This window comes from Papaver somniferum, chromosome 3 (genome assembly GCF_003573695.1).
Source record: "Papaver somniferum cultivar HN1 chromosome 3, ASM357369v1, whole genome shotgun sequence".
NCBI lineage: Eukaryota > Viridiplantae > Streptophyta > Magnoliopsida > Ranunculales > Papaveraceae > Papaver > Papaver somniferum.
Genome location: NC_039360.1, coordinates 49780509 through 49852597, shown reverse-complemented (window position 1 = coordinate 49852597; position 72089 = coordinate 49780509). Strand labels below are relative to the sequence as shown.

The 72089-nt window shown below is 36.6% G+C and overlaps 2 long non-coding RNA genes and 1 pseudogene across 5 annotated transcripts; 2 read left to right on the top strand and 1 right to left on the bottom strand.

Annotated features, from left to right (window-relative positions):
* LOC113361244 overlaps positions 1 to 5404 on the bottom strand; it is an 8778-nt pseudogene extending 3374 nt beyond the window's left edge.
* A 34059-nt stretch (positions 5405 to 39463) lies between these two features.
* LOC113356109 lies at positions 39464 to 41880 on the top strand. Of its 4 annotated transcripts, none has more exons than XR_003362850.1 (5): positions 39464 to 39612; positions 39918 to 40016; positions 40136 to 40334; positions 41191 to 41268; positions 41387 to 41880. It is a non-coding gene; the product is annotated as an uncharacterized LOC113356109 (long non-coding RNA). The 4 variants fall into 4 exon arrangements; XR_003362849.1 differs by having other exon boundaries at positions 41383 to 41880; XR_003362848.1 differs by lacking the exon at positions 41387 to 41880 and having other exon boundaries at positions 41191 to 41357.
* A 9556-nt stretch (positions 41881 to 51436) lies between these two features.
* Positions 51437 to 53071, top strand: LOC113361243. The gene is made up of 4 exons (XR_003365027.1): positions 51437 to 51833; positions 51911 to 52033; positions 52590 to 52658; positions 52925 to 53071. It is a non-coding gene; the product is annotated as an uncharacterized LOC113361243 (long non-coding RNA).
* Positions 53072 to 72089: the final 19018 nt, after the last annotated feature.

Genomic DNA, 72089 nt, shown 5'->3' with positions numbered 1-72089 from the left:
ATATACCATTATCTAGACGATTGTTTAAGGCCATAAATGGAACGTTTGAGACGACAAACTTTGTGCTCTTGTCCTTTGACCTCAAAACCCGTTGGTTGAGACATGTAAATCTCTTCGTCTAGTTCCCCATTAAGGAATGCAGTTTTAACATCCATCTGGAACAATTCTAAATCAAAATATGCAACAATAGCAAGGACGAGGCAAATTGAGGCAAACCTTACCACATGAAAGAAGGTTTCCTCATAGTCAATACCCTCTTGTTGAGTATATCCTTTTGCCACTAGACGAGCTTTGTATTTTTCGATTGAACCATCCGCCTTGCGTTTAATTTTAAAGACCCATTTGTTTCCAATGGCCTTTCGCCCAGGTAGAAGATCAACCAACTCCAAAACGTCATTCTTATCCATTGATTTAATTTCCTCTTGCTTTGCAGAAATCCATTTATTGCAATCAACTGAAGAGATGGATTCTCTAAAAGAAGTAGGCTCATCTTCAATACTTGCAGCATATATTAATATTCCCCCTTCAATCTCAAAGTGACGACGGGGTACTTTTCCATGCTCACTTCTGCGTGGTTCAAAAACTCGTGTCTCTAGCGATTCACTCCCACTAGGATGTAGACCACTCCCACTATCTTCAGCGATTATAGGTTGAGAAACTAATTCTTTACCTTCGCTCGAAGATGGTAAGATACCTTCACTCTCTTCTATTTCAAAGAGTTCCAAGTTTTTGTTAATGTCACTGATTCGAGGAAAATCATTTTCAATGAAAACAATATCTCTGGACTCTATCTCAGTCATCCCTCCACTTGGATGTTCACCATGCATCACATATCCTTTTGAGAAATCAGAATATCTTATAAAGACAATCTTTCTTGCTCTAGGACCTAGCTTTCCATACACATGAGAAGCGTTGTGAACATAACCAGCTGAACCCCATGGGCGCAAATTACCTAAATTAGGTTTTTCGCCTTTCCAAAGTTCATATGGCGTAGAAGAAACCGATTGAGTTGGGACACGGTTCAAAATGTAGGGCAGTCATAATAGCATCCCCCCAGAAAGATATTGGGAGGTTGGCTTGCGCCATCATTGATCTAACCATATCTAATAATGTCATATTCCTTCTCTCTGCAACACCATTTTGTTGCGGAGTATTTGGAATAGTAAGATGTCTAGTTATTCGCTTAGTCTCACAAAATTCCCTGAACATATCGGATAAATATTCGCGTCCACGGTCAGTACGGAGAGTCTTCAAACTCTTCCCAGTTTGATTCTCAACTTCTGCAACAAATCGCTTGAAACAATCCAAGGCTTCGTAGCGGTGAGCAATCAAATATACATAACCAAATCGCGTATAATCATCAATAAATGTGAGAAAATAATAATAACCATGTCTATCTTTAATATTCATAGGTCCACAAATATCAGAATATACTAGCTCAAGAGGTTGAGCAGCACGTTTGGCCTTACCAAAAGGTTTTCTACAAGCTTTTCCTTCTAGACAAGGTTCACACACGGGTAAGGAAACTTTAGCGAGTGAGCCTAGATGGCCTTCTCGAGCTAACCGATTCATCCTATCTTGACCGATATGTCCTAATCTAGCATGCCAAGTCACACAGTCAATAACACTACTACTACTAGCATCAGACACTAAAGTCTCAAAAGAAATAGAATTAAACAAGTCTAATTTAAAGAAATTATTACATAAATAACCATGTCCAAACAAAGTACCATAAAAGAAGATGTCCAACCTACCGTCTTCTATTTTAAAAGAGTACCCTAAACTAAGAAGAGAAATAACTGAAAGTATATTATGATGGATTCCTGGTACGTATAACACATCGTGAAGTGTTAAAATGCGTCCAGAGCGCATAGATAGCTGATATGTGCCAATTCCCATAGCATCCTCACATGTGCCATTGCCCATATAAACGTGAAATACGTTGATAATCTACGAACACCGCTCGATATCGAGCTACATGTTTTGTTGCTCCCGTATCTACAATCCATTCAGGGAGAGAGTGAGCAACCATTACATGTGAACACACAGATGCGTAAACAGAGTTAAATGAACAAAATACCTTTTTTGGGTCAGTGCACTCACGTCCAAAGTGTCCTTTGTTTCCACAGTTATAGCATTTCATCTTAGATTTGTCTCTTTTTCCAGCACGCTTTCCACGACGGCGCTTAGCTGGTTTTTCTGCCTTTTCAGCATCCCTTTGGCTATTTTTCTTGCGCTTCCCTTGTGGTTTGCGCGCACCTTGAGCATACAAGGTAGCCACACTTGTCGCTTCTTGGCGCTCAGCTTCAAGCTCAACGTGTCGAGAGATGTCAGAGAAATTCTTGATGCTTTCATTATGAGTCAGAATTTGCTTCATATGCACCCAAGAATCAGGCAATGACCTTATCACAACTAAAACTTGTTGTTCATCACTTAGAACATTCCCAGCAGATTTCAACTCACGAATCATTGACGACATCCTTCTTAGATGTTCTGTCATTGAATGCTTGGGATCCTTTCGGTAGACCTCAAATTTCAGCACTAAGCTGCGAAGTCTAGTGGTGGACGTACCACCAAAGTCAAATTTTATCTGGTCCTACATTTTCTTGGCAGTAGGAAAATCCTCATATTATCCAATAAGATCATTGGGCATTCTACTCAACATAGTGTGGTGTGCACTATGATCTTTCTTAACCCAAGTTTCGTAGGCTTCAAGATCACGACGGTGTTGGGCAGTATGACCCTCTGCGGGTCGGACCATTTCATTTGTTAGGAGTTACATTTTGCCTCCTTCATCCAACAAGTATTGGATTTTTCTATGCCACACATCATAGTTCTTCCCATCAAGTTTGTCACCCTTATTGAGATCAGCAATCACATTGTTGCTAGACATTTCTACACGTTTGGTGCACAAAGTTGGACATTATTATTATGTGTACACTCACTATATTGTCTCAAAATCTTATTGATAAAATCATATCTATACACAAATTCGAGATCGAAAATTTCGCTAGGCTCATAATCATCACCCAAATATGCATTTTAATATAACCTCTATCAATTAATTTGGACTAATAAATATTGGTAAAGCACATAACTTAAGCGAATAAAACCACTTAAAATCAACCAACATATGATGATTAGTTATCTATAAACATAGATAAATAAGCTACATATAAACAAAGTACATCATGTGGAAAACGGACACGAAATCAGGAGTTTCTTGCTACTAATTTTCAAAATATCTCACTCACGAATTATTTTCAACTAACGAAAATAAAGCAAAAATATGCTTTTGGAAACATATATTATTGAAATTACTTTCAACTAATGAAAATAAAGCAAGTAAATTATTTTTCAACTAATGAAAAATAAAATAAAAATATGCCTCGTTTCAGAAGAAAAAAAAAATCCACTTTTAGATTTTTCTAAAATTCTGAAAATACACAGAGTAATATATATTTTCGCAAACACATACACTAAGTATTTTTGTTGAGCAAGACACTAACAACATGATTAAACAAATTAATCATATTTAAAAAAAATTAATATCATGCATGTTGTATTTATATGAAATTAATTAAATCAACCACAAAGGTGATGATTCCACATAATTAATTTAAGGTCGTAGTCCTTTCGGGCAGAGGCCGTTTAGTCCATGATCCATTGGATGGTCGGTGTAAGGCCAGAAATTGGAACACATTGAATCACAAAGGTGATGACTCCATATAATTAATTTTAGGTCATAGTCCTTTCAGGGAATGGTCGTTTAGTCCATGGTTCAAAAATAACGAAAACGCATAAAAGGCTTTGATGCCAATGTTAGTCATATATAACGAATATATATGTAAATTGAACAAATCAAATGTGGAAGCGGGTTATTAGTTCGTACCTTGCAATCGTTCCAAATGAGGATGATGTCGAACCAACGGATCACTTGCGTCGTTCTTGAACCTCCAAACTCGGCGGTGAGTAGGTGCCACAAAAATGAGCACAAACTATATTTCCACAAACTAAATACCGTATAGAACTTCTACCTCTTCTCCATAGGACACAAAGGAATTTTAGTGATTCTACAACTAATGTTTGAATACTAGAAGACTTTGCTAGCTAACTTGAATGCTCACTTCAAACTATCTAGATAAATCTTCATACTTGGTTTATCTCTTGCTAAACTCACTACTACTTCTAATTGTTGTTTCAACAAATGAAACTAGAAGCCTATTTATACTCAAACTTCAAGCATCCTCTCTTGGCAAGTGTCAAGGAAGAACCAAACACTTGGAGCAAGTACTAACACTTGTTAGCATGGAGATAAACACATGGAGTAAGTGATTAAACACTTGTTATCATCATGCAAACACATGGTGGCAAGAAACAAAACACATGTTTCACCATGGCTTAGTTAGTTGGAGAAGAATTTTTTTCCTTTTGGCAAAGTCAAGCACATGACTTTATATAACCACCCAAGGTGGACTTTGGGCATGCACAACACATGGGTGCCCATATTTCCAACAAAAACGATCAAGAGTAAGAAAAATGATGTGATTGTATCTTGAAGATCATACAAGAATTGAAGTGATGGAACAAACCGTTAATTGGCGGGAATAGTCTTGAAGAAGAGATGCAGCATAAGCTGCCGGAATATATTGACGGCTGGTTGCATAGAAACTAGTCATGAAATAATTGTTAAGGTAATCATTACTTCCCAGTCCACAATAGAAAATACATTTGCTCAGTTAAGCACTCATGGCATTATCATCTCTTCTGAACGCCCTTCTCATCTGTTGTACAACTCTCGCAAAGTTTGCTACTTGTTGATTCATTGACACATGAGCTCCCTGCAAATTCATCAAAAATTAGAATGGAAATCACTTAACCAAATAGTTAGATTAAACACAAATGTCACCTAGCTAGAATTATAAAGTAAATACCAGATTATTGCCGGTTTCATCTCTAATACCGGAAGCACCTGATGCAAAATTCGCTCCTCTTAAAAGCGCAGGACCTCTTGTCCTCGCATATGGAGGAATTAGATTCGGGAGCCCAAGGAGTTGAGCTGCAAAAGAAATAATTAATTCATATAATTTCTCACCACATTAATACTAAAAACATGGGAAACCATGAATCCTGACACACACCTAAGACATCAACCATTGTCAGGCCGTTGTTAAACCTTCCGGAAGCACCTTCAGGGAAGTCAATACCGTAAGGTGCATAGTTAGCTCTAGCAAGACTAAGTATACCATTGTTATTTCCATTGTCAACTAAAGAGTCTCCAAATATGAAAAACCCAGGAACTTGTGGATCCTGCTGATCGACTTGTGAAAGACATGATTCCATACTAATTAGCCATAAGAAACCTAATATCGCGAACTTTAAACTATGGATAACATGACTACCCATTTTGTTTGTGTAGATTTACTATATCGGAATGATAACGATCATAGGTATTTATAAACTTGAATTTGGAAAGAGATGAAGAGATTCATGAGTGCTTCAATGGAGTTAATGAGTTTGGTTGTCTAGTATTAGCTGGCCTGGCCCGTATCTGAAAGACATAAAAAATAAAGGAAGAAACTAAAGCAGCGGTGATGAAGGTTGATCTCGTGAGCTGTGTAAAACTGACACAGGGTACTACAGTACTGCTACTAAATGCGAACCGCGTAATGTCAGATTCTACTTGCATATATATAATGGCCCAAAGTCAAAGTATTTCTTATGACCAAACCCCAACCCACCACCCATGATGAAGATATTCATTGCACACAACCACCAGTTACGCTGCAATGATTTATGGTCCTTCCGCAACATTCTGGCAGGCTCCGGACAAGCTACTTGTGACTTGTCCAATCCATGCATAAGCGTACTGCGTACATGCCATATGGGTTGCCTCAAATGGTCACACCCACACGCCTTCACTTCGTTTTAGCTGCATCCACAGTTAAACTTTACCATTGGGTTTCTAATTTTCTAATGTACATGATCCCACAAATAAATTTCCCAAGGGAGGCTTGACAATTATTTTAGTGGGAATATCTTGTCTGACAAATTTAGGAAGTAGTTTTTGGTTGTTGTGTTATTATGGGGTGAAGTCAACGAGGTGTAGTTGCTCCACCACCACCAATTAATATAGCACACCAATGGCAAGTAATAAGGACTTGGTGAAGATCGGTCAAACAACTTTAATCGGCAACCATATACCATCGTTGTTGATACGAAACCAAAGTCCACCCTATAGGTAATAATGCTAGCACCCATCAATATAACCTTCTTTGTTTTTAATTTTTTTTTTCCTTCAAAGATTAAAGAATGAAAGAATACAAAACTATGAGCCACAAAGAAACAAGTTGAAATCCGAGCAAAAAACGGAAGAAAGAATCAAAACAAAAAACTCAAATAAAAAAAAAAATCGTAAACAAAAGTGAAATAAGTGGGGTTTACAACTAAATGTTTTCATCCCACTATCACATTAAACGTTCCAAGTCAAGACTTTTAGACAGTTGAAAACATCAATTTATATATTTCGAATAACTTCATGCAGTTTGTAGATCTTTCCAGAAAAGTGATGCAGATCGGAAGCGTTTTACTTTCATAAAATTACAGCGGAACAGACATATTGTTATATTTTTCCTTTCATAAAATTGCAGCGGAACAGAAATATCGTTATATTTTTCATGCAGTTATTCAGTGGGTTTTCATGTACCCAGAATGAAATTATAGTTAATCATCTGCATTACACAGATGACACTATATTTTTCTTAAATAACAACAAGGTGGAGGTTCATAATTTGTCTTAGTCTCTACACTGTTTTCAGTTTATCGCAGGTCTAAAAATAAACACCACGAAGACAGGATTAATTCCAATTGGCTGTACCCCAGAACTGGATAATTGGGCTATGGAATTGGGTTGCTCTACTGATACGATTCCTTTTATCAATCTTGGTGATTGGGTGCTAAATCTAACTCTAAACCTATATGGGATCCGGTTTTGAACAAATTTGACTCGAGGTTATCGTTTTTGAACCAAATCTCTCTTTCTAAAGGTGATACTGTTACACTTCTAAAGCACATTCTCTCTGCACTGCCTCTTTATTATTTTCACTTTTTAAAGCTCAGATTTCAATCATAAAGCAACTAGAAAGGAAAATAAGAAAGTTTCTTTGGAAAAGGAAGAATGGTGTCAAGAGTTCGAATCTGGTTAGTTATTCTCTTGTCTGTTTATCAAAAGAAAGAAGGGGTTTGGGTGTGTTGAACCTCAGTTTAATGGATATAGCCTTACTGTCCAAGTGGTGTTGGAGATATGGTATTGAAAGAAACTCATCTATGGTTTAAAATCATCTCTGAAAAACACGGGAATTCCTTCTCTAATTGGATACCAGGTAAAGTTACTTCTCCTTATGGTATTTCATGTTGGAAGGCCATTGCAAACACTAAAAATATCATTAACAACAACTGCAATATCTCGGTTCATTCTGGCACTTTAACTTCTTTCTGGCATGATAAGTGGATATGTACTGCAGTTCTTTATATCTCTTTCCCTGACATTTATAAGCTGGACAAAGGTAAATATACAACTCTGGATGAGCATATTACTGAAGATGGAAACTGGTGTTTTAATTTCACAAGAAGATTGTTAGATTTAAAAGAAAACATGTTTGCTTATATGCTGCAACTTTTAGGAGCAAACCCACCTCAACTAGATGGATTGACAGACACAAGACGCTGGTCACTAACTTCAGATGGTGTTTTTAATGTCAAGTCTTTTCATGGTACTCTAAACTTAACTGCTGGGATCGATAATTTCCCACAATTTTTTTATCTGGAAGAAAAACATACCTTCAAAGGTTAATTTCCTAATATGGCGTGCCGTTCATGGAAGATGGAACACTATCGATGCACTGGAAACAAAAGGTATCATTCTAGATGATGGGTGTATCATGTGTGGAGATATTGTCGCGTCTGTAGATCATATTTTTTTTACATTGCAGAGTGGATACAAAATTTTGGTCGCAGCTTTCACCAACTAAATGGGCCTGGTCATTTCCAAAAACACTTTATGAACTTGTTCACTGCTGGGAATGTAATTGTTTTTCTCCCTCTGATAACCATTATTGGTCTCTAATTCCAGCAGTGGTGATATGGACTCTTTGGAAAGAAAGGAATGCTCTCACCTTTGAAGAGAAACATACATTCAAAACTGATACAGACTTAGGAACTGAAGCAAAGTCTGTAGTGATTGCTTGGTCTACTTTTTTTGGTTTAAATGCTCATCTCAACTTTTATTTTACTGTCCAACATTGGGACAATCTCTTTCAATATTGTTTTTGTAATTTTGTTTTGTCTTTGCTACCTCTAGTAACATCCATTGTACATTCTTTTTCTCAATAATATCTCTCTTTCTATCAAAAATAAAATAAAATAATAATAAATAACCGATAAATTTGATAGAATTGATACGATAAATTGTCCAGACATCAAATTATAAGAATAACGAGTATGAACGGTTGATCCGGAACTCGCAACTCCAAAAAATTACGACTATGGATATGATGATTATTTAGGCCTCATGATGAACCCGACTATAATTTTCTTAATCAAAAGAGTCCCCCCATTTTCGTTTTTGGAGATCCTTATGTAGATAACTCCCCCTAAAAAAACTCTAAACTTCACAAAAATATAAAAAACTTTTTTTCTAAGGTATGTACTACCATTAGAGCATCTCTAACAGTAGGTCAAAAAATTCCTACGTGGATGTCATTGTTAGACCCCCATTTATTTTGATTTTATCCCTGGATTTTAATAAGATCATTTATACTAAAACTCATCTCCGGTGATTAAGGTTATACAATGTATTTTAGATTTAGATAAACATTAAAAAAATAATGTTTAACTTGATTCTATATTAAAAATTATTTTTTTAAAATAAATTTGATGACATGGAATTAGTTAAGGGTCATCCCGAAGGTGTAGTGAAGACTTTCTTTAACAGCTTCGTATTTAGTATTACATCCCTCCTAGTTTGTAGGACATAACCATTGGAGATGCTTTTATATTAAATGGGGGTCTAAAATCCTATGTGTCATTCGAAAAAAAATATTTTCACCCTCTCTTGGAGATGCTCTTAGGCAACTTCCTAACTTATTAAAACTCTTAAAACAAACTTCTAGGCTATCTTAAAATTACTCTATATATTAAATCTGAAAAATCATTATTTTTTTACTAAAAAAATACCATTAGTAAGATACAAATAAAATTAATGTATTTAGTTTCCATAAATCTCCTTCCATCAAAAAAGATATAGCATTATGAGTTTTCCATAAACCCATCGAATGTAAGCCGTGAAACGTTTCCAAAGCTAAATACCTTGAGAAAAGAGTGGAAAACATTTCCATCCCACAACAATGTCCCTAACTGAATTTAGAATAACATTAGGGTTTTCCACAACATTAATGAATTAATTTCATACAGAAGAAGAGGAAGAGGAAGAAGAAGAAGAAGAAGAAGAACATTGATGCACAAGATGATCTTCAGTTTCTTCACTATTTCCACAGAGGTAACATAAATTAGGGCGGTCTAGGGAATAATGCCTCTTGTGCAGATTATTCAAGGTTGGTAATCTATTTAATCACGCTTGCCATAGAAAAACTAATTCTATGAGGCCAAGCTCTCGACCAGACTTTAGAACTCGGGAAAAAAGTGACAGGAACAGTACCTTGAACTTTTCTTAAAAAGATTGTCTATATAGGAAGAAAGAGCCCCATAACAAATAATATAAAGATAGGGAGATAGATGTCTCAATCCTCTCTCGGGTTTAAAGAATCCAGTAGGGCTACCATTGAGGAGGACAGAGTAGGACACATAAGAGACACACTGATTTATTAGTTTAATCTAGTGGTTAGAAAGCCCCATTTTAGTTAAAACATTTTCAAGAAAAGACCATTCCAGCTTATCATAAGCTTTAGACATATCAAGTTTAATGGCAGCAATGCCTTCTATTTTGTAATTGACATCAAATATAGCTCATTAGCTACACGAATATTGTCAGAAATACTCCTCTTTGGAACAAAGGCACTTTGATTTTGGGAAATTATATTATTCATGAAAGGCTTCAATCTATTAGCTAGAGTTTTTGAAAGAATTTTATAGATAAAATTGCAGATCCCTATGGGTCTATATTGGGAAACCATCTCAGTAAGAGGAACCTTAGGGATGAGAGCAATATTAGTATGGTTAAAAACTTTGGCTATATGCCCAGTTCTAAAATAAGCTGAGTCATGTCAATAATAGCCTTTCCAACAATGTTCCAATGTTTTTGATTGAACATACCAGTAAAACCATCAGGTCTTCCCCCCTCCATCACCACCACTCCCACCCCCACACCTAATTGAAATAAAACATTCTTGATCTCCTTAGGGAATAGAGGAGAATTCAGGTGGGAGTTATCCGCAGCTGTAAATTTAACAGGGAGATCTTGAAGGATTTCATCCTCGAATTATTGAGGGTGGGAGGAGTAAATATTTTCGAAGTAATTTTGTAAAGGAGGTTCCAATATTATTTCTATCAGTTAGAATAGTATTTGGGTAATCCTTAATCCAACTAATGACATTTCTCTTCCTCCTAAAAAGAGTGACTCTATGAAATAAGGGGAGTTTCTATCACCTTCCATGAGCCAGACCTCTCTAGATTTTTCCTTCCAGTATAGTTCCTCTAAATTATATAGATATTCCAATCTGTCTCTAAGTCTAGCAATGGAGCTAGATTCAGTTGAATTAGAGATCTGGACTTTAGCTAAATCCTTCATAATGATAGATATGTTGGTTTGAATATTACCAAAGAAAGATTTATTCCAATCACGGAGGCCTTTCTTAGTACTTAAAAGTTTAGCTTTAAGTTTATAAGCAGGAGAACCCTCAACATTAACAGACCAAGAGTTGGCTATAATATCTCTACAAGTTGGATCATCAATCCACATAGCCATAAAATGAAAAGGTCTAGGCATACAAATATCCTCAAAGTTGAAACCTATATGCGTGGGGAAGTGGTCAGAGGAGTCTCTAGGAAAATTATTGACACAAAGTTTAGAAAATAAAACTTCAGCAGATTGATTAATAATACATCTATCTAATATTTCAAGGATAAGATCAAGACCATATTGCATATTAGACCAGGTAAATCTAGGGCCAGAAAAACAGGATCATGTAATTAGTTAAACAAAGAACAAAAATTCCTAAGGTTTAGAAAGTCTGAATCATCAACTTCAAGCCCACCATTCTAATCCTCCGTACCTAAGAGAGCATTAAAGTCTCCTACAAAGAAAACTGGTTCATCTAGGGGTGTATGAGGCAGTTGACATTGTTGTTCCCAGAAAGCTTGTCTTAGAGTACTATTAGGTTCTCCATATATAAAGTAAATGTGACAAAGTTTGGAGTGGATAATATCAGTAGATGTGACATAGATGCCCCTCAAGCTTGAGGATAAAATGTTAAGTTGAATCTCCCTTTTCCATGCCAGAACTAGACCACCACTTCTTCCAATACTTGGGACATTAAAAGTGCACGGAAAGCCCATATTCTTTAATCTTCTAGCAGCCAAATCTTTATTCATTTTAGTTTCCTACAGGAAAATGATATCAGGATTAATGTTTCTACATAACAAACTGAGTTCTTTATTAGCCTATTTTTACCCAATCCTCTAACATTCCAGCAAAGTATGTTGACATTATTAACAAGAAAATGGTTGACATGAGTAGCAACATTAATAGGGTCAATTAAGGGGGGGGGGGGGAGGTACCTGAGTGGTGGAAGCAGAACCACGGCCAAGTTGAAAGTTTCTAGAAACACCCATTTGAGAAGCACCTTGGGTAGAATTGAGAATAAGAGTAGCAGTATTGTGAGGAGAATTATTGCGGACACCATTGTTGCTTGTGGAATCATCAACAAGTACATTATAGCTTCCATAAGAATCAACCAGGGGATGGGTGTTGAGAGAACAATTAGGTAGATTGATGGTAGGTAAATCTCCCAATTTAGTGATAGGAGGGCAAAGTTGGGCATAACCATGTTCAGTAACATCATGTTCTTCAGGAATTACTACTATGCTAGATAGAGTGGAAAAACTATCTCTTGTGCGTTACCGCAAATCAGCTCTAAGGTTAATTTTACGTTTGATATTTGATAGAACATCATGCTCAGCAGCAGAGGAAATGATTGTTCCTATAGTGATAACAGGAGTCTGACTCGGAACAACAACTGTTTTGAATCTTCTCGAAGAGTTCGAAGTTCGGATTAGACCATATTAGAAGACTCGGGAATAAGGATAGAATCCTCAACAATAACATTCTGAGTTGTAACTTGTTTGAAAATAGCTGGTAACCTATTATTCAAAACATCAAAGATTTTTTTAACAGTGGATATGTGAACAAAAGGACCCATTTGGAGATTACTTGTCAATCCCTTCTGAACTGTTTTCTCAGAATTCTGAATACTCTCCTTAGCTTTTCCTTTATCGCATAGGGGAACAATGGTGGACTCATCTTGAGTATATATCACAATATTACTTTGATGCATAATAGTGTCATTAGCCACATTAGTAGAAGTAGAAACAGGTTGCTAGCTTACTATCTTTAGCGGCATCATAAAATTTGACCTATGAAAGAGAGTATTTAGTACTTGAAGAAGCAACTTCCTTTATTGATTTTTGCTTCAATTTCCAAGTAGGACAGTTAACATCTTTGTGATCTAAAACACGATATGAAGAACAAAAGTATCGCGGAACCTTAATGTATCTGCATTCAATGAGGAAAGGTTGAGTTCTTCCGCTAGCAAATAGGGGAATGCCAGAAGGTAGAGCCTTTTGAACTGGAATTCTAACATAGAATTTAACACTCTTCTTTAAAGGGTGGTTTCCATAAGGATCTTGAGCTTTAATCAGTTCTCACATCTTAAAGGTGATTTTTTAAAGATCTTCAAACTCAGTACATTCTTTTGGGATATTACGTGGAATGAACCACGTGATTTCTTCAGTGAGAAAGTTGATGATCTGTTGGCCAACCGGTTGGAGGAATAACTCTCAGAACTATTAAATACCCACAAACAAACCAAGGTCATTGAGATTTAACTCTGTTGAAATCTTCTTCTGCTAAAACCCTTATGAGAACTTTATTTCGTAATCCACTAAAATTTGTAACAGCGGGGGATAGATCAAGAGTCCATTGGTTACAGGTATAATAATGAACGGAAGAAGTATGGATAAGGGTTTCGCAGCATAAGTATCTAACCATACACCATTCCCAATTGTTATCAAATTCAGCTAAGATAACCGTTTTATCAATAAACACTGGTTCATAGAGGGTAAAGGGTAGGGTTAATTTCTCACCTATTTGAGCAGTAATATTTTGGATATCTAAGTTTGGAGTATGGGTATTGTCTGGTAAACTGGGGGACTCCATGTAATTTATAAACTTTATATGTATGAAAAGATATAACTGAAGAGGAGAAGCAAGAGTATAAAATATAATATGTAGGTGGATAGAAAGGAATCTTGCATTGGTACTCTATTGATGATATTTGCAGACTATGATGATGTGGAGATGAGAACAAGTACTGTCTTTTGGAGGGTTTTGAACCTTAAAAAGGGAAGTATAAGACTGTTGAATAAGGTTTGAAGAATGATCATGTGGGAAATGATGTAAGGTCGTTGTTGTTATTCTGCCTTTTCTTTTTTGAGATGTGGGTGTTTATAATTCGAGCTGTCCCCTTCAGCAATACCTTTTTGAGTTAAAGAAATATATTGAATCTTTAAACTCATGTGGGATTGGAGACAACAGTCCAAAGCAACAACATGTCCAATGATTTAGGATAAAACTTTCCTAGATACGTATATATGATACGTAAGCATGATGAGGTGCAAAGTTGGTAAACCATAAGTGGGTTTTTCTTTTATTTGGTAGATACGTGAATGATGGCATAAACGGCCAAGAGTAATTAAAACATTGGTTTGGCTACTTTAATGTAGAGGAAATGAACAAAATTGAAAGAATAAGAAAAAACATGTATAGTAATGTTCATTGATCACCTCTAACTTTTAGTGTTCATCAACAAAATGGTATTGTCTACAAAATCAATACTAACAACATTCAGCTAACAACCAATATCGATAATGATGACTGGTGTCTAAAAGAGTATTAACGGAGCATAAACTACCTCAACACCCAGGTACAAACAAGAAATGACCGTCTAACTTCGTAAAATTATATTTTTTTTTAAAACCTTTACATAACAAGAAATGATTGTATACCTCAAAATCCAGGAATAACCTACCTCATAATGCCCCCAACATACTACAAAACATATGACCACTATAATTTCTGTACCCATTTCAGCAATTAACCAAATGGAATTCACCTACTGGGAAGCCTTTGAAATGACGCTCTTTTGTGACTCATCCTCACTCGACAAATGCTTTCTGATGTTTTCAGTCACTGTAAGGGCAATTCCTATGAAAATCAACAAACCTATTATTTTGTTGAGCCACGTGGATGAAAAAATTGCATTTTCCACTATGGGAAACCAATCCAAAATGAAAAAATCGAATATTTTAAGGTCCCACTAGTAATTTTATTAATATAAACTAATAAGAGTTGGGTCCCACTAGTGCTTTTATTGATATAAAGTAATAAGAGTTGGGTCCCATTGATTATTTAACTAATAAAATAAATAATAAAAAATAAAACCTAAATATTATAACCAAATTTTGGAGAGAGAAAACCAAGGGGCGTTGTTCCTTTCAACTCCAGCATTGTTCCTTTCAACTCCAGCGTATTTCCTTTCAACTCCCGATTTTCCTTTTAACGCCAACGGTTGTGCCACGATTGCCCGGCCTTCGTTCGAGCGTGCGCATGTTCTTCCAACTCACTCAACAAACCAACAAATTTGCTGGTTTGTCCATTCATTTTTCATGTTTGTTGAGTCCATAGTGCGACTAAAATGAACAAATCTTTGATTTGTTGAGTCCATAGGAACTGCTCTAAGAAAACATAAAGTTAAACGCAGTGGCGGAGCCGTGGGGAAAACGAAATATTGTATCACAACACCTAGTATCATTTGACAACAACTGAATATACAACACAAAAGACATCCTAGCTAGTTGATTCATGGTTTCTTCCAATTCTATCGCATTATCCTTCCATATTTCTTACATTTATTATGACAAGAAAAATCTCAATGTTATACAGCTAATTGATATACACATTTTTGTGTTTAATTTGATCTCAATACTATATATTGTTGGCACTCGAGTTTGTACTAATTTTGGTGTTTTATGTGTTTGTAGGCACCTTTGGAAAATAAACATTTTTTGGAAAATTCGGCTCGGAAAGTTGGTAAAAGCCCCGGAGGACACGTGTTATTCGGACTCTCCCCGTTGGATAAGGGGCACCTCAATTACTAAGGGGCACCCCAGGTCACTCCAAAAGACATCTGCTATTCGAACTCCAACAACGGATAAGGGGTGACCACTGGATAAGGGATGTCCTTCTTCTAAAATTCAAATTTCATTTTTGGCGGGAAAATTTCCTTCTTCACTGGCAGATTTTTGATCGAAGTTTTGAATGTGTTCTAAAGAGATTCAATGGCTGATTTTTGGTAGGAAGTTGTGATATGGCCTGGCAAACACGTTGTGGGCTTTTGGTTCGATCAGAATTAGCTAGATGTGGCTAGGCAATCCACGAGTTGCAAACAGGGAAAACACGTACAGGGAGAAGATATCCACGGGTTCTGGAAGAATTTGTATGTGTTCTGATGATGTGTAATGACTTGAACGACTTGTTGGAGCGTGACAAAGATAAACAGGGATAGTTTTCACGTAATTGACAGCTGCAGATACGTGATCGAGATAAAAAAAGGAAAGAAAAATATATCGTTTACTGCCGAGTAATGGGAGAATATTTGGAGTGATTGAGCAAGATTTTATGAGGCTGTTGGGTATAAAAAGGATTCTCGAGAGTCATAGAAGGGGATGGAGAGTTAGGGGTGAGAACAGAGTATAGAAATTAGAGTTGCAGAGAGTTGTTGCTGCTGCCATTAGAGAAGAACACGAAGAACAATAGACTGCAAGTAGCAGTCGTTTTCTAGTGTCTTAAAACCGTTTCGTTTTCTTCCAGAAAAAGACTGTTGCTTCTGCGACTGTTTTGTGCTATAATTTTGTAACAGCTTCTTTGCAACATTTGTAACACCCGTAGACCATTGCAAATCTCTGTTTTATCTTATTTCTCCAATAAAAACACCATTTGAGCTATGAGTTATCTTTTTGAGTGTGTTTTCACCATGTGGAGCTAGAAACCTTCACTGGGACGATGGAGGAAGTTGTATTTCATCCTTGGGGTAATTTAATAAATTCCTTATTTACTTTTTGCATAAATTTTAAATGATTTATGATTTCTATTCATCATTTGTTATCTTGTTAGATAATGTATGCTTAGTCTTAGATGCTTTAGATACACTATGCTTGTAATTTACAATTGATGTTTTACGAAATCTCTTTGGCAAAGAATAGAGTTATTGTTTCTTTTGCTTTGAGCTATAAATGTCTAGGATTAATTTATGAACCCCATGAACATGAAAACCAGTGGAATCCCGAGTCCCGGTCTCTCTTCATCCTGTGACAAATTTGGTATATATATTTTTCCTTATTTTCTTTATTAAATATTAAAACAAATTCTCAACAAATCTGAGTGAACGAATCATCTTACTACAACATCATAAAAAAACCACATCACTAATAAGGTTTAAATTTAGAAGAAAATAATAGCAAATGCTAACTTTTTCCTCTGTTGCATTCGTGGACATAGTCATCTAAGATTTCATGAGAGAGAGATTGTGGATGAATGGCAAGAATTTTATCTTGTTTAGCCTACTAATTTGCAGTATTGAATGGTAAGACAAATTGCAAACATCTAGGGACAAAATTTGATACCCATTCTGCATCCATCCCCAAGGAAAATTTTAAAGCAAATCATATTATCTTATGACAATTTATGTAAATATCTAACATATGTAAGTGTAACTGATAACCGTAAGGAGTGAGGAAACTTGAAATGAAAAGATAACTTAAATCCAACATTTCTCGCTGACTTCTCTTTTGTACTTGTCACACATATGGTGTAGAAAGGAAATATGGGATTTTCATGGGGTGCAAACTCGTTTCTTTTTCTTAATTTGGGCTTGGTAAACAGAAGCCTAGTGGGGTTTTTGGCAGGCAATGGTAAGCAATTTCCTACCCTTGCAAGCCAATCATCAATAATAAGTCTTGTGTCTAATTTGGATTTTATTCTTCGTGTACCATGTTTTTTTATTAGACCACGAAAATTTGAAGCCAATATAACTAGGGTCCATAAGACCTGCATCATAAATAGCTTGAATAACAGCAGGGGAGAAAGAACTTAAAACGGTGTTCACGTAATTAATCTCTAATAGAGTTCCATTGAGTCTTTTTCTCAATGGGTTTACAGGAACCATGAACACATGAGAGTATCCATTATGGCCTAGCAAGAATGATTTTTAACTAAGAAATGTGTTAGAGCATAGCTCGGTTGAACCCACCAAGCATTGGTATGTCAAGTTTAGTTTTCATATTTTAGTGAGCCAAAACTCATTTAAGAGTCACTTGATTATGTACTAGAGTCAACTTCGTATAGGTTAAATTGAAAGTACTAGGATATGAGATATTACAAGTATTGCGAAGACTTGAAGAAGTGAAGAATTAAGGAGCTACAACGAAAACATCATCCTTCCACTTGAGGTTAGTGATATTTGACTTGAACTATTTCATTCCCTAAACGTATCTTTCAAGTCGTGCATATTGAAAACAAAACTGCGAAGCATGAATGATTATACTCTAGTTAGACATAGTATTAAGGAGTACAATACGACGTTTATTGCTTAACCATTAAACTCTGTAGATAAGACATCGACATAATCGTTTGAATGCTATTGTGATTATGTATGGGTATAAGATGAAGATTTCATCCTAGGAAACAAACAACGTTTTACATTTGCTTTAAGGAAGTAAATTCATGAACTTGTTTTGTGAATCGAAAGAGAAATCTCCAGGCATTATTTGTATTGTTATTCATTGCATATGTTTTGAACTACCAATATGTGTGATTAGTAGAACCGCTCATGAATTGTTTATGTTCTTGGTAAAACTATTCACAAAGGCCTGACTTTTGTATTGGTATGACTGTTGTTAGTGAAACCGATCTTAAGTAATCACCTGAGATGGTATGATCGATTCTGTGTTATTGGTATGACCGACTCTAGGTAAAGGGGAACCGAAGAGGTGCAACCTATCACAAAGGGGAATCTATCCTTGTATGAGGTGCTGCAAGTTTTTAGCAGAAAGGGTAACCGATCCTATGGACATGTGCAACACGTTTTTAGGCAAAGGGTAACCGATCCTATGGACATGTGCATCAAGTTAGATACCATATATATGTGGGGAACCGATCCTACTACCTAGTCAACCTAATTTTGGAAAGCTAGTGTGACTATGCACAGTACTCACATGGAGGTAGAACCGAAACTTGTTTTGGTAGAACCGTTAAACCCATGTTTTGTGATTGAGTGTTTTTGGTCAATCACGTAGTTCTTGATAGTCAGATGAACCAATTCTAAACTTGTTTGGAAGTGTGGCAAATCGGTTTCAAGATTGTAAGTATGAAAGAGTACTTACAAAGTAAGGATGTCGACATACTTTGAACATGTGCAGTAACGCTTATCTTTAATTGTTGAAAGTTATTCCTTAATACATAAAGGAAGAAAATCCCAGATCGAATAAAATAAATTGAGAATCTTTTATTTAAGGTTTTTAATTTTATTTTAGGAAAATGAAAATTAGTAATGTGCATTTACTAGTTGGAGATTTTCCAAGAGACTTTTTTTCATTATTTGGACAAAGCATTTCCATGAATTATGGAAACTGAATCTGGAATATATTGCATATCTTGAGAATATTTTTGGTTTTGGAAATTCTTTGGTGTCCAAACTTCCTTGGTCTATAAATATGAAAGTTTGCATTTCGAGCAAACTAATCCTCGTACAGCAAGAACTATCTCAGTTGTGCTGCTACTGGTGAAGCCGCCTATTCGGAGAGGAGAGTAACCTAATTAGGTGAAATCTCTTACAGCCGCTCAATCATCTTCTTTGGGATTGAGAAGCTCTATTAGTACTATTGGTGGGAAACTAGATAATTGTGGTTTATCTTTTTTTTCGATTGATTTTATCGACTAACGGTAGTTGAACTTTGATTGCACCTAGTTTGTTTATGCTTGAGAATCTTCTCTTCTGATATAAGATTCACTCAAACTATATAAAAGTTTTGACGAGGATCTTTAGACTGTTTGTATATCTAAAGACGTCTTGTGATAATCCATTGTTAACAGACTTCATTTTATGCGTGATTGATGACAAGAGATTCAAGTTGATTGTGTGCATGTGTTTATTGAAGATCTAAGAAGATTTGAAGACAAAGAAGACTTTGAAGATTTCTGATTTGGAATTCATAATCTTTGGTGTGCACAATACTTGTTTTGGTAAAAGAGGAGCCAACTATAATCGGTTTATCCTTGTGGTAGATTAGATTGATTAGTTGTGTAGATCGACATCAATACAGTTCTTTGTGATTAAAAGTATTGATTGCAAAATCTTAACAATTACTTCGGTAGTTGATAATAAGATAGATCTAAGAACCTGACGAAGGAGTTTATTGAGATAAACAGGAGAGCCTTTGTCGAACTCACATCACTTGGTTGAAGAGAGTGATCTAAGAACCAGACAGATTTGTTGTTCCTTTACTATTTGGAATACGAACCAAAGGAATTGTTCTAAGTACGTGACTTATTATAGGTCGGAGGAGTGGGAATACATACGGAACTAGGTGAACTATAGGCTTACTTGCTTGGTCTCAACTATATGAAGTTGGTTTGATTTTGTATAGCGGCTTAATCCTGAGAGGATTCAATTCTGTACATGGTTCCGGGGTTTTTCTGCATTTGCAGTTTCCTCGTTAACAAAATCTTGTTATGTCATTTACTTTTATTTTCCGCAATTATAATTGTTGTTATTATAATTTAAAGTAAATTACACAAATGTTAATTCCTATTTACTTGGTAAGTAATCCTATTGTGTTTGGTTAAGTCTGAACTTTTTATCAAGTAAACATACTTCGTTATTGTATTGTCTCGATCTCGTATCCATAGACGATCACACGAAGAGTGGACCGATTTGTTGTATTGTATCGACTCAATCCATAGACAATCATTTTCGGAGAAAGGAATTATTGGTGGAAAAGTTTTAGATTGAGGTATATTTGGGTACCCTCATCTTTTCACAATGAGTTATATATAATAGAAGAAAAAAATTGATATTCAGCAGATTAAATTCTCACCACCAGATACGTTAGGGGGTACCCTGAAGTTGGAAGCCTTTTCATCACTTTCGATTTTCCCTTGTTCTTTACAACTGTAATAAAATATAAGGTTTTATAAAGAAAGAGTCAGTTATTCTCTAAGAAGAATCATTGTTCTTATGTCTCTATCTTAAGCATTGAAAGATGCATTTAGATCCCCAATGTGGACTCAAGGTTGTTGAACAGCAGAACATAGGTCTCTAATAAAGTACCATTGAGTGCTTTTCTCAGTAGGTTTACAGTAACCAAACGAGAGTAGCCATTCTGACCTATCAGGAATGACTTTTAACTACGCAATAAATTATATAAGAGAATAGAGAAATTCAAGTTCAGCAAACTAAATGCTCACCACCAGAAATGCTATCCGAAGCCTTTTCATCGCTTTCGATTTTCCCCTGCTTCTTTACAACTGTAAAAAAACACAAGGTTTTACAAAGAAAGGGTCAATTATTCTGTAAGAGAAGAGCTTCATATTTCATATAAGTCTTTAACAATATACTCATTTGAACTGTAACTCTCATGCCAGCAACAAATGAACATATTTGATTAATTAATATAAGAGAAAGAGACAACTTCAAGTTCATCAAACTAAATTATCACCAGAGTCGATCCTGAGTCTAGAAGGGCCTTGTGCAAACTTGATCATAGGGCCTCTAAGGTCAAATTTTTTTTCATGATATCCTTGAAGCAACGATAAACAAGAATTAAATAAGGAATTCTTGGTTAATATTCACCGAAAATAACAACAAAAATGCAAAAAAAAAAAACTCAAAATATTTAATGATGCAATGAGGATTTAATCAATTTCTCCTTGTAGCGTATGAACCATACGTAGAATTTAAATCGTGAACTGTAACTCAATTTTTCATTTTCAAATTCAAAATATATCAAATAAATTTCTCTCAGTGCGTGGATTCTTCATAATATTAAGAAAGTGTTGTATTATTGATATTTTTTTAATGTGTTTTTGAACTTGTGAAGTTTCAAATATCCTAGTATATTAAGATAGTGCAGTAGTTATGATACACAAAATGCGTGGATTCTTCATAATATTAAGAAAGTGTTGTAAGATTGATATTTGTTAATGTTTTTTTTGAAATGATGAAGTTTCAAATGTCCTAGTATATTAAGATAGTATAGTATTTATGATACACAGAATATTGGTAAAAAATATAAACTTAACATTTTAGAAAATTGTTGATTTTATATAGATGGATGAAATAATGAAAATAAAAAATAAAAATAAATTTAGGATATTGTTTGATAATTCCATCCATAATATGTCATTATAATATTTACAAAGTAGAACAGAAACAACTGGACGAAAGCTCAAAAGATCATAGATGTCACGGACTCGAAACTCTCTCTGAAAACATATTTTTGGGAAAAAAAATAAACAAAAGAAATGGGTTGGTCACAAGTAGTGTATACTTAGCTATGAAAGGTCCCTTCTCAGTGTCGAGCCCTGTGCGGTCGCACACTCTGCACCATCTCAGGACTGGCTCTAGATGGAATATCAGGGTTGGTACATTTTATTCTTTATTATTCCACCACACCTGAAACCAGTAAAATGAAAAGCTTGGAAGGTACTTTAAAAGAGACTATTCTTCAGCTGAAGAATCTTAACAACAAACCAATTCGAAATGCAGATTCACCAGGTTTGATGGATGAAGCCAAACTGCTACATGCTCCTTCAGGTTTGTTTTCTGATTCACCTGTAATTTATTTTATTTGGTGCTTTCTTTGTACTTGAAATCCTATGTGTAATTGTTGACACTTTTGTACTCCGAAGGCATAAAAAGTTAGGCATATCTAAATTTAACCCCGGGTTTCAATTGAATTTTCTTTTTAACTTGAATATACTAGTGTGCATCTTATCACCCAAACCCTAGTTTTGATTCCCAATAATGGAAGGAAGAATGTGTTTACCAGAATCACCACAACCTTAATTAATCACATTTGTTCATTTGTTGCTGGCATGAGAATTGCAGTACAAATGAGTATATTGTTAGAGACTTATATGAAATGTGAAGCTCTTCTCTTACAGAATAACTGACCATTTCTTTGTAAAACCTTGTGTTTCTTTTTACAGTTGTAAATAAGTAGGGGAAAATCGAAAGCGATGAAAAGGCTTCTAATAGCAATTCTGGTAGTAAGAATTTAGTTTGCTGAACTTGAAGTTCTCTCTTCTCTTATATTAATTAATTACATATGTATATTTGTTGCTGGCTAGAGAATTGCAGTACAAATGAGTATATTTTTAGAGACTTATATGAAATGTGAAACTCTTCTCTTACAGAATAACTGACCTTTTCTTTGTAAAACCTTGTGTTTTTTTACAGTTGTAAAGAAGCGGGGGAAAATCGAAAGCGATGAAAAGGCTTCGGATATCATTTCTGGTGGTGAGAAATTTCCATCTCCCACGCCAACAAATTTCCCAAACTTATTGTAAAAAGACTCGGAAGCTACAATACTCCCATGAATTTCTTTGAAAATATTTTCAATTAATTCATGTTTTTGTTTCAAGTTATGATTTAAATCTATTAGTTCTTGCAGAATACTTTCAGAAATTGGAAGAACTGAGATCATAGGACGCTGGTGTGACGAAGTGATCTAGAAGAAGAAGAAAATCTATTGGAAATTAATGAGAACAACATTTTTTCTTCGGCTAGGGTTCTTTCTTCTCACTTGTGTTTGATTGTGAGATATGAAGAAGGGAGTTGGACCGTACTACTCCACTCCAAAACCCTAGAGTGTATTTGTTTCTCACTGTTGAGCATATTCCTTATCTCCTACAAAGGCCACGGAATTGTCTCCCCTCAAATGCCACCAATTTTTGGGTGACCCAATTCGAACTCCTAACCTATTGGTCATTAGACTAACCATTGAACCTCCAAACCCGGTCCTTTATGTTGATAAAATTGCATATACATCCATTTATATTTCAATTCATATTCATACTATTTTCATATAGTGGTTGATGTATGCCGGATTTTATATGCCTCTATTGATGGTGGACTTTTGATGAAGGTTATATTTGTAAAATTACATCAGAATTATATATCTTTGACAACATCAAAAGCATAATATATTTTATATCATTACGTCCGCAAGATAAGTGAATTGCAGTCCAGTAACCTCGTCAAATAAATAATACATTCCGGAAATGTTAAAGCCTCTGAGCAAGAGCTTTCAATATTCCATGTTCGGAATTCATTTGAAAGATGTCTTTGGTGCTGGAAACTCTCCCGGAATAATATTCAGAACAAATATGATGTTGTAATCTCATATCTGAATCAATTAAACGCTTCTAGACAGATTGTCTGCTAGTAAAGAGCGATTAATTAATTAAATCTAGTGTTGTATTCATCGGATGAATTCCTAAAAAATTATACCAATTCACCCTAATATTTATCTACTTCAATTCATGGCTTTTCTCGACTGAATTCCATGAATTAGTAATGAAATATTCACCTTTCGGGCAACGGGCCTCCACCGAGTAAGTCTCGCATAAAAGGCACGGGTGTATTCAATAATATTGGTCCAAAGAGCATCCAAAAACATGGATGAACAAGGATATATAGAAGTTTAATCAAATAAAGAAAAAAGAGATAAAATAATGGAAACGCGTGGGTGGGGCCCACACGTTCTTCCATGTCGTTGGTTTCGGCTGATCGCCACCCCCTTTTTTTTATTAGGATTAATATTATTTTATTATTATTTGGGTTTCCTCTTTTAAGGACATCCTCTTTTGACCAGAACTCCTTATTTCCATATCTTTCCAGATCTTGCTCCATGGGCCATATGATTTGCAAATCAAGTGGTCCTGCAACCATTATGAATTTTTACCATAAAAAATTAGAAAAATATTATTTTAATATTTCAAAATACTGGTCTTACAAGACAAGTTACGAGTTTTAGTCAAACTCAAATTATTTTGTAAATACAAAATAATGCTCAATGGGCAATCAGAAAACACCAAAGTTCTCAGGAATGGTCTGCGGAGGGCATGGAGATACGGGAACACCACCATGGCTGGTTATGGTCAGTCGTTCGGCTACCAATAGTCGGTCCCACCTCGTTCAATGATTAATGACCTAATTAATCATCTTTAGTCCATATTTAATTCAAACTCCTTCCGTCAACTTGGACTATCATCCATACACCATCAGTTGGTCCCATGACCACCAATATTCGGTTACAACACCTCTTGGTCGGTCCTCCTTATACCAAATTTAGGTTTTATTACCTAATGCTCTACATAACACTATTTTAATTATGGTATGACGAAACACTAATTAATGATCCTTGCACCAAATGCTCAGCAACTGACTTTGGTGAATGCTCTGGAAAGCACATTGACGCCACATGGTCAGTGCATCACTACCAATGACCGATCCCTTTCATTCATTGGTTGATCCTCATTCAATCATTGATAGATCATCTATCGATTAGAATTATGGTTTTTAACCTAATGCTCTGCAAAGCATAATTCTGAACAAGTTCAAATACTAATATTTTTTATATTGATTCAGGAATTAATTTTTTACTTAATAATTTAATATTCGGTCGATCTATCAATATTTTATTAATGTTTAAATTATTATTTAATTAATATTTTATTGATTTAACTATCAATGGATTCGCAAAGAAATATTTCTCATATTGATTAACTATCAATATTGGAGAAGTAGTATGTCATACTGTACTACTTCATCGACCAATACTCAGTTGGTCCATCAACCAATTGGTTCGTCAGTCAACTAATATTTTAATATTATAATCTCTTTGCTTGTCATTCGACTTAATCATGACATGTGGATCGAAGATGAACTTTCTATGATCATTCAACAATGATTATGTTCACATGACTTCCTGTCAAATGCTTGGCGGATTAACATATTGTTGCTTCAATTTTGCATAATGATATGTCACAACTATCAGTGACCCATCAGACTTACTCAACGTCTATAGTCCACAAAGCATGTTGTTGTTCCATCAAACACTTCATGCTTCATCCATCATAACCTTGAATTACGAAATATGTTCAGTTCATTAGTTAAGACTCATATCCTGACTAGGTCAATGATTGACCACATGAAATACGTCTGGAAAACAGACTTACACATGAGACATCAATTCATGTCACGTGAATAGATATTCGTTAGACACGTGTGATTTGCAATACATCCACGATAAGAAATGTGAGTAAGTCATGCTGGCAGTTGAAGGAGTAAATGGAGTAATGGATTGTTGATCAACCAAGTCTCCCATGCAAAGTGGAACTGGTTTACACACGATTTCCCACTTCCCCATTCTTCCACTCTCTTCAACTGTCACCACTCATAGGAAATCTATGTGCTAAATAAATAGGTTCCTTAAATTATTATATGGAAAACTAAGCAAGAACTAAATTTATCTCATCAGACATCAGTCGTCTAACAACCTTATCAAACACACAAAATTTTTCTCTTGTGTTATACAGAGAAATCATCTTCAAAGCAATTCAACACATCATTCATTATCGATCAATCTTCATTGATATCTACACATTCTCATCTTCCCTCCTATAGACCGAACCTTCTCCTTATTTGTGAACGAACCTACAGATTAGTCTCTCGAATTCAAAGTATTCTCATGCAGCACATTTTTTCAAAAGCTTAAACGATTTGCTTCATCAAGCATTTTCATCCTCGACCACTTTTACCCAAAAAACTAGTGAAACGTTTTTCCCTACGAACAATCTCATATCTATAAACGAATTATACACGTACATGTACATATTTAGTTCTAAATTACCGTCGATCTAGTTACGATCCATTGATAGGATTTGATTCATATAAACCCAAATAATACTCATACGTCTGTCGAATTTTGAACTAGGTTCCAGACTTTGGATATATAAAGTGTTAGAGCACTGCTCGGTCGACCTCGCATGCGTTTCTATCTCAAGCATGTTTGTCAATGTTAGTGATCAAAACTATAAGTCTTGATTTCTAATCTACTATAGCTAAGTCTCGGACCAGGATAGAAAGTGTAGTTGAGCTCAAGGATTTCATGGCGATTCATCATACAAGAAGAAGAACTACTCAAGGAACCGGTGGAACTTCTCAACAAAAAGGTATGTGAATACTTGAACTTATCTTTCACTCAAAAGTCTATCTATTCTATCTCCTACTTCTTGAGACAAAAAGTCGTATGCTATATATAAACTTAGATTATATACATTTGGTATTTCGAGCCGAGCTTATCTCGCCTATCTATATCTCGAAATATGTGTTGGTAAGATTTTCGCTTCGACCAAGTTTATCTTTACCTAGTGACGAAAGTCATGATATGTTTCAATCATCCTGAAAATTACTTTGACGAGAAATGGTGTAACAACTATATAACGTCCTCTAAGAATGTTTCAATGATTGGAATGAGAGTTTAGATTACATAACCAATAATGGACATAAGTATTGTTGTGGAAACACATATGTGCATAAGTACTATTCCTTGAACCAAAGTTTTCGAACTTTGTTGATCAAGAGAAACCGTGTGCCAAGTCCGCGAACCCAGTCCGCGAACTGCCTAACTTCTCATCCCGAGGAATTCTGCTGGAGTTGACAAGCTAGCTGCGTCCGCGAACCGGCGGAAAGTCATTGCCGAGATTTTCTTCTGGAGTTTGTGAACTCTACCCAATTGCTTAAGTCCGCGAACCTAGTATGCGAACTTAAGAAGGTTATATATCTGAAGATGATTTCTGAACTTAAACTTATAAAGACTAAGGAATGCAGTATGCAAACCGTGGTATAAAGTTCATGAACCGATTTAAGTGAATAAAATCATTTTTGCTTCAATTGTGTCTTGCGTAGTTACATAAGATTTCCTTGCAATTGAACAACTCTCTAACTAGTTCATTTGAGTCATGTGAACTAGTTATGGTGAAGAAGAACATGGTTGATATGAAATGCTCATATGGCTAACCTTTGGTTAAATATTGTTGAACCAACAAGTGCATAGTTTGGGTACGGTTAACAAACCTAGTAACGTGCATATTCAATTGTGTATAACAAGATAAGTTTCGATCTAACGGTTGAGAAATATTAGCTTGAATCTAAATCAGGTTTTCATCTAACGGTGGAAATTGATTGCTTTGTAACAAAGGCAAAACCCTGATTTGAAATACTATATAAGAAGAGAATGTTTCCCTTGTCTGTATTCAAAACCCTGAGTAATCCTTTATATATTTGTTCATAACCGAACATGCCTCTAGTAACTTGTGTCTCAAAGACTAATAAGGAGGAAGCTAAAAGGATTGAGTATTATCAAGGAATCAATACAGAAAGGAAGAAAAAGAAATTATCTGACATCATGTCTGATTATGATTCTGATAGTTCTGATAAAACTCAAGGTGAGTCATGTCTGTTGGCTCATAGCAAACAAGATCCATCAAAAACCCGTTGGATTGAGTATGAGAGTATTTCTCATTATTTTCAAGGTTTTAATGATCTTGAAACCAGTATTGCTATGACTATTCGACATCAAGACTGGATAAAAGAAAGGTACGAAAGTACAAGAGGAATTCTCGCTGAACTTAACGCTCTAATAAAAGATCTTGAGAAACAAGAAGTGGTTGCGGAAGAGACCTCAGTAAACAACAAGAGCACCACTAGAGATTAAGTTTTTACTGATGTACTTAATCTAGTTTAATAGACATCATTTTGTGATTTCTTTCATTGATTGTATTGGTCTATTATAAATAAAACTATTATGAATAAAACTATTCATTTTTTAGTAATTTTCTTGTGATAGTTTTCAGTTTACATAGCTTGTGCTTTATTGATTTTATATTATTGCTATGTGCGATTATGAGATGTTTGATTTCGGTTTTATTACCTTGATATTCGATCTCATATGTGTACCCTCATGGTTTGGGTGACTTTTTGATTTAGCAGGATTAAGTTCCAACCCAAGTAGGTAGGCTTCACCAAAGGAATATGAGGGGTTCTCTTAGAAACAGTACGTGAAAAAGACACAATATGTTGAATCGATTTTGGTTTAACATAAAAGCATATGTGTTTCGACGGTTTTCGACTTTTGTTTGCAATAGTTCAAAACTGGTTTTCAACCTTTCTCTGGTAAAGGTTTAGGTATGTTGTTATTCTTTTTGTTTGCGCATAAAGATGACAACTAGAGGTGATAGTTCGTTATCGATCCTCCCTGGACGAAGATGCAATCATATTGGAGGAGTGGATGCGAAATTGAGGTAACAATGTTGTTAGTTAATTGTTTTCCTGTTTAAGAAAAGCCTGAGTTTATATTATATATATGTATTGCTTTTGCTTAACAAAAATTTAGATGCAATTGATTTGTTATTCCATTATGAGTGTGTGGATGTGTTTCAATTGATTCCTGTTAAGAAAAACCATTGTTGTCTTGCTCTTTGTTTGGTATCAATGGTTTAGACTTACAAAAGTGCGGTACAATTGATATGTTGTGATTCAATTGGTTCCAGTTAAGAAAAACCTTTGATATTTTGCTTTGGTAGTTTATCACTGGTTTAGGCTTACAAAATTACGGTGCAATTGCGGTGCGTATAACGTCTTATGTTGATCGAATTGCTTCCGGTTGAGGTGAATAATTTTGCAAGTTGATTTATATTAGTTTGTATGAATTATTTATGGCTTAACAAAATAATTTGTATACAGGATGAATTGTTTAGTCCAATTCGATTCCGGATAAGAAACTAAGTTAATTCTGATCTTAGTTTTTCTTATCGAAGTGAGGTTTCGGTTATTCAAGTCTAATCGAATGCCTAAACAAAGAAATACTAGTTAACTAACCTAGTATTTGGTTTGTTTGAAATTGAAAGGTCTAAGTATATGGATAATTAGAACTTGATGAGAAAAATGGAGTGTATACTTTGTTTTGGTCTTATCGAATTAAGCGGTTGTTCTTGGACAATCGGTTTAGCAAAGAACTAATGTGATTAGTCGATTTTTGGTTTTCTAAACTAAATGGGAAAAATTGTTTCGGGCAATTGTTTCCTTGGTAACACTTCAAAATAAAACTACTTGTAGTTTCGGTTTTGATGTTGGTTATCAGAACGTGATGTGTGGAACCTTCGTGCCTAACTCTACAGGTTTGCAAGTCTATTTATGAGATTTGTAAGATTCTTTTCGTGTTTTCCTTTATCTTTTTCGTTTCTTTGTCAATTTTGTGACAAAAAGGGGGAGAAATATATGGAGTAAACATGCGATACTGGCATTGATTTTATATTTCTTGGGTATATATCAATTGGTGTCGCTAGGGAAAAGAACATTGGTGCTTGAATGTTATATCTAACGAAAGAGTGAAAACACAGACTAAGGGGGAGTAACATGTCATATTGTGGTATAACAAAGACGTGCGGATTGAATATCTACCTATCTTCCTTAGGGGGAGTATTTTGCTTTGTTATTATGATGTCAACAGTGAAATTTTCAAGGATTGAATGTAAGCAGGTTTACTGTGCTGTTGAATCGGGAATCAAGCGGTGTAATGAATTCTTGTAATTTGTTTATCCATATTGATGTAAGAGTTTTTTCACTAAAATTGACAAAGAGGGAGATTGTTAGAGCATTGCTTGGTTGAACCCACCATGTGTTGGTATGTCAAGTGTGGTTGTCATATTTTAGTGAACCAAAACTCATGTTAAGAGTCGCTAGATTATGTACTAGAGTTATACTTCGTATAGGTTAGCTTGGAAGCTTTAGGATATGAGACATTACAAGTATTACGAAGTCTTAAAGACGTGAAGAGGTACGGAGCTACAACAACAACAATCATCCTTCTACTTGAGGTTAGTGATATTTGACTTGAACTGTTTCATTCCCTATCGTATCTTTCAAGTCGTGCATATTGAAAACATAACTGCGAAGCATGTTGAACTCTAGAAAGACATAGTATTAAGGAATACAATACGAGGTTTATTGCTTAACCATTAAACTTTGTAGATAAGACATCTCCATAATCATTTGAATGCTATTGTGATTATGTATGGGTATAAGGTGAGGATTTCATCATGGGGAACAATGCTTGCATGTTTTCTAAGGAAGTAAGTTCATAAACTTGTTTTGTGAACGGAAAAGGAAATGGCCAGGAGTTATTGGTTTCGTTATTCATTTCTTATCTTATGAACAGCCAATATGTGTCATAAAGTATAACCACTCACAACTTGTTGTATTCTTGGTAGAACTGTTCACGAAGTCCTGACTTTTGTATTGGTAGAACTTTTATTAGTAAAACCAATCTTAAGTAATCACCTTGGTATGTATTGGTTATGCAACTGCCAAATGGAATAGGGGAACCGACCCTAGTAAGGGGTGCAGTGCACGAGGGAACCGATCCTTGTATGGGGTGCAACACATTTACAGAAGAAAGGGGAACCGATCCTGTGAAGGGGTGCAACACATATAAGTTAGATACCATATATATGTGGGGAACCGATCCTAGTACCTATTTGACCATATCTTTGGTAAGCTAGTGTGACTATGCGTAGTACTCACATGGAGGTAGAACTGAAACTTGTTTTGGTAGAACCGCAAACCCATGATTGTGATTGAATGTTGGTTTGATCAATCACACAGTTCTTGAAAGTCAGATGAACCAATTCTAAACTTGTTTGGAAGTGTGGCAAATCGGTTTCAATATTGTAAGTGTGAAAGAGAACTTACAAAGTAAAGATGTCGACAAACTTTGAACACGTGCTCAGAATGTTTATTTCTATAATTGTTCAAAGATATTCCTTAAAGGCTAAATGGAAGAGAATCCCAAAATCGAAACATAAGTAAGTTAAGAATATTTTAATTAAGTTTATTAATTTATCTTGGATGGAAAGTATTGAGAATTAGTAATGTGCATTTGCCAATTAGATTTTCCAAGAGATTTCGATTATATTTTTGGACAGAGCATTTCCAGGAATTATGAAAACCGAATATGTGCATTTATGAATATCTTGAGAATATTTTCGGTTTTGGAAATTCCTTGGTGTCCAAACTTCCTTGTCTATAAATACACGAAGTTTGCCTTTCTAGCAAACTAATCCTTCGTAAAAATTTGACTTCCTCTTTTGTCATTGTTACTGGTGTAGCCGCCTATCGGAGAGGAGAGTAATCTAATTAGGTGAAATCTCTTACGGCCACTCGTTTTAAAGTCTTCTTTGGGATTGAGAATCTCTAGCACGACCCGTTGGTGGGAAAATAGATAATTGCGGTTTATCTTTGTTTTCGATTGATTTGATTGACTAACGGAGGTTGAAATCTGATTGAACCTAGTTTGTTTATTCTTGAGAATCTTCTCTTCTGATATAAGATTCACTCAGACTAGTACACAGTTTCGACAGGGATCTTTAGACTGTTTGTAGTTCTAAAGACGATCTTGTGATAATTCATTGTTAACAGACTTCGTTCTGTGCGCGGTTGATCACAAGAGATTCAAGTTATTGTGTGCAGGTTTTTTATTGAAGATTAAATAAAATTTGAAGACAAAGAAGATATTAAAGATCTGACTTGGGTTTATAATCTTTGGTGTGCACAATACTTGTTTGGGAAAAGAGGATCCAATTAATAATCGGTTTATCCTTGTGGTAGATTAGATTGATTGACTGAAGTAGATCGGCATCAACAAGGTTCCTTTGGGATCAAAGGTGTTGTTGGCTTAATCTTAACCGATTACCTTTTGGGGTGATTGAACATAAGATAGATCTAGACCTGACGAAGGGGTTTATGTTGAGATAAACGGAAGAGCATTTGTTTGACTCATATCACTTGGTTGAAGAGAGTTGATACCAAACAAATTTCTTGTTCCTTTACTGTTTGGAATACGAACCAAAGGGATTGTTCCAAGTACGTGACTTATTTACAAGTCGGAGGTGTGGGAATACAGACGGAACTAGGTATACTATAGAGTTAGGTGCTTGGTCTCAACTATACGAAGTAAGTGTATTTTGTGCAGCGGATTAACCCTGAGAGTATTCAATTCTGGACAAGGTCCCGGGGTTTTTTCCTACATTTACGGTTTCCTTGTTAACAAAATATTGTTGTGTTATTTACTTTATATTTCCACATTATAATTGTTTATTATAATTAAAGTAAATCGCACAAACATTAATCTCATATTACTTGATAAGTGAATCATATTGTGTTTGGTTAAGTCCGAACTTTTTTTATCAAGTAACACACTTTTTCGTTGTATTGTCTCGATCTAGTATCCATATTCGATCATACAAAGTGTGAACCGATTAGTTGTATTGTCTCGATCTCATATCCATAGACAATCACTTTCGGAGGAAAGGACTTACAGGTCGGAAAAGTTTTAGCTTGAGGTAGAGGTATATTTGGGTACCCTCGCCTTTTCAGATTTGAATGCTTGTTTGGTTGAGTCTAGAATCAATTGAGTTTGTTTTCATCTCTATTTCTAGATTAGGATTTATTATACGCAAAAGTGATAAATTTCTGATTGCAAGTAGCATAATTGTGAATATTGCTTGTAGTGATACATCCTAGTAGTCACAAGTGAATCCTAACCTTTATTAAATCGGATTAGTGCTTTTACACGTTCGATTGCTTTGATTGGCCTGATTTCATAGAACTTATTGCTCCTTGGGAATTAAACTTGATTAGTGCTTTTACACGTTAGGTTGTTCTCTTAGGTAGAATTCATATTCGCATCTTTTAATGTGTTTGTTGATGACAAGAGGAAATTAGCGGGATATTCTTGCGATCAAGGTATCCCAGGACCTTTGATAAAGTTGAGATTAAAATATCAATTCTAGTTATTGTTTCGAATACATGTTTGTGAATGAAAACTGATCCTTGACCAATATCTCTTCTACTTGATTTGCGTGTTTTATTTCTTTATTTGCTTTTATTTTAGTTTACTTTATAAAAATCAGAAAACTCCCCCCTTTGTTTATATAAGAAACTGAAACATATTGACAACCTAGTCCTCTCTGTGGGAACGATCCTTTTTTACCCTTGCTATATTATATATTTTGAGTAGTAAGAAAGTGTAATTTATTTTTGACGCATACGAAAGTGATCAAATTTTGCGCCGCTGCCGGGGAAGCAGGGATTCTCACTTGTTTTTGGTTTTTTTTTTTAGTTTTGTTTTTCTTATTTTCTGGTTTTTGACGTAGTTTTGAGACCTCTTGTTGCAAGTACCAATTTCAATGGAAGGAGCATACTGGAGCAACGGATATGGTTTTCAACCTCCTCAACAATATGGAAATTTCCCACCATCTATGGGATACAATCAAAACCAATTTATTGGCTATGATGCATATACTAGACAACCTTACTGTGATTTTCATACATACCAACAACAACCTTGTAGTGGGTATGTAAGTCAAGCACCAAGGTGGAACAATTCTACTTCTAGTTGGCTTCATTCGAGTTGTATGCAGATTATGAATGGATTGCAAGACATGCAACGAAGACTAGACCAACTTGAACGTGATAGAAAGAACGTTGCACCAACCAATTTCTGCAACACTTTTTTTTACCCGACTCCATATCGTAGTTATGATCATACACCCATTCAAAGGGAAGAGTCATGGGAAAGAGAACCTATTGTAGTTAATGGTGGTAAGAGTGTGAACGTTAGGAAACTTGCACAGAAATTTACAAGTTGGAAGATGATGGAGCCTCGAAAGAGCTTTTTGATGAAATTAGTAGGACCATTCGTATGTAACTTAAACGACGTCGTGATAAAGGTTAGGAAACTGATGACAATTCTTATTAAGGTGAGTCTGAAAATGAAGACGAAGATGATTGTGTTGAAAAGGACCATCCTTTGGAGATATTTGATGACATTAGTGTAGTTGACTCAACTCTTGATCTTTATAATGACCAAACACCTATTCAAAAGGTACTTGAGTATGATGAAACTAGTGTTTTACAGAACTTTGAAACAAGGTTTGTGTCTAATGATGACGAGTATGTTGAAAATGAAACCGGTATGATCAATATTGTGGAAGACCCAATTGAGCTTGCATATGATTGTAATAATGATGTTGATGTCGAGACTTTGGTTAAGGCAGAAACGGATGAAGAATGGTTGCAAGATTTGATAGAGGACCATGATATGCAAGAGGTGAATAATTCACTTGAATTTTTCAAGGATGAAGAGGATTCCATGATACAAGAGATAGTGCAAGGTTTGTCTAACCCTTTGCATATTGTTTCCTCTTCTTTACCTCTTATTGGTTTGAATGTATGTGCTTCGAGAACATTTTTAAATGACTTTATTTCTCGATATCCTCCATTAGAAACACTTGATTCTCATACTATGCAGGTTTTGGAACAAGATACCGTAGAAGTTCCTGAATTCTATATTCTTTATACACTTCCAAGTGTGGACAAGAATAAGTGTGGGGGAAGCTTATATTGTTTATTAATAGCTTCATTTCTGTTTATCGTACTAATATTTGTGTGAAGGTAGTGTCTGCAAAACAGGTGCTACGGGAGGATCCCCAACTTTTCATATTGTTGGTGTATGGGGAATTCAACTTGCAAGTCGGGCTGACGACTTTAAACCAAGCGCTGCATGGGAGGCAACCCAAATGAGTATTTCTTATCTTATTCTTTTATTTTTTCTTGTCTTGTATTTATTTTTTCTGATTTCTTGTCGCATATCATTTTATTATTTCCTACCTTGACTTTCTTTGGACGATTCAATTTACATTGAGGAAAATGTAAAGTTTAAGTGTGGGGGAGTGGTTAAGCATTTGCATTGTAAATTATTAAAAAAAAAATTCAACTTTTGTGTAAATTAGTGAATAAAAAAGAACTCCAACTTGTAGTTAGTTTAGAGTCACATAGTACACATGTCGCTAAGATTACATCGAGATTCTCATAAGAGTGACTGAACTTAGAGGCGACAGAGAACTATGATCGGGTTTCTTACCTGTATGAGAGTTAAAGTTGGATTTAACCATCCCAGTGGAAAATAAGGTGCAGACTGAATTCAGTATTAGAATTGTGGTCCCCTATAGTGGAGACTACCCATGTTACATAATATGAGGCACCGACCTTCAATTCTTTGTACCTGTCTAAATATGGGCTTTTAGAGTGTGAGTCACCGTATGTAAACTCCGGGTAGAATGGTGAGCTACCCAACCTCCCACCAATAGAAGCACTATTTTGATATATTGAGTGTTATTTTATCAATCATGATGGTGACATCGAATTGCTAACTTAATACCACTTGTATTCTTGTTCGCAGTTAGCACCATCCACTTTATCTCTCTCTACACCAACAGGTCCATAGAAACACCATCATCATAAACAAGAACAGCATCACAAATTCGAAGGAAAGTTGAAGACGTTCAAGGTTTACAAGCAACGATACAGAAATGAGCAGATTTCAGATCCAAGTAAAGCAACAAGACAAGGACCATAATTCTTACGAGTTGAAGACTTGTGTACAAGAACGAAGATTATCAAGATGAGAGTTTGTTGCGTGTCGTAAGTGCAATCAAATTAATAATCTTATTTCCACACAATTAATTGGTAATATAGCGATAGTAAGAGATCGTTCCCACAGAGAGCTGTGTAATTGATAGGTTATTTGTATTAGCAAAACAAAGTAAATAACAAAGGGGGGTTTTGGTTTTAAGATTAATTAAAAGATAATAATAAAAGAAAGATGATCAAGGAATCCTTCGCCATTATCAAGCGATAACTGGATTAATATACTTATCTATTGTTCGTAAGAACCATTCACCACCAACCGTAGAATAGCAGCTAGCTCAGTGATATCCTCAAAACTCCTTGTACCAAGGATACGGAAGCTCTCCAATATCAGATTCTATTCAACTGAACCACCAAGTAGTAGCTCACTCAAGGTGTAATCCGACGAATGCTTTAGGCTTTGTGAATTAGGTTGAACCCAGTAGTTAAACTCTTAGGTCAAGTTTTACTTGCTGGTGTTATCTTCACACACGATTGCTCCACAGAATCCCTCTGTAAGGTCTCGTGATTTCTACTTGTGTAGAGAGTTACTCGACGATTACTTATCTCCTAACTTCCACTAACAATAGAACAATCTAGTTTGCAACCCAAAACAATCTATGAATCACTCATAAACCCTAAATATAGTAAAGACAAACGATGATGATAAAAACTCTCAATAGGTTTGTATTATTAATATCTTCACGCTTAGAACATTGAATTCATCCTTAATCAACAAAGGATTTAGCTACTCATATTACAAAGAAGATGATAATGGTGGTTTCCCCTTAAAGGGGTAAACCCTAGGTTTTGATGTAAAACTTGTGATATGAGACTCGATATATTTGATATCTACAAAACCTAATACCCTTTTATAGGTTTACATTACTTGGCTTCCAAGTATTTAGTTAGGTTTAGGAACCCGACCCAAAAATATGACCTAACGAGCCCTTAGGCCTTCCAAGGAGTTTATACATGTTTCCCTACTTGCTAGGTACGTATACCAGTCCGTAAACTTCAAATTCCAGCAGATAGTTTCGGAAATAAGTCTGCGAACCCCGTCCGTAAACCCAGTTCGCGGACTGCACTGTCTTCGACATTCAATCAAAACTGTTTTGGCCACAACTTCTTCACACGAACTCGGAATGACCTCATTATTTTTGCATTCTTTTTATATTTCAATTATATTCAATTTGATGATGAGAAATCCTTAGTTTGAATGAGTTAAGATCGGTCTTTGGCATGTGTCTTGATTATGAGCGTTTTGCTCCTTTTCGTCGCACTTCTTCTACTTCTCCTGGACTTGGGCACTTGGATACTTGGAATACTTCTATTCTTAGCTCTCTTCAGAACTTTGTAACTCCTTTGTGTATGATTCACCTAATTGAGAAAAATACGAGAAAACAAGAGTAATAACACGAATACATGCAAGAATAATAGCTAAAACAAGTATGGAATGGACACTAAAATCATATGAATTATGCACTTATCAAATTCACCCACACTTAGCTTTTGATAGTCCTCGAGCAAACTAAACAAAACTAAATACAAAAACTCCATGTAGTGAGGATACGGTTACTCTTAGCATGAATAACAGGCCTTTAAACCCCTAGGTGTCCCTAGTGGACGAGTTATAGTCTCGTAAGGGATTACAAGAGATATACCCACAAAACCTACTCCAATTTCTCGCTTTGGAAGAACTGCTAAGGATAGACACAAAATAATAGCTAATAAGATAATCAACATACATATGTTCTTTAGCTGCAAACATCCCACATACATTCCAATCCGCATAGACAAGCAATTACTTACGTATGACATTCAATTTGATTGCAAAACTCTACTAAGATAGTCATCGTACTTGTTGCAACGTTTGCCACAACACTCGCATAATGAAATCACATGGATAAATAAGAGAATGGAAATGGAAAAGTGAAGTGTTCAAGTGTTTTCTTAAGTGAAAGATGTTACCCACAATACTTGTATGAATGTCGTCAAATGATATATATTTATAGCGCACTAGTTGAGAGAAGCACCCATTTAACTCGACCACATGATTAGATACTCTAAGCGCATGTTCGTTTTCAGGAAGTACATGATAGTTTCCTTGGATCCTGCACTCCACGCTTGCTTAGGCGACGGAGACAGGGACAATGTTTCACACATACTGTTATCAAAGTGTCAAGAACCTCATCAATAGTCTTTTGACTTGCTATATACTGATGATATGGTTTTTGTGTTCTCATCGACTATGATTAGTCTGAAATTCCGGACCTATCATTTATTAGTGTCAATAAAAGAAGAGGAGCCTTATTTATGTTTCTTTTTTTCTTTTCTTTTTTTCTCTTCTTTTTCTCTCTTTTTTATAATTTTTGTTCTCTTTTTTTTTCCGGCTCACTCTTTACTCTTAAGAGTGTAAGACAATTGTCTTGTGGGGCATTCAAATCATCAACCAATGATTACCTTGCTACAACATCCATGACAGTATCTAGATCCCACCAAATCACTTTAGAGAAACATATAACTGCAAAAATAAAAAGAAAGTGATCCAATAATGATTAATAGCGAGGATGACTCTTTCAAACGACTACCATATCTTAGTTTCGCATTCAATTATGAACGTATATAATTAAGGACTGTGGAATGACAAAGTGGAGCTCAATCTATAGATGTAAGAACTGTTTCAACCTAAAAAGGTTTAGAGTGTCATCCTAAATAGCTCATAATTAACTCCAAAAGATGAAGTTTCAAGTATGCAAGAAATCAAAGAGTTTTATTTGTTTTATTTATTTTTTTATGCAAGAAAACACATGCTTAACTACTCCCCCACACTTAAACTCAACATTGTCCTCAATGTTCAAAACCGAAAATTCTGATTTCTGACGCAACAGAAAATTAAACTCAAAAATTGTACCAATGGGTAGGGAAATAGGAAAAACATCCTAAACGAAAGTTTTTCTCCTACGTCTTTTGTATAAGGGGTCAAAATTTCACAGTGTTTCGATATACGGTCTGACTTTGATGGCCTCCAGACTGACTGACATGCAATCTGAAAAAGTTCTGGAAAAATTCCTAAACTCAAATGTCCAGGCCAATCGCTCCAACCTAACAGACCCTGAATTCAGATTTTCTTTTTGGAAAAGAAAGGTATGTCTGTCCTCTTTAAAATTTGGGGTCAACCACTCAAATCGGACTCCGTATGAAGTCTCGAGAGCTATTTTGGTGACAAGTGCGCAGTCACAATTTTCTGACGAGAATTCGTCATAATTTTCATTATAAATATAGGACTTTGTAAAATCTAAGATGGGAATGCAAGTTATGATATGAAAAACTAAAAAAAAAAAGAATCCGGATCATGGGACTTTCAATTCTGACGCATAGATTAGACACATGCTGCTGTCCGTCCATCCCCTAATCTAACGGCATATACTCTGCTGAGGTGGCGTTCTTTTAATGCTTAAAAATGTTATACGGCTAATACCCAAGCCGAGCCGCCGAATTTGATAAAAAAAGCAAATCCATATACGACTCTTTCTGTTTTACTCTGGTTCTTCAAAATTGATAAGTTTATTGTTCTTCTTTCGTCACCGCAGCAGCACAACAACCATGGATTACAATCACCACTACTTATTCTTCCTCCGTTCTATCTCATGCTGCTTATTCCACTAGTGTAATTACTACTCTTTATCCCATAATGAAATTAAGATTTCCTTTGGTTTGTAAAAATTAGGGTTTTAATTGAATTGAATTATGATTTGTATTGACCTTTCTTGATCCTATACACTCTATTTTTGTTGATTGTTTCTTAGGTTTCTTAATTTATTTGATATAAGTTGAGCTCTAATGTTGGTCTTGCTTTCAGTTAAACATTGGGTCTTATTGAGAAAAATTGTTCATTCGATAGTGTAATCTGGTCTCTAATTGGGGGCAGTGTCATTGCTTTATCGACATTTAAGATAATTCGTATTATTGCAGTCATCATTTTGTTCTTTCCATCACAAAAGAAACCGCCAGAAGGGTACAAGGATGCTATTATTTAAGCGAAACAACGCACGACACATTTATGTGGAGCGAGTAAGTTGTTGGAGAAAACACGATTTGGTGATTTTACTATCTAAATACAGTGATTGGGTTTATTGAATACACTTATGTTTTAACTGCTTCATGTCTCGACATAAATGGAGTATTAGCAGGCCACTTGCTGGGACAATTAGAAGAGGAAGACAACATTGGAAGATAATATGCTAAAGAAGGAAATGCTTGCCGATAAAAGGAATGTACTGAATGTATTATGCTCGTTGACAATGGTAAGGTATCAAAGAATTGACTGTGAAAGTAGGCAGGCTTATGAACGTTGAGCGCTACCCCCATCTCATTCTTATCTCTTCTATGGTAATCATGAGAACATAACATGCATACAAAACAGTACTTTCATGTCATCATTGTACTGTTCTTAGTTAGCTTTCCTTAAATGTGTTTGCAATATGAATCTGTGGCGCAACGGTAGCGCGTCTGACTCCGAGTCAGAAGGTTGCGTGTTCGATTCACGTCATATTTTCTTCCATGGCTTAGAATTATGTTGTGTTTAGTATGTTGTTAAAATATTGTATCCGCAAGTATTAGAGTGGTGGTGGGTGGGTGTTGGATGGCTGTGGAGGTCAAGCTTCTTGTAATCCACCACCTACAAACCACCTTATGAAATTATGTAATGTTTTCATGGAAAAAATTGAAAATTAAACATTCTATTTAAAGATATGAATTTTTATGTAGAAATTTTGCATGTTTTAGTAGGAAACTGCAAAATTGGATTTGTATTACTAAGAACTCGGGGCTTGGCATCAATTACTAGCTGTTATGATATTATATGCAATCTTCATTGTCTAACAGCCTATAGGAGGTTTGGGGCAAGTTCTCAACATATGTTTCTGAACAAAAGAAAAGTGTATTTGTGAGCCCCAAGTTGTGAAACAGTTAGTATATGTCCCTTAAAAACTACAAGAAGCTAGTCCTAGTATTATTTTCTTAGGGATATAAGTTCAGCCAAACTAAACATATATGAACTGACTTGCACTAAAGGCAGTTGGCATGATAACAGTTTCCAAAAAATAAGTATCAAAATGTAGTCAAGCACGTGTTATATGGTCACCTAAACTAAGCTCTCTTTTAACCTCCATCAGTGGTTAGCCTTACACCAAGTCATCAGTTTTTTTTTTGTATTTTTAACTCGGTTCCTGAATGATTTCTGCAGAAAATGGTGTAGATTTTACTAGTTACGGAGCATTTTGGATCCTAAGATATCAATCACTTGCTGGCCAGTGAGCAGAAAGTAAGTTATGAACCATCATTTCCTGGCTGGTGAAACTTCTGTAAATTTGTTAGTTTGCAAATCAGTTAACATGAATATTATTACCTGAATTTGATGATCCCTATTGTGTCGAAGAAAGGGGAAAAAATTTAAAGATGGAGAAACAAAGAAGAAGTATTTTCATGTCGAAGCAAAGAAGAAGCTTGAAGAGAATTTTCCCATAAACAAACTTTGGAGTCGAGCAAAAAAAAAAATAAAGAAGAAGAAAGTGTGGTAGATAAATCCGGGAAGTTACAACAGAAAATGTACATGTTTCCTTTGTTAGTTATTACCTGATTAAGTTATCGGCTCGGCTTGGATATTAGCCGTATAATGTTTTTAAGCATTAAAAAAAATGCCACCTCAACAGAGTATATGCCCTTAGATTAAGGGGGATGGACGGACAACAGCATGTGTCTAATCTATGCGTCAAAACTTAAAGTCCCATGATCCGGACTTAAAAAAAAATTAAAACAAAAGGGATAGAAATACAGATGGGTTGCCTCCCACGAAGCGCCTGGTTTAACGTCGTCAAATCCCGACGTTGTTGTCATCGTCCATACACCAATAATCTAAAGATTTGGTAATCCTTTTACATAACAATCTGCAATTCAAATAATAGCTTCACAAAAACGTGAGCACAAAATATAAATATTGAAGCTATCACTTTATTGAAGTTTCTCCCACACTTAGTCCTTTCTACACACGGAAATGGATAGAGAACATAGAATTCGGGAACTTCAAAAGGTTCCTCAGCTTGGTGAACCTGCACAATACTAGAATCAAACACATCAAGTGGTGGATACTTAGAAGCAAAATAATCCGTTAAAACTTTGGAAGCACACAACTCCAATCCTAAGTGAGGTATTTTCTTAAAAGTTGGGTTAACAACTCTTTGAGAGGCTACTTCAATTGGAGGAAAAGGATCAAAAGATATAGAATTATGCAAAGGATTAAACAAACCTTGTTTCGGATCCTTATTCGTAATTAACAGTGAATTATTTACCTCAAGTATATCGTGGTCCTCTATCGAACTATTATTATTTAGCTCAATTGGGTCTTCCATGACTTCAATCAATTTGGTTTCATTCTCAATCTCAATCTCTTCAACAACCTCTTTATCGGAATCGGAATCCTCTCCTAAAAAGTCTAGTTCATTGATGCAACTCCTAATTTCTTCATTCGAGTACGTTACACCATTTATAACAATAGATATGTCATACCCAATCTCCTCCTTTTGAATAGGCGAGTGATCGTTATTATGATCCGGAGTTGGAATAATTGTATCATTGTTATAAGGACTTTCGAGAGGTTGTTCATCTTCATCTAAATCATTGTCAACCTCAGAATCGTCAACATCAAAACGACGTTCGAATTCCATGTCTATGGCTTTGTTAATTTCGTCAAGAGTCTCTTGTGATGCACCGACTTCCTCCAGTTGGTTGTATCGCGCATATCGTTTTCTGACGTTAACTCGCTTTCCACCGTTATGCACAATCTCCTCTTTTGGAAAGAGTGAGGGAAAAAGACGATGAAGAGGAATAGGTTTTGATTGAGTATCATAACTATTCATATGCACATTACTAGAAAACAATTGATCAGAAGCATGACTATCCTTCCATCCTTGTGATTGTTTACTTACATGCCCGTCATAAGATTGTTGACATGTATGTGAATATCCGTAAGGTGCCGTTGGATATTGATCATAGCCAAAAGATTGGTTTTGATTATACCCATAGGATGGTTGGTAGTTTTCATATGAATGAGATTGAAAACCATATTGATTACCACAATTATATGTTCGATCCTGTGCTCCGTACATGTTATTTCCGTAAGGAAACATGACGACTCACAAGAAAGATAAAATAAAAACAAAAATAAAAACAAAAATAAAAACAAGCTAAACAAATAACAAATCAATTAGCAACTGCTCCCCGTCAGCGGCGCCAAAATTTGATGGGCGTCGTAACCATAACAAATTAATAAAGATATTTCCCACTAATTAACTGGTAATATAGCGGTAGTAAGAGATCGTTCCCACAAAGAGATGTGTAATTGATAGGTTATTTGTATTAGCAAAACAAAGTAAATAACAAAGGGGGGTTTTGGTTTTAAGATTAATTAAAAGATAATAATAAAAGAAAGATGATCAAGGAATCCTTCGTCGTTACCAAGCGATAACTGGATTAATATACTTATCTATTGTTCGTAAGAACCATTCATCACCAACCGTAGAATAGCAGCTAGCTCAGTGCTATCCCCAAAACTCCTGGTACCACGGATACAGAAGCTCTCCAATATCAGATTTTATTCAACTGAACCACCAAGTAGTATCTCACTCAAGGTGTAATCCGACGAATGCTTTAGGCTTTGTGAATTAGGTTGATCCCAGTAGTTAAACTCTTAGCTCAAGGTTTACTTGCTGGTGTTATCTTCACACACGATTGCTCCACAGAATCCCTCTGTAAGGTCTCGTGATTTCTACTTGTGTAGAGACTTATTCGACGATTACTTATCTCCTAACTTCCACTAGAAATAGAACAATCAATAGATCAATCTAGTTTTCAATCCAAATCAATCTATGAATCACTCATAAACCCTAGATATAGTAAAGACAAACGATGATGATAAAAACTCTCAATAGGTTTGTATTATTAATATCTTCACGCTTAGAACATTGAATTCATCCTTAATCAACAAAGGATTTAGCTACTCATATTACAAAGAAGATGATAATGGTGGTTTCCCCCTAAAGGGTAAACCCTAGGTTTTGATGTAAAACTTGTGATATGAGACTCGATATATTTGATATCTACAAAACCTAATACCTTTTTATAGGTTTACATTACTTGGCTTCCAAGTATTTAGTTAGGTTTAGGAACCCGACCCAAAAATATGACCTAACGAGCCCTTAGGCCTTCCAAGGAGTTTATAAATGTTTCCCTACTTGCTAGGTACATATACCAGTCCGCAAACTTCAAATTCCAACAAACCCAGTTCGTGGACTACACTGTCTTCGGTATTCAATCAAAACTGTTTTGGCCACAACTTCTTCATCCGAGCTCGGAATGACCGCATTCTTTTTGAATTCTTTTATCTTTAAATTATCTTCAAGATGATGATGAGAAATCCTTAATTTGAATGAGTTGATATCGGTATTTGGCCTGTGTCTTGATTATGAGCGTTTTGCTCCTTTTCGTCGCACTTCTTCCACTTCTCCTGGACTTGGGCACTTGGATACTTGGAATACTTCTCTTATTAGCTATTTTCAGCACTTTGTAACTCCTTTGTGTATGATTCACCTAATTGAGACAAATAAGAGAAAACAAGAGTAATAGCACGAATACATGCAAGAATAATAGCTAAAACAAGTATGGAATGGACACTAAAATCATATGAATTATGCACTTATCAGAGTTCAAGAAGTTTATGATATCGAGACATAAAAATTTTGAAGAATCAAGTGATAAAGTACTTACACCATGGCCTTTGTAATTTCATTTTTATTTTATCTTTATTTGTATTTGTTTTGTTTTCTCTTATCTAAAAAAAAAAAAAAATGGGACAAAGTTACCACTATGCTAGGTCCCTTGTTAAAAAAAAATGAAAATGAAAAAAAAAAAGATACAAGAAAATTTTTTGTTAGGTTCATTATTAGTTTTACTATTTTGGTTTGTTTTGTTCATTTTGTATTTGTTTTATTTTTCTTGTCTCAAAAAAAAAGAGACAAGAAAAATCATTGTATCATATTTTAGTTTGTTTTTAGTTTTGTTCATTCAATAAAGCCAATGGAAGAAGAAATATCCATAATGAAGTTTCAAGCAACAAGGAATTAGAGGAAAGAATCACATTGTTAAAATTCTACGAAGTTCAAGAGTTATCATCAAGTGTTGAAGACTGAAGACGAAGCTGGAGACAAGGATTGAAGACCGAAGACGTCTCTATGGATGCTGCGAGAGTGGTGCTAACTGCACGTCGAATGGATAACAAGGTAAGTAAGCATATTCCCACCTTCGTTAAGTGGTTGATTTCCTTTCTTAGAGATCTTCAGATAAAAAAGGGTTTTTGAAAATGAATAAAAGATGTGGGTTTTCAAAACGATTCGGAGGGTTTTTCCTTCCTACCATTCAACTTTTCGCAGGATTCTCTCTTCACTCCTACCTGGACACATGTGTGACCCATAAAAAGTTATTTATTATTGAGACCAACTTCATAAAAACCTTTCGTGTGAGGCAGAGTCGAGATTTTTGATCACTCCGAACTCGAATTTCTTTCAAGAAGGGATGGTTATTTCTCTATCAACTTTTAAGGATGATATTGTGTTCATATATGTGTCTAACTTCTTATGAATAGTGTGCAGAATCTCTCTGTCTTCTTAGCGCGTTGGATGCTATCATTTCGGAGAACTAGTAAGTTGGTAAAATAGGTTTTGTGGGTATATCTCTAGTAAGCCCTCACGAGACTATAACTCGTCCACTAGGGACACCTAGGGGTTTAAAGGCTTGTTATACATGCTAAGTGTGATCGTATTCTCAACGACACGGAGTTGTATGTATGTTTAAAATTAGTTTTGTTTGATTTTCTCAATGACTAGCAAAGTCTAAGTGTGGGAGAATTTGATAGGTGTCTAAAACATCTTTATATTTATTTATTGTTGATGCTTTTTTTTGCGAGTTTTCTTGTAAAATTTGTATCTTATGTTTGCTTTTGAGTTATTTAGGTGCTATGGAGTCATTGGAGCAAAAGAAGAAAAAATCGTTCATTTGGAGCGAAAATGGAAATTCACAAGCGAGCTATACTTGGAGCCGGTTAGGATGTGCAAGATGGAGGTGGATAATGAACGGTCAGTTTCCCATAACTGACAGGCCAAATTATTTGAGGTTGGCCCTTATCTGCCTCACTAGGGTGGCAATATCCATTAGCCTACACAACCCTAAATCGAGAGTTCTCTTTCTCTCAGTCAATCATTGTTATTACACTGCCCTGAAATTGAGAAGGAGAAAAAGCAGCGGCTGCTGCTGCTATTACTCCAAAATAGATATGTAGAAATCAAGGGTAGAAACTCAGAGAATTCGAAGGGGTTTTGAGCTGAGCAGTTAATGAAGATTAAAGTGCAGTCGAGTCAGGAAATGGTGATGTTTAATGAAGAAGAAATCAAGGAAGAACTGCAGCCATTAAAAGAAGAGATTGAGAGAGGCTTTGGTTCCTTTGGTGTTGCTGTTGATAATCTGAGAAGGAAATGGAGCTCGAGTTCGATTCAAAAATGGAAGTTAGGGTCTCTCTAATTGAAGATGAAATCTATGGTGTTGATGAATGGATTTCTTTTGATTTCGAGTTTGAATCAGATGGAGAGGAGTTAGGGTTTGTTCTGATGTTTGAACTCGAAGAAGGAGATGAAGAACATGGCAGTAATTGGTTCTGGATTTGGCAAGCAGGAGTGAGTTTGTTTGAGGCCTGAGCTTGTGAATCGAAGATGAAAGTTGAGGAGCAATTTCGAAGCTACAGGGGTCCTGTGATGTTCATTTCATTTGTGGTAGAAGATGGCTCTAGGGTTTGTGGCAAAGGATATTGCAGGGACCCATGGAATTGAAAATAAAATACAGGTGGAATCGATGCTGCTTAAGAATTAACTGAAGTTCTGAAGTCTGTGAATACAGAATGATGTTAATGATTGAATTGCAGTGATCTGCTGCTGCTGAGAATGAAACTGGTGAGATGCAGTTACAATGGTTGTACAAGGAAGAAGATGAAATGAAGTTAGTAGTTGCAGCTGTAGGGAATGATGTTGAACAGAAGAAGGCACTGGTGCTATAAATGGATGATTCAAGGGATGAAGAGATGATGAACACAAGAAGAAATGGAGCTGTTGATTACTAAAGCTACAGGTCTTGACGCTACCGCAGGACATGGAAGACGGGGATTGTGTATGTGCAACTGAGATGGAGAAAGATGGTATAACAGGTGATTTTGGCTGCGCCAGGTACAAGTTCGATGAAATGAAGTGATGGTGTTGTTGAGATCGAGCTGAGAAGCTTAAGTTGTTGATTGAGTATGATGCGAAACGGGTTAAGCACTGGTCGAGTAGAAAAATTCAAAGAAGTGGAAGTGTTATAGAGAAGAGTGGATTGGTGCAGTGGATGTGAGTTATGGCCTGAGCTGGGAAATAGTGAATGCATGTGCCAGTTTGAAATTTCGCAGAAACAATACGAAAACGCAGTGAGAATGGTCAGCTGTTGGTACTAGTTCTAGTTGCTGGATTTCTGAACCGAAAGTGGGGGTGGTAATGTTTCAATGAATCATAAAGGTAAAGCGTGTTGGATGCTGGAGTTGGCAGCGAGATATATGATCAGGTTTATCTTTTTCTCGAAATCATGTGTTGGTAAAGCGTTTCTCTTTGATTAGGTTTATCTTCAATTAGTGACGAAAGTCATGAAAAGTTCCAATCACTTTGAGAATTGCTTTGACGTGAATCGGTCTATGAAAAACGGCTACATAGCGTCCTCTGAGAATGTCTCAATGGTTGGAATGAGGGTTTAGATTACATAACCATGTATTCCTTGAACCGAAGTTTTCAAACTTTGTTGATCAAGAGAAATGGGTACGATTGTGGAATTGGCCTTGCCAAGTCCGCGAACTCATTCCACGAACTGACGGAAGTTTTCATACCGAAAATTTCTGCTGGGATTTTCCAAAACTTGTTTGTGTGCTAAGTCCACGAAACCAGTCCGCGAACTAGCGGAAGTTCTCGACCGAGAATTTCTGCTGAGTTTGGAAAACTCAACCGATTGAACTTAAGTCCGCGAACTTGTTTGTGAGCTTAAGTGGTTATGATCTAAAGATGTGCTCTGAACATGATACATTAAATTACTAAGGAATGCTTTTGCAAACCGTGGCTATAATGTTCATGAGCTGATTCAATTCAATCGAATCATCTTTGTTTCAATTGTGTCTTGTGTAGTTACATGAGATCTCATAGAAATTGAACAACTCTTAACTAGTTCATTTGAAGTCAATTGAACTAGTTATGGTAAAGAAGAACCAAGTTAATATGAGATGCTCATATGGTTAACCTTTTGGTTACTATTTTGAACCAACATACGCGTACATGTTTGGGAATGGTTTTAACGAACCCAGTAAACGTTTACTAAGTGTGTATGACAAGCTATGTTTTTCGATCTAACGGTTGAGAAATATTATCTTGAATCTTAGATTAGGTTTTCATCTAACGGTGAATATGGGTTGCTTTGTGTTAGAGCATAGCTCGGTCGACTTCGCATGTGTTTCTATATCAAGCTTGTGTTGTCAATGTTAGTGATCAAAACTATAAGTCTTGATTTCTAGCATATTAGCTAAGTCTCGGACTAGGATAGGAAAAGTTTGGTTGAGCTCAAGAACTTCGTGGCGATTCAACGAAAACGACGAAGATCTACACAAGGAACCGTGGAACTTCATCAACAAAAAGGTATGTGAATACTTGAACTTATCTATCACTCAAAAGTCTATCTATTCTATCTCCTACTTCTTATGAGACAAAAGTCGTATGCTATATAGACTAGATCATACACATGTGACATTTCGAGCTGAGTATTTAATGCTTATCTTTTACTCGAAATCATGTGTTGGTAAAGCGTTTCGCTTTGATCGGTTTATCTTCACCTAGTGACGAAAGTCATGAAAAGTTTCAATCACTTTTCAGAATTGCTCTGACGTGAATCGGTCTGTGAATAACGACTACATAGCGTACTCTGAGAATGTATCAATGGTTGAAATGAGAGTTTAGATTACATAACCATGTATTCCTTGAACCTAAGTTTTCGAACTTTTTTGATCAAGAGAAATCGGTAGGATTGTGGAATTGACTTGCCAAGTCCGCGAACCCAGTCCGCGAACTGACGGAAACTCTCATCCCGAGAATTTCTGATGGGATTTCCAATATAACTTGTTTGATGTTAAGTCCGCGAACTCAGCCCGCGAACTAGCGGAACTTATCTTCCCGAGAAATTCTGTTGAGTTTGGAAAACTCAACCCGATTGATTAAGTCTGCGAACTTGTTTGTGCACTTAATAGGTTATGATCTAAATATAAGCTCTGAACATGTATCATTAAATTACTAAGGAATGTTTTATGCAAACCGTGGCTATAATGTTCATTGAGCCGATTCAATCGAATCGTAATCATCTTTGATTCAATTGTGTCTTGTGTTTTACATAAGATCTCATAGCAATTGAACAACTCTTAACTAGTTCGTTTGAAGTCATTTGAACTAGTTATGGTGAAGAAGAACCAGGTTAATATGAGATGCTCAAATAGTTAACCTTTTGGTGACTATATTGAACCAACATACGCGTACACGTTTGAGCTTGTGTTTCACACACCCAGTTCACTTTTACCATGTGTGTATGACAAGCTTTATTTTTCGATCTAACGGTTGAGAAATATTAGCTTGAATCTAAATCAGTTTTCATCTAACGGTGAATAAGGTTTGCTTAATACCTAATGCAAAACCCTGATTTGAAAAGCTATATATAGAGGACTTCTAGCTAGAGAAAAACTTAATCCCCACACGTCTGCGTGATACTAATGCGCTCGCTAGAGTCAATCTCCATTAACCCTTGAGTTTCTTCTCTAAATTCGGGTTAACGACTTAAAGACTTCATTGGGATTGTGAAGCCAGACCGATACTACTTTTATCGTAGTTGTGTGATCTGATTTTGCATTTTCTATCGTACGAGTACAATCGATTTGATTGGCTTGAGATCGTGAGAGTTCTCTGATAGGCAAGATAAAGAAGTCACAAACATCTTCGTCTCACTGTTTGTGATTCCTCGATAATCCGCTTGTGTAGTCAAGAAGGATTGTTGATAGGTAATCAATTGACCTAGGCTGTTCTTCGGGAATATAATACCGGATTAATTGATTGGTTCCTGATTACCTTGGTTATTATCAGAAAACGGAACAAAACCTAGGGTTTATCTGTGGGAGACAAATTTATCCTTTTGATAGACTTTTCTGTGTGAGACAGATTCTTTTATTATCAGGCCTGCGATTTTGGGTCGCAGCAACTCTTAGTTGTGGGTAAGATCAGCTATGAGAATCAAGTACGTAGCATCCTGCTGGGATCAGAGGCGTAGGAGTACAACTGTACCTTGTATCAGTGGGAGATTGGTAGGGGTTCAACTATAGATTAGTCCGAAGTTAGTTTGCAGTAGGCTAGTGTCTGTAGCGGCTTAATACAGTGTGTATTCAATCTGGACTAGGTCCCGGGGTTTTTCTGCATTTGCGATTTCCTCGTTAACAAAATTTATGGTGTATGTGTTATTTCTTTTCCGCATTATATTTTTATATAATTGAAATAATATAGGTTGTGCGTTAAGATCATCAATTGGAAATCCAACCTTGGTTGTTGATTGATACTGATTGATCCTTGGATATTGGTCTTTGGTACCGTCCAAGTTATCTCTCTTTGATAAAGACTCACAGATTTCTATTTGCTTGAGTAAAGATCAAATTGAGAGGTTGAGATATAAACTCTTTGATATATCTTTTTATTTGATTGAGTCTGATTGTCTAGTCGATTATCATAAAAAGTATATTGGAGTTTGTCCATACAGATTGCCTAAACGAAATATTGGGTGGTGTTGTTAGACCCCCGCTTTTTCAATTGGTATCAGAGCATGCAAACACGTTCAAGACCTAACAAATCTGTGTTTTTAGCGATCTGACTCTATGGACAAGAGTACTATCTATGATAATGCAACATCAGTACAGGGTTGTTCAGATACTCAAAGATCTGAAACTAGTAAAGGAAAACCCTATTCGTCTTCTTCTACCGAATCTACATCCGAGTGGAGAAAATCTCTTGACGAACAGCTGGATGATCTTTCGAACGATAGTTGATTCAGAAGAAGAACAAAGCATTGATGAGGAAGTTGATAAGCACATAAGTGCTACACTTTATACCTATATTTATATTAGGTAGGACTCGATATTTTGGCTAACAATACCATTTTAGTGCTTTTATAGAAAGTACAAGTGAACTCCATCACGGGAAGAAATAACTAGCTAAATTGGAGAGTTTAACAGCAATTGCCACAAAAAGTTCCATTTGCGCTCACGGCTAGAGCTGGCAATCCGAGCCAAAACCCGCGGGTTGGCCCGTCCCGTCCCGTGAAAACTCGTGCCCGTCCCGGATCGTAACTACACAAGACGGGCGCGGGTTGTATAATTAGTGGCTTGTGAAGAAACGGGTTAACCCGTCCCGTCCCGTGCAACCCGCGGGTAACCCGGCTCGGTCCGCACCCACTGCCACTTAGGCTGCTGCGTGTCACACAATGACACAGTTATCTGTTACGTGTCATGTAACATGTTCGTTCCTCTTCATATAAAAGGAAAAAACCCTAGCTCGCCTTCCTCTTCTTTCTTCCTCTTTTTTTCTTCTTCCCTGACCCTGCTGCAGCGCTGCTGAGTCTCCTACTCTCCTGAGTAAACTTCACAGATTCACAGAAGTGACAGAAAAATTATTAGATTCATCTAAAGATCAAAGACAGGTAATCAGATTTTCTTATTTGTTTTCTTCTTTATATAAATTTTTGATTAGCCTGCTTGAATAACAAATTGTTTGAAGTCTTGAAGAGAAATACAAGAGCGGATTGATTTTCTGGGCTCGTGAAGATCGGAGGAATACAACAACGAATTGATTTTCTGGGTTCGTGAAGAGTGAATTGATTTTCTGTTCGATTAATAATATGTAAGATGTTTTTTTTTTCATTCGATTTGAGTTCAGTCTTCAGTTTGACTTGTTCTTAGTAGATCTGTTATTCTGTTTGATTTTGAATTTGATTTGATTAAGATTTTTTTGAATTTCACATGTTTTAGTTTATTGTATGATTGTAATTGGTGATGAATCTGATGATTATATATACAAGATCTGTTTGATTTGGTCATGTACTCATGTTGTTCAGTTCCATACTTCCATGATTTATTTGTTGTATTCGTATTCAACAGTTTTGCTTGTGAAATTGAAATGATAGTAATGGTACTATGGGTAATGGGTTGGAATTGAATGAGCAGTTTAGAGTTTGCTTGTGAATTTGAGATATTAATTGTATGAGCTTCAAATTGAATGAGTTTAGTTTGAATTTTGGTTGAGATTTAACATGCTTGATGTGATTGAAATCATATACAAAAGGTCTTTCTTTGTTTATCTTGTTTATCTTTTTCGAAGTATCATTCATATTACCAGCATTTTTCTACATTTAAACCAGTGCTGTTACTGCTGTACTTGCATCCTTTTTGTTTTGTAGATTGGAGTTCTAGTGAAATCTTTAAATTTTGGTTTGAGCAGTTTGGATAAGTGGTTGTCCCCTAAATCTGTAAGTACATTTTGTAAATTTAAATCAAATAAAATTTGACTTCTTTATCTTTTATGGTAATTTCATTCTTTACAGAGATTTAGGGGATTTGTTTGATTTGTTTGTTTTGTTAGATGTTATTGTTTTGGATGACTTGAAAATGCATGTACTATAATAGTTTTGTTGGATGTCATTGTCTATGTATTTTTTCAATTTCTGTTTATGTAATTTTCATGTTTCTGAATGACTCTTTGACTTGTTCTTTGTGGCCGCTCCATCCATTTCAGGATGTCAAGTGTACAAGAGCAAGAGTTACCAGAACCAGACCATTTCAAGGATGTTATGAGTGCTGATGATGAAGATGATGATGTTGAGATGTTATGAATGTATGATACTATGATAGTATCTGTGTGACTGTGTCTGTGTTTCTTTAAGAAGACTAATTTGTTTAGTTTTGCAATTTTGAGTTTTTGAATTGATATACCAAATGAATTGGATGAATGTTAGATACTTAGGTTGTAGCTTGTAGGAAAGGAACTTTAGATGCCCTGAATGTGGAAGGAAATAGCCCAGAAATCGATTTCTGGCGAGTTGACTCAACAAAAACCAGGTAACCCGTGAGCACCCGTAAACCCGCGAGCTTTACCCGGGACGGGCACGGGTGGGATAAATGACCACCCGTGAAGAATTTCAACCCGCGAGCTCAGGCTTGTATTAACCCGTAACCCGCGGGTTGGTCACAAGCCAGACCCGTCCCGCCCGTTTGCCAGCTCTACTCACGGCACAAAAGGAGACGTACTTGTTATTTGCTTGAGTTTGGCGGGACCACCAGAGTTACTGCCCCACGGGCCAGGCGATAGAAAGATTTCTTATATGAAAGTCCATTGCACTCTACTACCTGTCACTTCTCTTGTCACTAAAGAAATAATATCTCATTTTCTTATTTAAGCAGGGGGAGTTCCAAGCAGCCATCTTCTTTAGTAACATTTAACGGTGTGTTTCAGTTCAAGATTCTACTGTTCGTATGCGATCACGAGAATGGATATGCCATCGATCTTCTACTCAAACTGAAGTCGATGTAGTTGCTGCGGCTACATGTTGGAGACGCATTCAATAAGTATGATGTTAGTGCTCCTTGTTGAGGGAAATGAAATTGCAGTAGCGGGATTGGTTGAACTGGTGATTATGGAGGAGTATAGGAGCTCAGGGAATGAAAGAATATTGGCAGCGAACAAAGGTTCATGTGTTGGCAGATGTGTGTGGAAATGGAGTTCAAGCCCTAGGTGGTGATGTACGGCTGAGATTTGGTTTGAAGAACAACGTCAGCAGCATCATGAATAAATGGAGATGGGAAATACTATATGTGCTTGATACATGATTGCGGCTGGTGTTGGAAGTGAATGGCGAGATCGAGAAGAGAAGTTTGCTGTGGCCTGGATTTGGAAGTCGTCGTCATGGCTGCAGCTCCTTGCAAGTCAGGGAAGCAACGATGTGAACTGAGTTTGTCGCTGGTGTTTACGTTGAAAACTCGTGAGAAAATGGAGCAAGAGAGGTGCTGAGCAAGAGAGTTTGCTTCCGGTGTTTACATGGCAAGATGCTTCAGAAGATAGTTTGTGTATTTGCCTGATCCTGCACAACCAGTAAGACGAGATGAACAGAAGATAGAGAAAAGAATCGCAGGCTGTCGTACACTGGGAACTCGGAAATGAACTGAGTTTTGTCGACTGGTTTGAGTTCTTTGGAGGGATGTTTGGTTCGAGTGATTGGTGAAATGGTACTGCACTGAGAGAAGAAGCCTAGCCGGACAAAGTGGCTTGGGGTCTGAATTGGTGACGCAATTTAGAAGCTCGGGGAACGGAGGTTGGTGCTGAGTGCTGACTTCGGAAGAGAGTTCGGTTTTGGACGTGGGCTAAGAATGGACTGGGCCTTTGGCAATGATATTAGGGCTAAAAATGAAATTCGCAACACAATATAAACGAACACAGAGAAAAAGAGAAGGGGAGGCTGGTTTTGGGAGGCCGGTTTGGAGTTGGAGCTTTTGGTTCTTCTCTGTTAGTGACAGACGAGAAGGAGAAGTGCGGCCGCCATGGAGTTTTTAGAGCAATAGAACAAGAGACGACGAAGACGATATTGGTTTAATCTTACCTCTTTTGTTATCATTTTTGATGGGTTTTAAGAAACCCATAATCATGTTTTGCTAGAAATTTTTGTGATTATGGTTTATGGTTGAAGCCACTTTGGGTGTTAGGCTAATTTCAATTGATTATATAGCATAAGACCATTATGATTTGAATAAATTAATTCTTGATTATTGTTTATTGATTGATTGAATATTAGTTGTTGCTTCACCGGTTTTAAAAACCTATGTGCTTAATGAATTAGTTTTACAAATATGTGTGTCTTATTATTTGATGATCCATGCTTTGTTAAAAAAACTTGGATGTGTTATGTTTAGAAAAGCCATATAGAATTTGTGAACCTATATTTAGTTTCGTATAACTTTCTCGCTGATGCAATTTGATGGTTCATGATTGGATTTAGTCTTTTAATGTGTCATGCTTAGGGTATACCAGTGATATTTGCGACTCTAATACATATAATAGGTGATGTCAATAGAACGAACAATACACATATTCATAATTATGTTTCATTTCAGTATTTTAAGGGACATAGTAGTGGATATCGTAAAACTCTGGTTACGGGCTTTCCATTTGTCTCATTTTATTTCAGTAATTTTATTATTTCGTTTTACATTTCTCATTATAAAAATCTCAAAAATAATTTATTGTTAGTTCATTAGAGATATTGATTATTGGTATTTCCACCGCTCCCTGTGGGAACGACCCGTACTTGCGTCTGTCTACTAGTTAGACACCGTGCGATCGCGGTTATTACATATAGGCATCTTCGGATCCTATCAATTTTTTGGCGCCGCTGCCGGGGAGCGGATGTGGAATATTGTTATTAGTATTTTTGATTTTGTAAATAGTAGGTGTTTATTTATTTTATTTTACTTTTGTACAGTATTTTTATTTTTTAGGATTTCTTTTTCCTTTTGACTTGTTTTGTGCTTCAGAATTTTATTTCAGGAGCCTTTTTGAGCACGATGAGTGCTTTGCGCGAGACGTCGTCTATGGCGCTTGGTGAATACATGTATGGGTCACGGTATAAGGAAGTTCTTGCTTATAATCGTCTCAAGTATGGAACTTGGAATCCACGTAATTTCGCTATGGGTGGTTATTCAGATGAGTATCAACCCCAATACTATGAGGGTGAAAATGAACTTGACACTAGAAGTGATTTTAGGAATTATGATGCAGATATAATACCCGAATTTATTGTATCTTACCCAACTCATGATCATTTAACTGATTATGTGTCTATTCAAAAGGACGAGAGTTGTTTTAGAGATGTCATTTATTCAGATAATGATGATTTAGAAGAACATATTTATACAGAAGATATTATTGTTGAGTCTGATGACTTAAAGACAGTAGACGTGCATAATGAGATATTTTCTAATCATTCAAATAATGAGATTCATATAAGTCACTTAGTTGCATATAGTGATGAGGCGATTATTCATGATATTGTTGCTCCATTGTGCTCTTGTTTTTCTGATCCATCTAGTGATTTTCTGAACGCTGATATGAATGTTGAACATATTGATATTGGTCAGATAACTTGTGTCGATGATTTTGATCCTTTATATATTTGTTTATCCCACTTTTCTGATTCCGATGACCCTATGATTATTGATATTATCAATGCATTGCGACCTCCAATAGTTAATCAAGGTAACTCAACAATGAAAGTTATTTCTGCAGACTTAGAACCAGATTTAAGTTACTGATTTTGATAAACTTGAACCACAATATGCATATTTAGGTCATTGTGCTGAGTTTGATGATTCTTTGCCTTTTGAAAATGTCGATTCATTAGCTCCTATAATTTCTAGTGATAATAATGTGTCGACCGAATGTATTTCAACTGATTTAGAACCTGATTTAGAGTGTGCTTCCCATATAAAAAATAATATACATTCTATGTTTTTTGTCCATGTGAGTGATTTATTATCTCGACTAAGGACTATTTTCCATTGGGAATGAATTTACACTTCTTTTTGGAGGTTTATAGTGCTTGCAGGTTCACATTTGCAGCTGGCCTGATTTTTTGGATTCATCCCCAACTTTTCAGACTTTATATATATGCTTTTTTTGCAGGATACTTTGGTGTATTATCACCCTGTTTGAGATTATTTGCCTGCAAGTTGGGATAGGAAGATTATGCTTTATGGGAGTCAACCCATACGATTTCGCTTCATGGGAGTCAACCCATCAGATTTGTTTTCTTTCCTTTATCTTTTATTTGTTTTCTTGAATTTCCCATCTTAATTTCTACGTTGGATGACTCAATTACATTGAGGAAAATGTAATATTTAGGTGTGGGGGAGTGGTTGCGCATTTTTATTCTTATAGGTTCTCACTTTTGTTAGGAATTTTCATTAAGAAAAGAAAATTGAAAAAAAAAATGATGACCAGCTGTTTAGCGGGTCTACAAAAAAATAAATAAAAAATGATCAGATGTTTAGCGGGTCTTTCTGTCGCTGTTTAGCAGACATCTCTCCAATTCCAGCTGTGTAGGGGATATACTTTTCTTATTTTACTCGGGACTAGAAAAATATAAGTGTGGGGGTGTTATAAGCACATAAGTGCTACATTTTATACCCATATTTATATTAGCTAGGACTCAATATTTTGGCTAACAATACCATTTTAGTGCTTTTGTAGAAAGTACAAGTGAACTCCATCAAGAAATAACTAGCTAAATTGGAGAGTTTAACAACAGTTGCCACAAAAAGTTCCATTTGCGCTCACGGCACAAAAGGAGGCGTACCTGTTATTTGCTTGAGTTTGGCGGGACCACCAGAGTTACTTCCCCACGGGCCAGGCGGTAGAAAGATTTCTTATATGAAAGTCCATTGCACTCTACTACCTGTCACTTTGATAAACACATTTTTGTGTCTGAATTGTCCTCAATGTTCTGTATTGTTAGTGCTCGATTTTGTACTAATTATGGTGTTTTTGTGTTTGGATAGGTGTTTTTGGAGAAATACATTTGTGCGGAAAAAGTTGCTCGAAAAGTGTTATTTGGACCCCCGGAAAAAATCACTAAAGGCACCCCAGAAAAAGTGTTAAAGGCACCCTCATTTTGGATAAGGGCACCCCCAGGCGCCCCAGCTGTTAAAGGCGCCCATGTTTTGGATAAGGGCTAACCATCTTCTCCCTTTCAAAACTGATTTTTTGGCGGGAAAAATGGCAGCAACAAAGGCAGATTTTTGATCGGATTTTTGGGCGTGAAAGAGTGAGACTCAATGGCTCAGATTAATTGGGTTTGTTCCTATGAGTGAAACAGGCATGGTATGGGCTTTGGATACAAATAAAATTGGCTGGATAATCCATTCGAAGCAAGACAGGGAGTGTGATATTCACGAGATATTTGGTCAGATTTTCAGCATTAAATTTCAATAAGCTTTGGCTGGATTCAATGGGATATGTGGATTGGATATACCCTGTTTCGACTAAACAGGGCTGGTATATGAGTTGGAATCGAGAAAAGTGGGATGGTTATGTGGATTGGAGAAAACAGAGCATGAGAGTTTCATGGGGTTCTGTTAAAAATATTACGTGAATATTCCATGCGTGCACGATTTTTACTCCGTCTTGGAGTTGTATTTGGCGTGTAAGGAGTGTGTTGAGATAAAACAGACGCATGAGAAGAAAAATCAGGGAAGAAAACATTCCCGAGAACACTTTTCTTCACTGCCGTATAATGGGAGATTTCGTGGAGTAATGAGGAGTTATTCTTAGACTTGTTGAGTATAAATAAGGCTCTGGGGTAGCATAGAGGGGTTATGGAGAGTTTGGGCGGAGTTTAGAGCATCACAGAGGCGTGAAATCAGAGTTGCAGAGACGAGTTTTTTTGTTGGTGCTGTGAAGAACACGAAGAAAAACGACCCACCAAAAATTGTCGTAGGCAGACTTATTTCTACAGTAAAAACGACAGTTCATCTTTATCGTTCTCTGTAACAGTGTAATTGCAACACTTATAATTGTTGCGAATCTCTGTATTAGCTCTTTTCACCTCTTTTTATACAATTTTGAGCTATGAACCAATATTTTGAGCGAGTGAATAATATGAGGAGCTAAACCCAACCTTCGGGGCGATGGAGGAAGCCATTCTTCCAATAATTATGTGGTAAAATTTATTTAAAATTATTTACGCAATTCTTTTATGATTATTTGCACCGAATGAAAATTGAGTAAATGATTTTTATTAATTAGTTGTGTTTTCTCTTGATGAAGTATGCTTAGTTTAGGACTTTTGATACTTCATGCTTGCGATTAACAATTAATGTTTTGAAAATCTAGTTAAGGCAATGATTAGAATCACAAGTTCTTTTAAATTGGAGTAATATTGTCTAGAATTGCATGATAAAAATTAACATTGAATCACATGAATACCGGTCTCTCTAATTTAATCTTTACATCAAATTTTACTTGCTTTATTTTCTTTATTCTTAAAATTTACATCTAAAATCACAACCTTCACAAGTCTTAACGAACCACTTTCTTACCACTTCTGCAACCACTGTAAAAATACCATCAATTTTTAGCGCCGCCGACGCTGATTTGTCTTTAAGATAGAGTTTTTAAATTTATTTTTTAGGTTTTTATTTTTATTAATTTTATTTGTTCTATTTTACGTTTTTGGCTTTTTGTCTTTTCATTATAGATTTTGGAAATCGGAGCGAAAGTAGAAGTTGCCAAAGCTGTTGGTGATTACTTGAAGATTTGGAGTCAAAAGACGAACCGAAAAGAACGAAGAAAAAAAAAAGAGAGAATTTTATTTTATTAGATTGTATTAGGAATTTTTTATTTTGTATTTTTTCTTTTCTTTTTGCACTTTATTTTTGGACTCTCTTTTGGACTTTGGACACTTGGACTTTCTTTTATTTTTAAACCCTATGAAAGGGTAGTATTAAATATTAAATTATTTGCAGAGAAGGACGGCTATTACGATATCGCCTCGTCCCCTCGGGTTCGTACATGACATAGGAGTCGTGGCCCGAGTCGACTTCAGTGGTTCATCCCCCGTCTGGAACGGGAGGTAAGTTTGTCGAAACACTCGCGAATCCCCTGCTAGCGAGTTACTGTATTCCTTCGTTTGCATATTTGCTGAGAAACTGAAAACGGCTGCTTTATTTTCCTAGTATAGGGCAAGGACTGGCCATACAAGATAAGGGTTGGGATTTCATCATCGTTCTCTTCTTGCTCTCCTTAGGAAAACGAAACCAAACGCGAACCTAAGCTTTAAAATTTGGAATAGAACGAGACCTAAGAGTAACGATCTTAGTAGGAAAGTCGTTCGAAAAATATTGGTTACTCTTTTAAGCGTACTTCGAAGTTCATGATGGTTTTTGTGAGTTGAATGCGTGACTGCGCCGCCTTGTAATAGCGGTGAGGCCTTGGGTATCAAAGCTCCACTGAGCTTCCCTCGCCTCAATTCAACTTACTTTGACTCGGATTGATTCCAGAGGGGTTTGCTTAAATTGTAACGAATTCCCTTTCGAAGGATTAAAAGTTGGTATAGAAACAATCTAAGTGGAGCCATCATGCTTTTTGTTTGCTAGAATTCAGTAGGTTTGCTGTGGTGGAGTCAGCCTTTTTGTGTTTGCATAGAACTTCCCTTCCTTTTAGGGCTTTTCTTTTTTTTATTTTTGTTTTTCTAGTGTATACCCGAGGTCATTAAAGAACGTGCTTGGAAAATAAATACTCTAGGTCGTTTGATTAGTAACAAACCTAGTAGTTCTTCTTGTGAAGGCGTGGAGCTCGAAGATTCTTCTTTTGAGAGCCCTGTCTTTGGAAATTTCAGCTTTGGAAACTTGACATTTAGTGAAGAAAGTACTCCTAGTCCTTTGGTAGTGCCAGAAATGGCAACTTTGAAAGCTTTATTAAACCCAACTAGGACCTCTCGTCCGTCTTGTATCAAGTTAGCCGAAACCGAGGCAAATTATGAACTCAAACCTGGGACTTTACAGATGCTCCCAATCTTTTTAGGAAAAGAGAATGAGAATCCATATTTTCATGTTAGGGAATTTGAGGAAGTTTGTAGTACTCTAAAAATTAAAAACCTTAGTGATGATGAGTTGAAACTTAGGTTATTCCTCTTTTCCTTAAAAGATAAAGCCAAATCTTAGATGTATAGTTTGGATTCTGAGTCAATTGAAACCTATGACCAACTTACATCTGCCTTTATACATAAGTTTTTCCCAAGGAACAAAACATCGTCTATTAGGACACAAATTTGTACTTTTGCTCAACAAGAGAGAGAATCTCTATATAGGTATCTGGAAAGGTTCAATGACTTGTTATCTGAATTTCCTCATCATGGTTTAGAGAAAGTTAGGCTAGTTCAGATCATCTACGAGGGTTTAAATTATTCAACAACAACCATGGTTGAGTCCTTATGCACTGGTGGGTTTGAGAATAAAACTGTTGATGAGGCGATGAAATTTTTGAATGAAATCGCTGATAAGACCCAACAATGGGAAAATAGTAGGGAACCCAAGAAAACAGTTCTTCTAAGTAGAGGAAATGTCAATAGGATAGAAGGATATTATGAGTCAGATGCTAAAATAGCTCCATAGCCAAAAGGTTAGAAGCCTTAGAATTAGGTCATTCTAGTGGTAGTAGTGGTAAAATGGAGCCTTTTTGGGAGGGCCAGATGGTTGAAGAGCAAGCCAATGCTCTTTATAATAACACTAGATTTGAAAACCGGCAGAAGTTTGACCCATATTCAGAAACCTATAACCCTGGTTGGAGAAACCACCCAAACCTTTCTTGGTCCAAGGGCCATAATCAAGGTCAGTCTAGTAACTCTCAGGTTCCCCCAGGTTTTGGCTATCATAAGAATCCTTCAGAACTAGCACAAACTCAGAACCCTTCAGATAAAAAGATCTCGAGTTTAGAAGAAACTCTCGCCTCGTTTATTAAAAGCTCTGAAAAGATCAACCATCTGGTTGCGCAAGGGATAGAAGAAAGTAAAAACATAGGTTATGCTAACTCCCAGGCCATTTCCGAGTTAAAAAATCAGGTTAGTCAGATAAATGAGACTTTGAGAGAAAAAGGAAAGTTTCCTAGTCAACCACAACCTAATCCTAGGGGGGTCCATCAAATATCTTTAGTTGGTGAGGAATCATCAAACCATGTGAAATCGATAAAAACCCTTAGGAGGTAAAACAGTAGACAATAAGGTAGGCATGACTAGTGAACATACTGTAGCTCCACCTTCTACTTCCCAAGAGGAGGAACATGTAGCTGAGGAAACTGAAACAGTCTCTAAGGATTCCCAAGAAATTCCTGATAGGTCTACCTATGTGCCTAGAGCCCCATATCCACATTTGTTAGCCCCAACAAAGAAGGAGTCGACTTTCAACGAGATAATGGAAACATTTAAGCAGGTGAACATCAACATTCCGTTATTAGCAATTAGGCAGATGCCCGCTTATGCCAAGTTCCTTAAAGATCTTTGTACACGAAAGCGTAAGTGAATGTCCATAAGAAAGCCTTTTTAGCTGGTCAAGTAAGTTCAATTCTTCTGAAAACAAACACCCCTAAGTAAGGACCCTGGGTGCCCCACCATATCTTGTGCAATTGGTAATCACATGGTAGATAAGGCATTACTTGACTTAGGAGCTAGTGTTAACTTACTACTCCATGTCATGTATACACCCAGCTAGGTCTTGGTAAGTTGAAACCGACTAAAATGACACTACAGTTAGCTGATAGGTCTGTCAAAGTCCCTCGTGGTGTGATAGAGGATGTTCTGATTGAGGTTGATAAGTTTATTTATCCAGTGGATTTTGTTGTTTTAGACACCCAGCCAGTTCAGGACCCAAGTGCTCAAATCCCAGTGATTTTAGGTCGCCCATTTTTAGCCACCGCTAACGCTGTCATCAACTGTAGGACCGGGCTTATGAACATATCCTTTGGTAATATGACCACTGAACTAAATGTCTTTAATGTTACTAGACAACCTTCTGAGAATGATGAATTAGAAGAAGTGAATATGATCAGCACTTTAGTTCAGGATAATTGGCATGATACTCTATTGGGAGATTCTTTAGATGAATTTGAGGAAACCATTCTCTTAGACCAGATATGTGATCAATCTTTAGAAGAAGCCCTTGAGTATTTTAAAGACTTTACGGACCCAGAAATTCAAGTAATAGTTAGAGGTTTGTCTGTGAGTAGTGAAAACCATAAGTTTGGGGGTAGTGATGGTTCTTGTGATCGTCAAGTTTCGCTAATTGGAGTCCCTAACTTGGGACTCGATCTTTGTGTGTCTGAGATATTACTTGAGTCTATTCAGACTCCGCAACCCGATCCTCCTGATACTGTCCAGGAGGTGGCCCGGTTATTAAATACCAGTATTTCAGATGAATCTCTTTGTCGAGACACACATATGAAGCTCTCTTATGTCCCCCGGATAAACCCATTTTTCTTAACAGAAACCTTAGATGAGGATGTGCTCCTTCTATTCATTTTTATAAACCAGTGCAGTTGTCTCATTTTTGTGTTAGCCCTATTTGGTCTTATGGACCCACAATTATTTCGACTATTGGTATACGACTTTGGAAGGTGACAATTCATTTTGAGGTATTTGATGTCTAGCTAAAGACTTTAAATTTAGCATTTTCTGGGAGGAACCTACGCTCATGCTTCCGGTAATATCCTTCCTTATTTCTTTTCCCTCAAGTGGTAACAGTTTCTCCTTGTTCATGTTTTTAATTTCATCTTTAGAACATTGAGGACAATGTTAGATTTAAGTTTGGGAGTAAGGGAGAAACTTCTAGTGTCACATGGTATCCGGATAGCTAAGTTTACATTCAGGTTCTCACCGAAAAGATAGAAATTAGAATGCTAGGGATAACAACCCATTGAGACATTAGAGAAAAAGACATTGAGATCCTTGAAATTCAGGAGAGAACTTGTTCCTTTTAAAGGGTAACCGTGATGGACCTAACCATTCATGATGGAAAGGCAAGTAGGTCATAAGGAAATGCCAGAAAGACAAAGCAACTTATCATGTAGTCTTAGTTACTGGATTACGACTCTCTCTCAGTAGAAACTTATCAACAGATGGAGCGACATCAAAATCTATGAAGAAAGTTGAAGACGTTTAAGGTTTAGAAGCAACAATAGAAAAGAATGATTCAAAAATCAAAGTTGAAGAATTAGTTACAAGAAGTTATAAGAGCAAATGATATAAGTTGTTGAAGTTCATGATACCAAGACATCATAAGTTGCGAAGATCCAAGTTTTGAAAGTCCTTCTCTCATGGCCATGTAAATTGTTGTCTTGTAATTTTTGTTTCAAAAAAAAAATGAAAAAAATGAAAAACAAATGAAAAATGAAATGAAAAAAATCATCGTTACGTTTTGTTCAATAAGGCCAAAGGGAAGTAGAAATTTATAAGTCAAGGAAGAAATCGAAGAGAAGAGTTAATTGTCAAGGTTCTATGAGGTTCGATAGTTTATCATCAACAGTTGAAGACCGAAGAAGACGTTGTTTCTACTGAGCACTATGAGAGAGTCGAAGAAAGATACATTTGGTTGCTTTGTTAGTCCGCTTTCAATTTGGCACAAGATCTTTCTAGCACTGGTTTAACTCATCACACGTAATTAGTCCAGTTGTGTAGCAGATGTCCCTCTCATCTTTATCTCTCTCCTAATCTTATCCAGCTGTAAAGCAGCGGACGCATCTTACAATGTTTATCTAGCTATGTAGCGGATATCTCTTTATCTAGCAGTGTTGCGGATGTGTCTCCCATTTTCTTCAGTCAGCTTTAGAGCTGACACCTTTAATTTCTCTAGCATTCTAGTTACTTGGAGATAGGTTGAGAATATGTATGTCCTCATAGCTCTTTGGATACTTGTGACCAATTAGAAGTCATGGTTTTGTGGGTAAACCTCTGGTAAACCCTCTCGAGTTTACAACTCGGCCTTTTTATTTTCTAGATTTGCTCAAGGACTAGCAAATAATAGGTTTGGGGGTATTTGATAAACACATTTTTGTGTCTGAATTGTCCTCAATGTTCTGTATTGTTAGTGCTCGATTTTGTACTAATTATGGTGTTTTTGTGTTTGGATAGGTGTTTTTGGAGAAATACATTTGTGCGGAAAAAGTTGCTCGAAAACTGCTATTTGGACCCCCGGAAAAAATCACTAAAGGCACCCCAGAAAAAGTGTTAAAGGCACCCTCATTTGGATAAGAGCACCCCCCAGGCGCCCTAGCTGTTAAAGGCGCCCATGTTTTGGATAAGGGCTAACCATCTTCTACCTTTCAAAACTGATTTTTTGGCGGGAAAAATGGCAGAAACAAAGGCAGATTTTTGATCGGATTTTTGGGCGTGAAAGAGTGAGACACAATGGCTCAGATTAATTGGGTTTGTTCCTATGAGTGAAACAGGCATGGTATGGGCTTTGGATACAAATAAAATTGGCTGGATAATCCATTCGAAGCAAGACAGGGAGTGTGATATTCACGGGATATTTGGTCAGATTTTCAGCATTAAATTTCAATAAGCTTTGGTTGGATTCAATGGGATATGTGGATTGGATATACCCTGTTTCGACTAAACAGGGCTGGTATATGAGTTGGAATCGAGAAAAGTGGGATGGTTACGTGGATTGGAGAAAACAGAGCATGAGAGTTTCATGGGGTTCTGTTAAAAATATTACGTGAATATTCCATGCGTGCACGAGTTTTACTCCGTCTTGGAGTTGTATTTAGCGTGTAAGGAGTGTGCTGAGATAAAACAGACGCATGAGAAGAAAAATCAGGGAAGAAAATATTCCCGAGAACACTTTTCTTCACTGCCGTATAATGGGAGATTTCGTGGAGTAATGAGGAGTTATTCTTAGACTTGTTGAGTATAAATAAGGCTCTGGGGTAGCATAGAGGGGTTATGGAGAGTTTGGGCGGAGTTTAGAGCATCACAGAGGCGTGAAATCAGAGTTGCAGAGACGAGTTTTTTGCTGGTGCTGTGAAGAACACGAAGAACAACGACCCACCAAAAACTGTTGTTCATGCTACAGTAACATCGACACTTTGTAGGCAGACTTATTTCTACAGTAAAAACGACAGTTCATCTTTATCGTTCTCTGTAACAGTGTAATTGCAACACTTATAACTGTTGCAAATCTTTGTATTATCTCTTTTCACCTCTTTTTATACACTTTTGAGCTATGAACCAATATTTTAAGCGATTGAATAATATGAGGAGCTAAACCCAACCTTCGGGGCGATGGAGGAAGCCATTCTTCCAATAATTATGTGGTAAAATTTATTTAAAATTATTTACGCAATTCTTTTATGATTATTTGCACCGAATGAAAATTGAGTAAATGATTTTTATTAATTAGTTGTGTTTTCTCTTGATGAAGTATGCTTAGTTTAGGACTTTTGATACTTCATGCTTGCGATTAACAATTAATGTTTTGAAAATCTAGTTAAGGCAATGATTAGAATCACAAGTTCTTTTAAATTGGAGTAATATTGTCTAGAATTGCATGATAAAAATTAACATTGAATCACATGAATATTGGTGAATGGTGAAATCCTGAACCCCGGTCTCTCTAATTTAATCTTTACATCAACTTTTACTTGCTTTATTTTCTTTATTCTTAAAATTTACATCTAAAATAACAACCTTCACAAGTCTTAACGAACCACTTCTACAACCACTGCAAAAATACCATCACACTTCTCTTGTCACTAAATAAAGAATATATCATTTTCTTATTTAAGCAGGGGGAGTTCCAAGCAGCCATCTTCTTTAGTAACATTTAACGGTGTGTTTCAGTTCAAGATTCTACTGTTCGTATGTGATCACGAGAATGGATATTCCATCGATCTTCTACTCAAACTGAAGTCGATGTAGTTGCTCAGGCTACATGTTGGAGACGCATTCAATAAGTATGATGTTATTGCTCCTTGTTGAGGGAAATGAAATTGCAGCAGCGGGATTGGTTGAACTGGTGATTATGGAGGAGTATAAGAGCTCAGGGAATGGAAGAATATTGGCTGCGAACAAAGGTTCATGTGTTGGCAGATGTGTGTGGAAATGGAGTTCAATCCTTAGGTGGTGATGTACGGCAAATATTTGGTTTGAAGAACAACGTCAGCAGCATCATGAATAAATGGAGATGGGAAATACTATATGTGCTTGATACATGATTGTGGCTGGTGTTGGAAGTGAATGGCGAGATCGAGAAGATAAGTTTGTTGTGGCCTGGATTTGGAAGTCGTCGTCATGGCTGCAGCTCCTTGCAAGTCAGGGAAGCAACGATGTGAACTGAGTTTGTCGCTGGTGTTTACGTTGAAAACTCGTGAGAAAATGGAGCAAGAGAGGTGCTGAGCAAGAGAGTTCATTTCCGGTGTGTGCACATATTTCATCATCAAACACGTGTACATAGGAAGATACGTGGAGGGCATGCGGACAAGGTCATCAAAGTATGATGACACACGCTCATAACCAAGGATTCCATCCCGTCAACAAGGGATCTTTATCCGAACAATCCAAGGATAGAAGTTAAAGGATGTTCCGGTAACACGCTGTACTGCGAAGCACCAAATAACTCCCCAAAGAGTTACTTTATCTCATCCCTAGAAGGATCCAAGATCAACGATGGAGAGAAGATGTACTCACATGGACGCGACAGAGGCAGAAAACACTTGCCTGACACGAGCAGGCGCCTCAACTACCTGCATTAAACACCCTGAGAAGCATACGTGTCGATCAACCCGTGGAACGAACGAGGATGACTCTGCGTGATGAAGTTACGAACGAAGACCCCTGCGTGATGGACACAAAACATAAGAAGATAAGGTCCCAACGTCCTTCAGAGATGGGTCCCACACACTAACCCTATAAATACTCCCTCTCCACCAAGAGGAAGGGGGATCGGAAAAATCAGGAAGAGAAGGAGAGAGAAGAATTTTGAGCGTAAGTTAGTCCTTTACAATAGAAAGACATGTAAACTAAAAAGTCATTCGACTACTCTTGTAACCGTCAAGTATATAGTGAAACGACAAACCCCGTGGACGTAGGCCTTAGTGCTTAACCACGTAAACCTTGGTCTTGTTTAGATTTCAGCACTTTACGTTTGCCTAAAACCCCATGAATCTTTACGTCTATGTTTTGTTTTCTTTGTTCTTACTTATATCCCGCGCGCAAACGCCTTGCACGGAGTTAGATGAGGTTGTGATAAACCCGAGGGTTTTGAGCCAAGGAATCAACACTATAATATCATCATTAAAAATCATTCTAAATTACGATGTTTGGTTGTGAGCATTCAGATGCCTTCGTGATTTGTGTGTTCACAATTTGGCGCTAGAAACAGGGACTTCGTCCCGGTAAAAGATTTATCTTATCCTGTGATTTCATAATTAAATTAACGTAAGATTTCTCTGCTTCATTATATTTAACAGTATTTATCTTATATTAACTTTACCATGTTCAAAAATGCACCCGTTGTCTTTGGTACTACCGACAGTATCGTCATTTACTGGTTGAAATATTTATTACTTATATCCACGGACCTACATTTTCTGGATCTCGTACGTACCTATCTTTCCGCTGGGTTTTTGTAAGTTTTCAAAGGATTTACGTGCAGTTTTAAAAAGGGGTTTTCTCGCGTTCCCTCACACTTTAATGAATCCGCATTTTTAATAAGAATTTAATCCATATACTTTAACTCATGTTTTAATAAAATGAGCTTCCCTAAGAGTTCTCCGTGGCCCTCGGGCAGTTTCTCCCTGTCGTGGAATTAGGAATTTTCGCAAACTAACCCGATCCGCACGGACATTTCTGTTTCTCGCTGTTTGAAATTCCCTTGTGCAGAAAGATGCAAGAAGTAGGAAAATCCAGAGCCACGTCAAAGGAAGCACCGAGGACAACCCCGGTCATCACCCGGAGCAAGCAGAAAGGAGACAACCCCAAAATGACCAGTCAGAGACAGGACACTGCGGAAATCACTTCGCCTATGAATGCTAATTCCGTTGCAGCCGCGACCCTCAGAGCAGCGGCAACAAAATATGATACGACAGCGGCAATCCCGAAGACTACGGAAGCCGTGAAAACTCTTGCTACGAATCAATTTCACCAACCAAAAGAAAGGGTGGATGAGTCCAGAACGTATCAACCCGCGCATCCGCCAACCTTCGGAATGCCATCAACCAATGAGCTGAATCAAACTGTGAGGATGGCTCTAACACCGCAGATGGGCACTCCGCCCGATCTGGGAATGCCAACGATCGAAGCTGAACCTCCCCCGCCTTTAGTGCAAACCATAGAAGAAGAAGGCACGATGGCCGTAATAGCACGAGCTGGGACCCCCAATCAAGGGTCGAACCAATCAGACCGATTGATGGCCGAACTTGCATAATTGAAGAAAAGCCAAAAGGTTTACGCGGATGCTGTGGCTTTGTTGGCCAGAGAAAACCGGGATTTAAAAGACCGGATTTCCTTGAGCACAAAGACGAGCCAACAACTCGATGAAGCAAATTCAAAGGCACCCGAACCAAACCGAGACCAAAGAGTCATCGTAGCAGCCAATGGAAACGCGGCCAGAGGAAGTAGCGCATCCGACCCATATTATAACGATGGAGAGAGGAAGAATATGTAACGACTATTTTCTCCGATGCTCCCGCTAAACACTCAAGACCGAAGAAAAGGGGAAAATTGTGTGCACATATTTCATCATCAAACACGTGTACATAGGAAGATACGTGGAGGGCATGCGGACAAGTTCATCAAAGTATGATGACACACGCTCATAACCAAGGATTCCATCCCGTCAACAAGGGATATTTGTCCAAACAATCCAAGGATAGAAGTTAAAGGATGTTCCGGTAACACGCTGTACTGCGAAGCACCAAATAACTCCCCAAATAGTTACTTTATCTCATCCCCAGAAGGAGCCAAGATCAACGATGGAGAGAAGATGTACTGACATGGACGCGACAGAGGCAGAAAACACTTGCCTGACACGAGCAGGCGCCTCAACTACCCGCATTAAACACCCTGAGCAGCATACGTGTCGATCAACCCGTGGAACGAACGAGGATGACTCTGCGTGATGAAGTTACGAACGAAGACCCCTGCGTGATGGACACAAAACACAAGAAGATAAGGTTCCAACGTCCTTCAGAGATGGGTCCCACACACTAACCCTATAAATACCCCCTCTCCACCAAGAGGAAGGGGGATCGGAAAAATCAGGAAGAGAAGGAGAGAGAAGAATTTTGAGCGTAAGTTAGTCCTTTACAATAGAAAGACATGTAAACTAAAAAGTCATTCGACTACTCTTGTAACCGTCAAGTATATAGTGAAACGACAAACCCCGTAGACGTAGGCCTTAGTGCTTAACCACGTAAACCTTGGTCTTGTTTAGATTTCAGCACTTTACGTTTGCCTAAAACCCCATGAATCTTTACGTCTATGTTTTGTTTTCTTTGTTCTTACTTATATCCCGCGCGCAAACGCCTTGCACGGAGTTAGATGAGGCTGTGATAAACCCGAGGGTTTTGAGCCAAGGAATCAACACTATAATATCATCATTACAAATCATTCTAAATTACGATGTTTGGTTGTGAGCATTCAGATGCCTTCGTTATTTGTGTGTTTACATCCGGTGTTTACATGGCAAGATGCTTCAGAAGATAGTTTGTGTATTTGCCTGATCCTGCACAACCAGTAAGACGAGATGAACAGAAGATAGAGAAAAGAATCGCAGGCTGTCGTACACTGGGAACTCGGAAATGAACTGAATTTTGTCGACTGGTTTGAGTTCTTTGGAGGGATGTTTGGTTCGAGTGATTGGTGAAATGGTACTGCACTGAGAGAAGAATCCTAGCCAAACAAAGTGGCTTGGGGTCTGAATTGGTGACGCAATTTAGAAGCTCAGTGAACGGAGGTTGGTGCTGAGTGCTGACTTCGGAAGAGAGTTCAGTTTTGGACGTGGGCTAAGAATGGATTGGGCCTTTGGCAATGATATTAGGGCTAAAAATGAAATTCGCAACACAATATAAACGAACACAGAGAAAAAGAGAAGGGGAGGCTGGTTTGGAATTGGAGCTTTTGGTTCTTCTCTGTTAGTGACATACGAGAAGGAGAAGTGCGGCCTCCTTGGGAGTTTTTAGAGCAAAAGAACAAGAGACGACGAAGACGATATTGGTTTAATATTCCCTCTTTTGTTATCATTTTTGATGGGTTTTAAGAAACCCATAATCATGTTTTTCTAGAGATTTTTGTGACTAGGGTTTATGGTTGAAGCCACTTTGGGTGTTAGGCTAATTTCAATTGATTATATAGCATAAGACCATTATGATTTGAATAAATTAATTCTTGATTATTATTGATTGATTGATTGAATATTAGTTGTTGCTTCACCGGTTTTAAAAACCTATGTTCTTAATGAATTATTTTTACAAATATGTGTGTCTAATTATTTGATGATCCATGCTTTGTTAAAAAACTTTGATGAGTTATGCTTAGAAAAGCCGTATAGAATTTGTGAACCTATATTTAGTTTCGTATAACTTTCTCGCTGATGCAATTTGATGGTTCATGCTTGGATTTAGTCTTTTGATATGCCATGCTTAGGGTATACCAGTGGTATTTGGGACTCTAATACATATAATAGGTGATGTCAATAGAACGAACAATAAACACATATTCATAATTATGTTTCATTTCAGTATTTTAAAGGAAATAGAGGTGGATATCGTAAAACCCTGGTTACAGACTTTCCATTTGTCTCATTTTATTTCAGTAATTTTATTATTTTATTTTACATTTCTCATTATAAAAATCTCAAAAATCATTTATTGTTAATTCATTAGAGATATTGATTATTGGTATTTCCACCGCTCCTTGTGGGAACGACCCGTACTTGCCTCTGTCTACTAGTTAGACACCGTGCGATTGCGGTTATTACATATAGGCATCTCCGGATCTTATCAGAAGTTTCTCAATATATCATGTTGTTCAATTGTGAATTAAAAGAAACAAAGACAACTGCTTCATTGAGAAAATTTGTAGGTCCTCTCTGTCAAGAAATCAGAAAGTTGAGAAAACTCTTCAAAGGTTATGACGGCGGATACAAACTGTTACAAGCCACTGTTAAAGATCATAAAGAAGAGGTTCGCTCAAAAAAATATGAATGTGACAAAATTCTTCGTAACCTCTGTATTTTAAAGGAGAGGCTCACTGAAATTGAAGCAAGATGTGAATCTCAACAAAAAGGTTTTGAGAACAAAGAACGCAGTCTTCTTACCAAAGAAAAATCCTTGAAATCCGAACTTAATACTTCCCTTAGAAAGG